The sequence below is a fragment of the Silene latifolia genome, chromosome X (assembly GCF_048544455.1).
Source record: "Silene latifolia isolate original U9 population chromosome X, ASM4854445v1, whole genome shotgun sequence".
Taxonomy (NCBI): Eukaryota; Viridiplantae; Streptophyta; class Magnoliopsida; order Caryophyllales; family Caryophyllaceae; genus Silene; species Silene latifolia.
The window spans coordinates 131,033,851-131,105,939 of record NC_133537.1 but is presented as its reverse complement, the minus strand read 5'-3'; the positions used below and the strand labels follow the sequence as shown (position 1 = coordinate 131,105,939).

The window sequence follows — 72,089 nt, the reverse complement described above, 5'->3', positions numbered from 1 at the left end:
AGGAAGCCACTTTGAGATCTAAGAATCTAGGGGTAAGAATCCTAACTTTGGGTTTACGAACCTAAGGAAGGAGGCTCTGTTTTGGGAACTTCTGGAGAACGACGCCTCTGCCGAACTCCGTGAGGAAAAAATAATGTTGAGGGTAGAAGGACGTCGGTAGAAGCCGTTGGGAGAAATCTGCTTGGGTCGGTCTTCAAGCAAACTTCGGCAAAAACCTGAGATTGATGTTGAACTCCACGTGTTGAGAGGGGCAATTGGCTGTCTTGAACTCTCGTTGGGGGAACATAATTGAGGTGTGTCGAAACAACCATTAGAGGATATTCGCTCGTTGTTGCAAGCGAAGTCTTGAGGTTGAGGTTGAACTCCACGTGTTGGGAGGGACAATTGGCTATATTGAACTCTCGCTGGGGAATATATTGACGATTAGGAACATCTTGATTGTCATGGGAAGAATGTACACTTGAGCGAAGCCCCCAGTTGGAGCGAGCACTACTTATGATACTTACCTGCATGGTTAGTAGCCACACAAGAATGCAATATAATAGGCAAATAGCACATAGCATATAAGCACATAAACAATAAGCACATGGACCTTGAATGAGGAAACACAAAGGTTTTGCAAAAGTTGTTTCCTTATGAAAGTTTTTTTTTTTTAACTTGCTCAAAAGAAATTTGTCGTTTGCAATGCGATACGCATATTCAATGGGCTTTAGACATAGGACTTGACATGACATCGACTCACTAGGATGCAAGACGATAGACTTGATACGGTCGTTTCTGTACCAAAAATAAATACCTAAGTAATACTAACAGAAGTTAGCGGTAAGTAGGGTCGATCTCCACAGGGAGGCGGTTTACTATCTACTTGTCTATTCTATCTGTCTAATGTCACTATTGGGGGTTTTGATTGTGTTTTGACTAAACTAATAGAGACTAAGGCGAGAGAAGTAAAGATGAGAGAAATTAACAGTAAGAGAAAGGAAATATGCTAGGAGTCGGTCTACCGTGGCAGCTACACTATCGGGTCAACTGAGTCGATTAAACTATTGATAAGAAGAGCGAGGTCGTCACCTTTCGGTCCTTAAACCTACGATTATACCCTTTCGGTCTCTAATCGCCCTAGGGTCTCCTAACTTAGCTTTCGCCCTAATTAGGTATCACCTATTGTAATTAAGCAAGCCTTCCCTTCCAATCTTTCGATCCAGGTCGGGGGTAACTAAATAAATGGTCTCCTGCATGCATACATTCAACCTAATAACAATTATATTGCTTAATACAATTCTTATCGCAAGACTAATCTAATCAAGTCGTTCCTAACATATTACTACCACGGCTTCCCTAATCCTAACATATTAAGGGAATTAGCTAGACATGGAATAAAGAAGAACGAGAATAAAGGAAGTAAGAACAATAAACATTAAATAAGAGTAAGGAAGAGAAGAAAGAATTACTGAATTAAATGATCCGGAAATAAGGAAGAACAAAAGTAACAGTAACAGTGTATTGGAATAATTCGAGAGGAGAAGCCCCCTTAAACTCACGTCCTAACTCCTATTTATAAGAAAATAGGATTATTAATTAACCTAATGACGGAAATAAGCTAAAAAGCCCAAGCCCATAGCGAATCCACTCGATCGATTGATTTAAAACCACTCGATCGAGTAACTAAAGCTTAAACCACTCGATCGAGTAGAAAATCTACTCGATCGAGTAAACCATAAATTGAATCTACTCGATCGAGTAGAAAAAGGACTCGATCGAACATAAATCTACTCGATCGAGTACTTTCCAGCAACGATTTCCTGCATTGCGCACTGAACTTCAAACGGCTGCCATTTCTTCGTTACTTGGGCAAACAGGGCGATTCTAGTGGCGTTGGAAAGTTAAGAGGACAAGCTTTCATCTCCAATTGGAATCACCTGAATATCTGTTGTAGAACTCAAGATATGGCTCTTCCAACTAGACACTAGCAATTTGAAGTTCTTCCTTTGCTCGCCTAGCTATCTTTCTTCTTTGCGCATCTCAAAATAGCTTCATTCCCGCTCCAAATTCACTCTTCCTCCAAATGCATGCTAAACGGACGGTAAAAGGCTTGATTTCACTACTTTCTGGTTCATTCCTGCAAATAAGACAAAACAAACCAAAGTAGCATATTCGGGGCATTTCGTAGCATAAACTACGATAAAAGCGTAGAAATACGTGCATAAATTAGGCTTAAAAGACTATATAAAATGCACGTATCAAGACTGACGCAACACTAACCTAGATTTGACGCGACACAGGGATAAATTTGACAGACTTTGCCTAAGTATGCGCAACCCCTAGCTAAGTGTGCGTGACAACGCGTATCAGTTCCAAAGGTAGAATAATTGAGAGAATACTGAAGGCATATAAAGGCAAGGCATGAGCCATGGATCAGGCGTCTACTTGGACATCTTTTGTTATCGTTTGCTATAAAAGAGACTCCTCTTGAGGCACAATAACTTCGAGAATCGATCTAAGACCTCATCATCGCCTGGAGCGAGCACTAGCTTGACTCAAATGAGAGAGGAATAAGGGAAGGGTGGAATCTCGGAAGAGAAGCCCCCAGGATGAGAAGATGACTCTGGAATTCGGTAAAAAAGGATACTGGGCGAGAAGAAGGAGCCCCAGTAAAGAGGTAGAAATGGAAAATTTTGGAAGGTTGAAAATTAGGGTGGTTGATAATTGAGGTTGCAAGTTGATGGTTGCGATGATTGTGTCCTTGAGGACTGCCTACGTATTCACGTGAAGTGAAATCAAACCAGATCGTAGTTCTGAGGTTTGGTTAATTTTATTTAGGTGTTGTGGTTGTATCCTTCTTGTGTAAGAAAGGGCTGCATACGTATCCACCTGAGTAGGTGAAATCAAACCAGATCGTAGTTCAGGTGTGTGCCTAAGCTTATATTGTCAGGACCTTAAAGTGCAGGGGTCACGAGGGTAATATTCCTTTGGTGACTCAAAAAATCGATTTGAGATAACTCCCTCTGATCATTGTCCAAAGAGGTATAACTAATTTTGTATAAATTTCCTTGTCATGTGAGCACACTTAGTGGACCCTAAGGATGGATATGGGTATGTCCCGTTCTGGGTAGCAAAGTATTTGAAGACTCCGTGTTTGGGTCAAAGTGAAACTGGATTGGATATTTAGAATGTGGAGCTCGGTAATAAAGGGCTTTGATGAACAAATCTCTGGAGCTTGATTTTGTGGAGTTAAGGCTTGATGGGATTATGGCTTGTAATATGGGTTGGAAATGGAGTCTCTTGGCTTGATGTAGCCTGAGCACATAAAGGTAGGTTAATTTGACGTGGGTTCAAGTTTCCGTGTCTTGGCCCTAAAGGATGGGTATACTTCACGAGCTTGAGAGGATTCTCAAAATTCCTAACTATCTTCCTGTAACGGTCTCGAGAAGGACTTGGGGTGTGTGATGGGTGATGGGTGAAAGGGTAAGTGAGGGTGCTAGCTGACCATCTTCATCGATGTCTTGATTCTATATAGACTTCAGCATTATTCCGTTCAGTATTTGATTTTATACTCGTTCTTGATTCAGACTCAGATTCTTGGTCTAAAATATATCTCGGCTTTTTGCTCAGATTCTTGATTCAGGTTTTTGAAGATAACTTTGACTTTGGATATGGACTTTACTTTCTTGATCGAGCCTTGTTCTTTTAACTCTTTTGTCTTGGATATTGATCTTTGTCATTTTCCTTGATTGAGCCTTTGTCTTTGATCATGGCTCGTATCGTCTTGTATTTGCTTGCTACTATGGATTTGGGTCAGACTAGCACCTTTGGTATGAAACGGGTTGGTCTTTAGTAACACGGTTGTTTATTGTGGGGAATGGGCTTGCCTTCCGCCATGGATCGCTAATAAGGGAGATGGTCCGGATTTGTCCTAGAATCTCTTGAGATAGGCTCGTCCTAAACTGGGGTATAGTGAGGTCTCTATTTCCAGACATGGAATAGGTAAGGAAAGAACACGGAGCTTCGGCTCCTCTGCAACTTTGAACGGAACATCGTTTAAGTGCACTTAAATTGACTTGGCATGTGTTGTTGTTGATTTGTTTTAAAATGTCTCAAATCAATTCTTGTTGTCACAGGAAAAGGATAAAGGAAGAGATAGGATAGAATATGTGGGTTGAAAATTGTACTTTTATTGAAATGGATAATGAATGTATATAACACAGACTCAAGAAGACACGTGACTCGTGGGACAGCCCCCAGGTTGTCACGAGAAATCGAAATGGACATGAAGAAAGACACTATGGCAAAATTATGGTATAGAAAGCCTAAGACTCGGACTCAGACTCGGACTTTGACGCGATCTTAGATCCAGACTCGTAATCATCATTGTTATCTCCGGGGAATCCTCGTTCAACATCTGGCGGCTTGAATGTCCGATCTTGATCATTGAAGGATTTGAGCACCCTGTCCTCGTTGTTTGGGGTACTAGAATGGTAAAGGCCCCAGAGACCTCTCTGTCTTTGAAGTGTAAGACACCCATGAGGGTCATTATTTTCTCTTAATAGACCGAGGGTCGATAACGATATGTTCCCCGATTGAGCATATAGTGGATGGTATATTTGAGTTTAGAACATGCTTCAGTTTCGTGTCCATTACCCCTATGGAATAAGCAATATTGAGAACCATCCCAGAAGCGACCTCTCCTCTCGTACTTAGGGTCTGGGGTTGGACCGATTAGTTGGATCAGTCCTTTAGCAAAGTGTCTTTTAAAGGCGATTGTATAAGGCATGCCTAAATTGGAGAATGACCTTGGAGGCTGAGTTCCTCTTTCTGGTGAAGGTTCTATAAACTTTACATCGATAATGCGGATTGTTTGATTGTTGGGTATTTGAGAGTCTGTTTTCCTTCTTTTCACCAAATGATTGGTGAATCGTTCATCTTCTTGGTCATCTGCGATGTTGAACTCCCTATAAGGTCTCTTAGTTTCTGTATCCGAAATAGTTAGGAGCGAGACAGAAATCCTACCATCCTCAATCCAATCTTGTATGACATGCTTGAGTTTATAGCAATCTTCGGTATCATGCCCCCTTCCTCTATGGTATTGATAATACGAATTGCCATCCCAAAACTTAGACTTCTTTTTGAAGGAAAAGTAGATCTATATACTTACATATTCATATATGTTATAATTTAATTTGTCATAAAATTAACAAATGATCTTATGCATGCAAACTAATAAACAATATATGGAAGAAACCATCATCTTACATTGGATTTTCGGTTTTAGGGCACAAGAGAGATCTCCTTCTCTCCTGTTCTTGAGCTTTCCTTTTGGATGAACAAAGACCCAAGTGTAGGATCTCTCCCAAGGATTTATACCCAAAGCTTACTCTTAATTAAAATCAATATTATAAATACTAGTACAATACTAATTTTGTAAGAAAAATTGACCCAAAATAATTTTGGTTTTTGTCTCCTAAAACCGGGTAGGAGGAAGAGGAAGGAAGGAAAATATTTTTATCTCTCTAAAAATATTTTTTGATAAGATGAATGAATAATATTATCACACACTTAAGCATGTAGTGAATGATCATATTTTAAGCAAAAGACACTTGTTCTTTTCTAGGGGAAACCGGGTAGGAGGGTGTGGGATGGCCAATGCATGGGCTTGGTGCTCTTCCACAAAAGACACTAGGTATGCATGCCTATTGTAGAGAAATAATCATGTATTCCACTAGTCTTAATTAACATTATATAAATTTTTAATCACACCCAATATTTCGGTCCATATGAGGATAAAATGGATTCCATTTTATCTTTGTCAATTTGTCAATATGTCACATGTCACATGTTACATAGAATTGTTATGTATTTTTAACATATTAAAAATCAACGTATTAATAAAAATACGTCATGTACAAAATTGACTTTAGTAATTCATAATTACATGTACCAAAATATTTTACCAATTATAAATCACAACAAATTGTATTTATAATAATTCATTCAAATTTAATTGTTTCCTTAAACAATAATTTCATCTGAGCAATGATACAATTCGATTACTCAGACCGTATCTCATTTAATCAAATTTCAATGTGATACGTAAAATTTACTTCCAAAATCGTCCGTCAATTTTCAAGTAATTTAATTAACTCGTAATGCTATACGATTAATTAAATGATCAATTAAGAGTGTTGCCCTATAGGTATGACCTAGGGGATCAACTGATCACCACCGTCGTACGACAGTAATGTCAAACTTTAGTCAGTCAATCATTACCGATATATGTTGACCAGTTGATAGTAAAAATACTTCCCAATTGTATTCTTTAAAATGAGACTTAAACATGTGATCATCATGATCAACAGTCGTGATCGCATTATTGTCGGAGGACACATATTCCAACAATCTCCCACTTGTCCTCGACAAGTGTGCGTCACCAATTCTCTTGTCCTATTACTATCTCCCACTCAATGCAAGGTGTCTTTCAGGTCGTACTTGCAAGTGATCATATCGAGAGTGGTTTCCTCGATCTGGAGAATAACTGATTGACCGGATTCATCCACCATGGATACATTCCGAGCGTGGCCATGCATTTCCAGTTCATTACTCCTCGAGTGTCCCTGAGACATTGTTATAACCCTGACTAGGGGTGGACAATTCCTATCGCACTCATTCCCTTCAACTAGCCACAGCCATCATAACCCAAAATATGCCCATTTGACCCCATTTACGAAAGTCGTAGTAACCCAAATCAAAGTTAATCTGAAACTGTGCCATCTTAGGCGAATAGTCTTTAGTCAAAAGAAAAGACTCATTTGAATACTATAGCAGCTCTCGCCACGACCAGGCTATATAAATTTGCCAGAACTCTATAAGCGGTCATAAGGCCCGACAAAATGTTCCTAATAGTCTGCCTATGTGATCGACTAGTCATCTCACATGACTCTATGGCACTTGAACTTGCCATCAATCGCATCACACTCTAGTCACTTCGAGACGTCAACTCATACAAGTGACTATGGGCAAATACTATGTTAATCCGTGTTCACTTTAACGGGGTTCAATTGCCATTACAACCCATTTGGATGTAACAATGTATAAATTAAGATAAAAGACAAATGTGATTATGAACATGAACAAAAAACAACACTTTTATTTCATTTCAAAATCTAACATAGACTTGGTACACGTTTAAGTCCCATGGACGCCATATGTCCATCATGTTTAGCCTGCGATAAAGGCTTGGTGAGCGGATCGGCTATGTTGTCATCCGTCCCAACCTTACAAATCGCAATTTCCTTTCTTTCAATGAAATCTCTTATTACATGATATTTTCTAAGTACATGTCTAGATCTATTACTAGACTTTGGCTCCTTAGCTTGGAAGATCGTCCCACTATTATCATAATAGAGAGTGATGGGATCATTGGCGGTAGGTACTACTTTTAGACCTTCCGTGAATTGCCTGATCCACACAGCTTCCTTAGCGAGCTTCCGATCTTTGCAATGTACTCGACCTCCGTTGTAGAATCCATGATTCTGACTTCCTTGAAGCTTCTCCATTTTGACACCACCATTGAGCATGAAAACGAAACCAACTTGTGATTTCATGTCATCTCTATCTGTTTGAAAACTTGAGTCCGTGTATCCATTAACACGCAGCTCAGTGTCTCCTCCAAACACTAGGATAGAATCCTTAGTTCTTCTCAAGTACTTAAGGATGTTCTTGACGGCAATCCAGTGACTCTCACCTGGATTTCCTTGATATCTACTCGTCATACTGAAAGCATACGAGACATCAGGACGTGTGCATATCATGGCATACATGATTGATCCAACAGCGGAAGCATAAGGGATCGTCTTCATGCGTTCAACATCATGGGGTTCGGAGGGAGATTGAGTCTTACTCAATATCGTCCCGGTTACCATAGGTATCAATTCTCTTTTGGATTTGTCCATGCTGAACCGTCGAAGAATCTTATCAACATAAGACTCTTGACTTAGTGCCAATATCCTCTTGGATCTATCTCTATGGATCCGGATACCTAATATGCGTTGTGCTTCTCCTAAATCCTTCATTTGGAAGTGGTTACCTAACCACTTCTTAACAGAAGACAACATCAGAATATCATTTCCAATGAGTAGTATGTCATCGACATACAAGATTAGGAACACAACATTGCTCCCACTGAATTTCATGTATAAACATGGTTCCTCAACATTTCGAGTGAAACCATTCTCTTTATCACATGATTAAATCGATGATTCCAACTTCTAGATGCTTGCTTAAGACCATAAATGGATCTCTTTAGCTTGCACACTTTGTTAGAATTTTTAGAATCAACAAAACCTTCGGGTTGTATCATATACACCTCCTCTTCTAAATGCCCATTCAGAAAAGCGGTTTTGACATCCATTTGCCATATTTCATAATCATGAAATGCGGCAATCGCTAACAAAATCCGTATGGATCTTAGCATGGCTACGGGGGCGAAGGTCTCATCATAATGGAGACCTTGGACTTGGGTAAATCCTTTTGCCACTAGCCTAGCTTTGTAGACATCATCATGTCCTTCTATGCCATTTTTGACTTTGAATATCCATTTGCATTGAAGGGGTCTTGCCCCTTTAGGCAAATCTACCAAGTCCCAAACTTGGTTTTCATGCATAGAATCCATTTCGGACTTCATGGCTTCAAGCCATAAGGAGGAATTTGGACTAGAGATTGCGGCCTTGTAGGTGGCGGGCTTGTCACTTTCCATAAGCAACACATCGAGTGTTCCATCTTCCTCGATAAGTCCCACAAATCGATCGGGATGGCGAATTACTCGACTCGTTCTTCTTAGTGGAGGAGGTACAACCGTGTTAGACGACGAAGGAACATCTTCTTGCGTCTCTTTCTCGGTTTGTGGCTCTTGAACTTCGTCAAGTTCAAAATTTCTCCCACTCTGTCTCTTAGAAATGAATTGACTTTCTAAGAAGACAGCCTCGCAAGACACAAACACTTTGTTTTCTTGAGGTTTGTAGAAGTAGTATCCTCGAGAATCCGAGGGGTAACCTACAAAGGTGCATTTTTCGGATCTTCGGGCAAGCTTGTTGTCATTCTTAGTTTTGACGTAAGCATCACATCCCCAAATCCTCATATAGGATATATTGGGAACTTTTCCCGTCCACATTTCATATGGAGTCTTCTCGGTGGATTTAGTGGGACTATTTTTCAAAGATCTAATTGCGGTTTGAATCGCAAATCCCCAAAACGAGTTCGGTAACTCGGTTTGACTCATCATGGATCGAACCATATCAAGTAGAGTTAGATTTCTCCTTTCGGTAACACCATTGAGTTGTGGTGTTCCAGGTGGAGAAAGTTGTGATATAATACCATAACCTTTCAAGTGTGAATCGAATTCAAGGCTAAGATATTCTCCATCACGATCGGAACGTAGTGCTTTTATCTTTTTGTCTAATTGGTTCTCTACCTTGTTTTGAAATTCCTTGAATTTCTCAAACGCTTCACTCTTATGTTTCATTAAATAGACATACCCATGTCTACTCAAGTCGTCGGTGAATGTTATAAAGTAGTCATAATTTCCACGAGCGGTGATACTCATTGGTCCACATACATCGGTGTGTATGAGTCCTAATAGTTCACTAGCTCGTGTCCCTTTACCACTAAAAGGATTACGAGTCATTTTGCCAAGTAGGCAATATTCGCATGTACCATATGATTGATAATCAAATGGTGTAATCACATTAGTCGAAATTAATCTTTTGATGCGATTCTCGTTTATGTGACCTAATCGACAATGCCAAATGAACGCTTCACTTGGGTCACTTGATTTGAGTTTCTTTGATTGAATGTTATAGATATCATTAGTTGGATTTGAGGTCTCTAAAATGTAAATGCCATTGATAGAGGAAGCTTGGCCTATAACCAAGTCGTTCCTAGAAATAGTACAACGATTGTTCTTAATGACAACACAAAAACCGTCTATGTCTAGCATAGCGATTGAAATAATGTTTTTAGAGAGTGTAGGCACATAAAAACAATTATGTAAATACAACTCAAATCCATTAGGCAAAGCTAAAACATAAGTTCCTTTGGATTCGGCCGCTACCCGAGCTTCATTTCCATGGCGTAGATCCACATCTCCCTTGCTAGGCCTCTTCACGTCTCTTAAACCCTGTAAATGATTACAATGGTGAGAACCCAACCGGTATCTAGTACCCATGTCGTAGTGGAAGTATAATTTATATCAATAACATGAATTTCCTTAGGAATTTTACCTTTTGGAGTGATGATTCCTTCCCTTATATTTCGCAAATATACGGGACAATTCCTAAGCCAATGTCCCATGCCATAGCAATAATGGCACTCATCATTAACTTGCTTGAAGTTTTTGATTTTCTTTCCCTTCTTCTTGAACTTTTTGCCCTTGGAAGCAAAACTTGATTGCTTGAGCTCCCACTAGTTTTGGCATCTTTATCTTCCAGAGACAAAGACCCTATAGATTGTATGAGGTAGTCTTCCTGAGACGGGCTCATACGAGATCTAGTAGTAGTAGGTGGTTTAGAAGAAGTGATGAAGTTAAGGTTTCCATCCGAACCTATCCCAAAATGAAGTTCTCTAGTAGTGTCGAAATCATTGTTGGAGCAAACATCATCAAAAACATTGTGGTAAGACTCAATAGTAATCGGTGCGGTAGCATTTGATGGATTCATTGTAATGAACTACAAGTATGGAGGAAAAGGAAATATTAACATTTGTCTTTTTAAATCATACTTGTAAAAGATTGACAAGATATGAACATTTATATAGTGACCTCTACCCAACTATAATAAATGATTCCAAGACCCAAATTCATATCGACTTAGGCACGGTATGGCCGATGAAACCCTCATCAATATAACTCGGTGGATTAACGTTTTAATCGATTCTAATTTTAGAACTCTTGGTCAATAAAATTACTCTAATAATTATCTTTAGCCCAAAACACATCCGACAAGGGCACGGTATGGCCGATGAAACCCTTATCAAAAACTTTTGTTGAGTTCAATCCAATTTCGAATAAATGTGTCCATGATCCAAATCCACATCAATTTAGGCACGGTATGGCCGATGAAACCCTCATCAATATGAACTCGGTGGATAGACATTTATCACCCACTTCCCCTACGTAACAAGGTTTGTACCCCGGTAGGGCCGAGTGCACTCCCTCGCGAAATAGGTTTTCATGGTTTCTACTATTTGGTAAGGCTATGTCTCAATTAATTGTTTTAGCGAGAGGTCATGTCAATTTATTATCTATCACGTTTTAAGTGAACTAAAGCGGTGAACTACGATAATTTTAATTGACACGGTCGATAAACTCGATGAAAGAAGATGCATGTTTTAGTTATGGCGATTTAGCGATGCATGTGACATATAAATAAAATGCAAAGCATAAAATAAATCCTAGTATGGCCTTCCTAAAATAGAAAAACTATTTAACTATTACATATTCGGAAACCAACTCCATTAGTCCCTTGAACTTCGGTTGTGGCACGCATCTCGAGGTAACACCGTCTTTATGTATCGCCATCTTGAAGAAATCCGTCTTGGGGAACTCCGAATAAATAAAATTACATAATAAATTACATAATTTTCTATTATACATTAAAATAAAATAAATCTATTAAATTACAAAATGGTGATACGAGATCACAATAAAATTACAACCGAATCGATATTCCCATACATTTCGGGAAATACCAATTAAAATCTAAGGCCATACTAAGTAAAATTACATAATTCAAAAAATTACATAAATTAAAATTATGACAATAATAAAGAAAATGAAGCATTATAATATGTATGAACATGCTCAAATTTTATGCTAAATCGCCTTAATTAGCCAATATCGTATATTACTCGGTTTTTACGGATTTGCGTGATTTCAACATTTTATAATCACAAAAATTACATAAATTCATATTTATGCATAAGTTAATTACCCTAACCTCTTAGGACTCAAAATTTAGTCTTCACTAATTATTTGACCATAATTAACTCATATTTCTAAAATTGTTCATTAATGGACCAAAAATTACAAAAATAAGCTATAAACTTCAAATAAATCACAAAATTTCAAATACATTCAAAATTTGAAATTTAAACTTATGAACGTTCTGGAAAAATACCATGACACTCATAATGTTCAAAACTTAGGTTAAAAATTTCGAAATTTATCCGAAAACAATGTTGCGGTTTATCGGTTTTAACTAAAATAATCATAAAAACATGTGAAAAATTATATTCATCAACTTTTCAATTTTAGATCTGTAAAAGGTAATAAAATGCAACATATAATGTTTTTCCTTAGTCATAGAGTATGTTTTATTAATATTTCACTAATAAAGTCACTATTCATGCTATTTTTCTTCAAAAATCCATAAATCATGCAAAAAGACTTCTCTATAGCCTATTATTTTACACACATCTTATAAAATTGCAAGTGACAACATACTAAATTTCTATGACTATATTCGAAATTTATCTCATATTAACCTATTTTTCACCTAAATCCGAATTTAATAATGAAAAATCCATTTTTCGAGCATAACAAGTACAAAAATTATGAAAATTTACAGGTCATCTCAAAATAATGTATGTGATAACATATCCAAAAATCACTGGAAAGTTCGAAGTATAGCTAATTTTAGTCCGAAAATGACATTTTTACTCATAAAATCATATTTTAATGCCATTATTGTATAATATGAACAATAAAAATCCGTAAATTAACCAAAATATCCTAAAAATATTTTAGGATCAGAAATTTTAACATGAATGGATTAATTTCGTGATATATCATAATAACACAAATTTACAAGTTTTATATGTTATTCTTTATAACTCGGAAAAACTTTTAACCGATTTGCATGCAAACAACCATGGCTCTTGATACCGATTGAAGGAAAAGTAGATCTATATACTTACATATTCATATATGTTATAATTTAATTTGTCATAAAATTAACAAATGATCTTATGCATGCAAACTAATAAACAATATAAGGAAGAAACCATCATCTTACATTGGATTTTCGGTTTTAGGGCACAAGAGAGATCTCCTTCTCTCTTGTTCTTGAGCTTTCCTTTTGGATGAACAAAGACCCAAGTGTAGGATCTCTCCCAAGGATTTATACCCAAAGCTTACTCTTAATTAAAATCAATATTATAAATACTAGTACAATACTAATTTTGTAAGAAAAATTGACCCAAAATAATTTTGGTTTTTATCTCCTAAAACCGGGTAGGAGGAAGAGGAAGGAAGGAAAATATTTTTATCTCTCTAAAAATATTTTTTGATAAGATGAATGAATAATATTATCACACACTTAAGAATGTAGTGAATGATCATATTTTAAGCAAAAGACACTTGTTCTTTTCTAGGGGAAACCGGGCAGGAGGGTGTGGGATGGCCAATGCATGGGCTTGGTGCTCTTCCACAAAAGACACTAGGTATGCATGCCTATTGTAGAGAAATAATCATGTATTCCACTAGTCTTAATTAACATTATATAAATTGTTAATCACACCCAATATTTCGGTCCATATGAGGATAAAATGGATTCCATTTTATCTTTGTCAATTTGTCAATATGTCACATGTCACATGTTACATAGAATTGTTATGTATTTTTAACATATTAAAAATCAACGTATTAATAAAAATACGTCATGTACAAAATTGACTTTAGTAATTCATAATTACTTGTACCAAAATATTTTACCAATTATAAATCACAACAAATTGCATTTATAATAATTCATTCAAATTTAATTGTTTCCTTAAACAATAATTTCATCTGAGCAATGATACAATTCGATTACTCAGACCGTATCTCATTTAATCAAATTTCAATGTGATACGTAAAATTTACTTCCAAAATCGTCCGTCAATTTGCAAGTAATTTAATTAACTCGTAACGCTATACGATTAATTAAATGATCAATTAAGAGTGTTGCCCTATAGGTATGACCTAGGGGATCAATTGATCACCACCGTCGCACGACAGTAATGTCAAACTCTAGTCAGCCAATCATTACCGATATATGTTGACCAGTTGATAGTAAAAATACTTCCCAATTGTATTCTTTAAAATGAGACTTAAACATGTGATAATCATGATCAACAGTCGTGATCGCATTATTGTCGGAGGACACATATTGCAACACTTTTCCGGATCTGGATTTGGCTCTATTGGTATAAGAAGACCTAGAGAGGATAATTTGTTTAAGGCTAGGGCATAAGGTATGCCTAGACTCGTGAATGACCTGGGAGAATTGTTAGATTTATTCGACGAAGGCGCCATGAGGTTGCCTTTATTGATTTTGATTCCTGGATGAGAAGAGCTAGGAATAGATTGCTTGACTTTTGCTTTAGGACTGTCAGGTTGAGGGTTTGTCTGGACATTTTCCATCTTGAGAGGTTGGGCATCAAGCTTCTTAACCATTTCAGCAAATTGATTCCCCGTGTTGGAAAGCCGAGAGTTTAGATTATCAATGGATCCCTCTATCTTGGAAAGCATGAGCATACCACTTTGGACATCGTCCTTCTTCAGCGCTTTGATCTCTTCATCATCAGGAGGATCGAGGAGATGAGAAAAGTCTAGGAATGATTCTTCATCGTGTTTAGTGCTGTTAGACCCAAGGTCGATTTTCTTGGATTTCCCGACAGAAGGTGGCTTAGGAAGCTTGCCCTCTTCGATCTTATCTTGGATGGTGTGTTTCAAGAGAAAACACTCTTCAATATCATGGCCTCTACCTTGGTGATATAACCAGTATTTGTTGCCCTTCCAGAGGTTCACCTGTTTCTCTAAAAGTGGATCCGGAGTTGGCCCTATTGGATGTAGCTTGCCTTGGGCAGAGAGTCTCTTCAAAGCATCGGCATAAGACATGCCTAAATCGGTGAGCACCCTTTGATGCCTCGCATGTTTCCTTAAAGCTGTTTTCGGCTTTCTAGGACGATGGTTATTGCAAGAGGTAAGCTTTGGACGACCTAGACTAGAGGTTTCTCTAGGTGGCGTGTTCTTTTCCACCATCCCATTTTCAAGGGTGAGGACGCGAATGCTCAAATTTTCCACTGTAGCTTGAACACGTAGGACCATGGCGTAAATGTCTTGGAGAGACACGGTGATTGTGGCTTGAACTGCTTCGTGACCTTGTTGATTGACGGAACTTGCTGGATTCATATTCGACAGAAATGACGCGCATTACAAATCGATTCGACATGGGATCACTCATACTAAGGCAATAAACAAAGGATATACAAAGGAAAACATATGAGGACGAGATGAGTTGACTAGACTCTTGACTTGTGAATTCATGAAATGTTGTGAGTGACTTCTCGTGTTTGAATTCACGGTGCTTGACCTTAATTTTAGACTCGAGTGTTGACTTTGACGAAGTGATCCTTATATGATTGACCTTATTGACGGGATTGATGACACATGTTGATTCTAGACTCGAGGTTTGCTTATAGGTGTTAAGGAAACTGTTGTAGTTTAGACTCAAATATGAGGCCCATTGAGACTCGTGTGTTGAGCCTCGGAACGTGTGACTCGAGGTGTCGAAAATGTTTAGATCCTAACTGAATTGGGGTATGGGGGTCCAAAATGACGGCGTGACGCCTTAGGACTTGACTTAAATTTGAAAAGACCCAAAATGTAAAGGAAGACGGGTTTATGACTCGACAGAGTTCCAACTAGGACATAGTCAGTTTGAATTTTGACTCTAACTTAGCCCAATTGAATTTACAGATTTACATTTACGGGGTTTGAAAATATTTTGATTTAAAACATTTTTTTTTGTTGGACTTTTTACACGTTTTTTTTTTTTGGACTTTTTTTTTTTTACGTTTTTTTGGACTTTTTTTTATTTTACACGGATTTTGAAATGGGTTTTAGGCCCGAAGTTTGACTCGGCATATGGACAGAGTTTCGACTCATTTTGCGCTAATTTGGACCATTTTTGAAAAAAGGTTTATATTTTCAAAAGGTTTTTATTTTACAAAATTCGTCATGGTTTTGTTTAGAAAATGGTGATCACATATGATACAAGCATTAAAACAGGCATTATAACGGTATGCTGAGTGCATTTAAAAGGGTTTTGGTTTAAAGGGTGGGTTGCCATACCGAACAATCAAACCCGGGGTCTGTGGAGAGGCTCGTACCAAACAAGAGTAAAGTCGATTCCTAGTCCATTTCCTCGAGTAGTGAAAGCCCTTGATACAAACAGGAGTAAGCATCATGGTATGGTTGACGTCAATCGCTATCCATCCTTAGGCCCAGATAAGAATGTGGACCGTCTAGACGGGACGATTGGTCGAATGGGTTGGGTTGGGCCTAGGAAGGCCGAATAAAACGATCTAGGAGGACCGAGTTATGGAAACCGACAACTATCTCATATAAACTATTCCCTAACCTTGTTCAACTTTCACCCTTGGCAACACGTAAGTATATTAATCCCCAGCAGAGTCGCCAAACTGTGGACGCGGGCCCACGGGGGTCGCTCGGTGAAGACGAGCAAGCTTTGATTTTGTGGAGTCGCCACCAATTTATTGTGGAAAATTGGAAACCGTTCGAATACTTCGTGCCATGTCAAGACACAAAGTAGTAACATGAACACCAAGAACTCGTTACCCTTAGCATTCTATGTCTAGAATGACTCTCGTGGATGCCAATGAACACGGATGTTCACAGAGATCTGGAGTAAAGGGTGAGGGTACGTATTAGGAAATTATTTTGATCGAACACCTAATCCCGCCCGCCTCGATAGCGGCCTCTACTAATGATTAGGGAAGTTGTGTATACTCGATATGTTGTCGATTATATGCATGCAATGCAACATCCATTAGATTAATCCTAGCATGTGAATTAATACTAAGTTGGTGAACACGTAATTTTATCATACAATTGGGTCGAAGTAGGAATTTAGATTGATTACATGTGAAGACATACAAACGATATGATAAAGGAATACGATAAAAATACAACGATAGAAAATTACAATAATTATAATGGGTTAATCGATTTACGTCGAAAATACATTTAAAACGGATGGTTTTAGAAAAGAAAGGGAAAACAAATTGACGAACAGATTATTAGACGATAATACGAGTAATAGTTAATTAATACGTACACTAATAACTACGTCAAAGCAACAACGGAAGTTCAGGGGACGAATTCAACCCGGAACAGGCGCAACAGTGCTGCGTCCTTTGGAAGAGGCGCAGCTATGCTGCGTCTGTTCCTGACCTGAATTCTGGCTGTGAAGCTGGAATTGCATATCATTAATATTCATTGGTAAATTTAATGCTTGATTATCGATATTTGACTCGGATAGAAGTAGTTTAACATATTATTTACATGTGAATTGGTCATAAAAACAATAAAACATGAGATAAAATTAATTAGAACAAATTAATTACAGGGTTAATTATAAATTAAACTTACTAGTTAGGTTATTAATGCTAAACTATTGATGATGATGACGATAATTAACAGATGAAAATATACAAAAGATGAATTTGAGAGACTTGATATTGATGAATCGAATCTCTAAAACCCTGATTTGATTTTAATGACGAAAACCCGCAAATATTAATTACAAGGGATTTAAGTCGGGAATTAAAAGATGATAAATTAATAACGAACATATGTTAAATTAGCATGCTAATAAAATAAAGAACAAGCAAAGACGAAACAAGAAAGCACAAACGAATTAAACAAAAGACGGAGGAAGAAGGAAAGCAGGAACTGCGGCAGCCTCGGGAAGAGGCGCAGCAGGTGCTGCGTCCCTTCGAAGAGGCGCAGCAGGTGTTGCGTTCCTTCTCGACATCTGTCTCCCGTTAATCCGTTAAAAAGGGTTTGAATAAAGGTTTTGTAAATCGGTTTTGAATATATTTTCGACGTAAATCTTACAATAATGATTACTAAAATAAAGTACAATAATAAAAGATGAGATTTACACCCTCAGACTTACATGTTTGACGAAACGAGATTAACTAAGTTAACGTTTAGTGATGCTCGACTCGAATGTACGACGAAAGTGCCCTCTAAGTGGAAATTAAGCAAAATTGATTAAGGTTAATTGATGTGGAGTTGGTCAAATTGGTCGGTCATGCAAAACGAGGCTGGTACTCAGAAGGATCCGAGCTTACGTGGTCGAAAGTTCAAGCACATAGACGCCAAAAAGTAAGAGCGTGGTCTTAGAATGCAAAGGGAGAAGAGAAGGGCGGACACTCGCATGAGAAATATGTGAGGCCAAAGGTCTCTATTTATACTAATCACACAGAGGAATTAGGGTAAGAATAAGATGCGGAAGGAAAGATCCAGAAACAACCGATTTAGGTTAAACACGGAAACTTGGACAAAAAGAAAGCCTGGAGAAAAGGCGCAGCAGGTGCTGCGTTCCTTGGAAGAGGCGCAGCACTTACTGCGTCCTTTCCCCAGCGGTTTCCTCCTGCGTAAGAAAGCGCGTTTGACAGCCTGTCGTGTTTTAGGCATAACTTTCTCTAGAAGACTCGGATTAAGGTGATTTTGGTAGCGTTGGAAAGCTAAAAGAAAGATCTAGAACTTTCTGTGAAATAGGCCTGACCCAAAAAACTCGTTATGACCTCGTAAAACGGGCCTAAAGGTCGGGTTAGCATTTTAGCTAAATGAAATACACATTTTGTAATGTAAACTATAAGTTTAGCCTAATGAAGTGACATAGGACTCAAAATGAGATATAATCACAACATTTTATGACATCCTAACCTTAGGTAGACAAGCACATTGCTTTTGACTCGGGTTTTTACGGTTATAGGAAATGAAGACGGTTTTTGACCCGGACTCCAAATGAACTCTAATTACTGCCAAAACGACCGTAATGACACCTAGATGACGACCAAGGGGTAGACACAAATATTTGAGCTATCACTTGTCATAAATCGTTCCGTGTACCAAACATGCGGCCCAATTATCACCGGGTGGCTTGCGGGAGGTGCAGAAATGAGGTATCTACATCTTTTTCTCGAAACCGGTAACTTTCCAAATGTTCCGTATGTTTTAATTACAGTGTTCCTAGTTAATATTCTACGTAATGCAGAAAAAATAAGTAATTCGTAGGTACTTTTTAAATAGGAACTTTAATTTAACGCAAATTCTCTAATGAGACCGTCGTACGAGATTAACATGACTAACATACCCTTGGATAGTTGCATTTAATGTCTGACAACTTTACATCATTATCTATGAATTTATTTTAAGGATTTTTTTTATCAAACATAACCTTTAAAAAAAACTCTTTGCGAAACACTATTTTTTAAAGAAAGAAGTTTGTAAAACACAACCATTAAAACCCAAAAAGTTGTGAAACACTACTTTTTGGCCGGATTCCATCAGCTTAAATCATTTTCGGTGTCATAAGAGTTCGCACGTGCCTCCTTGTTTGACTTTTCTGTTTTTGTTTTTCCCCCAATTAATCCCCTCTCTCTTTCCCCCCGGTAAAACTCCTCTCCCTCTTAATCTCACTGTCATGTTCTTCACCACTTCCTTGCCTCAATTTCTCTAAATAACCCTTTTTTTTCCACAATGTCCAATGACAGTTCAATATCTTCGTCAACACCGCGTCTCAAATGTCGTTGTGACATCCCTACCGCCTTAAGAATTTTAATGACAGAAAAAACCCAAAAAAAAAAGTTTCTAACATGTAAAAATTTTACAAGATTTGACATAAAAAAACCTCTCTAAATTTGAACAGAAGCTTCAAAGGCCAGTGAGAGTGACCCAGAAAATGATAGAGGAACTGATAGTGAGGTTTAATGGATGCTTCCATAAACCGGTGACGAGGTGTGACAGAGGATGGTTGGATTAGATGAAACTCCAGGGACGATAATGAACAGAATGACAGTGGAGTGAGGGAAGAGAGGGGGACGCATCATTTCCTAATTGTTGTCTAAAATTAGGTTTTGATGTATCCTCTTTTGTTTTTTGTTGTGGGCTTTCATGATGGGCCGTAATTGTAAATGGGTTGCGACCTCATGACCCATACACAGTCTCTTTGATTCCGATTTTAATATAGCTTACATTTTAGCGAAAAAAACATGTAAAAATTTGGGGTTATTTAAGGTGATTTCAGATCTGAAAAGTGAAGAGAAAGTGAAATAAAATGAAGGGAGTAGTTTGGTCATCACACGTGATAAAGTACTTTTTTTTGGTGCACTAATCTGATAGAATAATTAATGGTGAGTCATCACCGGATTTTTATTCATTTGGACAAACTCTGGCCTAAAAGTAGTGTTTTGCAACTTTTTGGTTTTTAAAGGTTCTATTTTACAAACCTTTTTTTTTTTAAAAAAAAATAGTGTTTTAAAACAGTTTTTTTTGAAGCTTGTGTTTAACAAAAAAAATCCTTCTTTTAATAAATTGTTTTCTCTTTCTTATGTTTTCTTGTTTCCTTCACCAAATATAAATGGGGTTTGAATTAATATAAAATTGTTTTCTCTTTCTTATGTTTGCTTGTTTCCTTCACCAAATATAAATGGGCTTTGAATTAATATGATATGTAGAGTAAGTGTAATGGTAGTTTATAAAATAAAGTTCTTTTTTTTCTGTCATCTTTTGACAAACTCTATAAACGTAAAACTTTAACCTACAATGCAAGAACTTTAAATAATGTTTTTAAGAGCATTGGTATTGGACAAATTCAAAATAAATTTTTTTTTTTTTTTGGCAACTGATAAGAAAGGTTTCTAGTGCAAACTCATGGCTTGTTTTGCCAAGTCATGAGCTCTAGTGTTCTGATTCCTACAAACATAACTAAAACAAAAACAATGAAAGGTAGCTGTTAGAGAAGTGAGTTCCTCCAAGATGCCCGAAATATGATGGTGCTTGGTAGTCTTCCCCATCCATTGAGTTAAAAGCTGGAGACAATAAGTGGAGACTTCAAGGTGAAGAATGCTAGCCTGTCGTGCCCAACCAATGGCCTCTCTAATACCTAAAGCTTCCGCTTGAAGGGACGATTCAGCCCGACCACGCATAGATCCTTCATATCTGATTTCGCCTTCCGCCCCAAGAACCACCCATCCAAAACCCGCAAGGCACGAGTCAATCCAGCTGGCGTCAACAAAGATGCGCACCATAGAACAGGAGGAGAAAACACCAATAGTGTAAAAAGGTCTCCCCTTACGGAGCATTTGAAGATCAATTTCATTATCCATCAGATTATCCTGCTCGTCAGTCGCATAGCCAGGCGGATGTAAGGGTCATTGGTTATCCTATTAATGGCCTGAAGAACATCCTTAACCATCTGGCGAGTCTTGGAGAAAAAGGCTTCGGGGTGAAAGGAATCGCCCCTAAACACAATGTCATTTCTTAAGTTCCATAGACTCACCAAGATCGCAAGAAAGTGGATAACCAGAGTAACCCCATCCTCCAACTTGTACAAATAAAGGATCCAATTTACAATCCATGTTCAAACATCAAGAAAGGGGAATTGACCAACATTAATGCCCAGAACAGAACCCACCCAAATCCGTGACCTAATAGCACAGTCCCGGAACAGGTGATCCAGTGTCTCTAAGGAGGCCCTTTCAGTGCCACACAAAGCACAAGATGAAACCCAAGCTAAATCTCTTTTAACGAACTCACTCCCTACCGGAAGCGATCCAATAATAATTTTCCAGAGCAGTATTTTCCAAGTTTGGGGGCCTGGGAGGTGCCATAAAATTTTCCTACAGAAAAGCTTCCAATCTGCATGGACCCGTTCTTTGTCCTTACTGGACCCGTGCTCATTGAAGTACTCTTGGAAGATAATACCATACCCACTCTTGACAGTGTAAGTGCCACTGCTAGTGAACGGCCAAAAAATATCATCCCTCGTTCGAGAGCAAGGAAGGGGGATAGCAAGGATCTGATTCACGCTTTCCTCCGCGAAGAGTAAGCGGATTAGACCTTCATTCCACCCGCCATTATTAAAGCAAATGTCTTTGACCCGGAGATCTTTTAAGAAAGTAAAGCTCTCATCCAGTAGGCAGTCTTTGGGCTCAGGAGCTTGGCCATTAAACCAATTCTTTTCCCATACATTAAGATTTGACTCAATCCCCGGTTTCCAGCCAATATGTTCTCTTATAAGTTTCAGACCATGCATGATGCTTCGTGTCCCCCAGGAAAGGGATTTCCTACTACATAGCCAACTTTGGTTCTCGAGGCCCAAAGATCCCATGAGCTTCACTCGGAAAATCAAGCAGAACAGTGATTTCTCATCTGACATGAGCCGCCACGCATGCTTTGCCAAAAAAACCTGATTGAGGCAGTCCACATTGCGAATACTAAGGCCCCCTTCACTCTTTGGTAGACTGGTGAAATTTCTACTACACCAGTGAAGACATTTACCTGATTTACTTCCAGCCCACCAAAAATGCGACAAGAGAGCATTAATCCTCTTAGTCACACTTACCGGTATTTTAAATACCGATAGAAAGAAAATGGAGAGATTTGATAGGACAAAAGAGATTAAGGTAAGTCTCCCAGCTGGAGAGAGAAAGATCCCATTCCATGAAGAAATTCTTTTAGTCACAGTTTCCACAAGCCCCTTAAAGACTTCCCTTTTTTATTCCTGAAACTCAGTCAGAAGGTCAAGATACTTTCCGAAACCTTTATTGTGTTTAATGTTGAGTGCTTTTAAACAGAACCTCATCCTCCGAAGAGTGGTGTTTGGACTGAAGATGATCCCCGACTTTTCCTCATTCACAACTTGTCCCGAAGCATCACAGTAATTATCAAGAAGACGCTTTAGATAGCGCACAGTTGTACCTTTGTCTTGAAACAAGAAGATGGAATCATCCGCAAAGAAGAGATGCGTTAAGGGAGACACACTACGACATAGCCGAATACCTTGAAATTTTCCCTCCTTTGTGCACATTCCACATTGCAGGATAACACCTCCATACATAGAATGAAAAGATACGGCGATAAAGGGTCACCTTGTCGAAGGCTACGTTGCGGTTTGAAAGGCTGAAGAGGAGTCCCATTTAGAAGGATTTCATAACTTACAGAAGAAACACATCTCATAACCAAAGTAACCAACCGCTCCGGGAAGCCAAATTTGAGTAAAACAGCGTGAAGGAAATCCCACTTGACCCGATCAAAAGCCTTGCTCATATCAGCTTTAAAAGCCACCTTGCCAAATTTACCGCGCTTATGTGCGTTCACCTTATGTATCGCTTCATGACCTAGCAAAATATTGTCACTAATACTCCTTCCAGCCAGAAAAGCATTTTGATAGTCACCAATAAGGTAACCCATAACTTTCTGCATACGATTCGTAATGCATTTGGTAACAATCCTCATAAGCACATTACAGAGGTTGATTGGGCGGTAGTCCTTCACTTCTTCGGGGCTATCGCATTTGGGAACAAGAGTGATGAAAGTGCGATTCATTTCCTTAAGAACAATCCCGGTATTTAATATGGAAAGGATAGCCTTCGTGTAATCTTTTTTCACAAGATGCCAACAACGCTGGTAGAAAATAGCCGGTATACCATCCGGTCCAGGAGACTTCATCAGGCCCATTTGGAAAACGGCCCGTCGTACCTCTTGAGCCGTGAAGGGTTTATTCAAAATAAATATATGTATTCATTGGTAAATTTTTTTTTTTTTTTAGCACAAACTTGGTTCTTATTATCAAACCAAGTTTATCAAATAAAGGACAAACTTTTTGTTACAATGGACACACTCACCCAAATAAAGTTCTTATGACAAATCCAAGAACAAAAATTACCCATTGCAATTGTCCTTAGTTGTTGATAAGTGATATTGTGCGTGAAGGAAATCCCACTTGACCCGATCAAAAGCCTTGCTCATATCAGCTTTAAAAGCCACCTTGCCAAATTTACCGCGCTTATGTGCGTTCACCATATGTATCGCTTCGTGAGCTAGCAAAATATTGTCACTAATACTCCTTCAAGCCAGAAAAGCATTTTGATAGTCACCAACAAGGTAACCCATAACTTTCTGCATACGATTCGTAATGCATTTGGTAACAATCCTCATAAACACATTACAGAGGTTGATTGGGCGGTAGTCCTTCACTTCTTCGGGGCTATCGCATTTGGGAACAAGAGTGATGAAAGTGCGATTCATTTCCTTAAGAACAATCCCGGAATTTAATATGGAAAGGATAGCCTTCGTGCAATCTTTTTTCACAAGATGCCAACAACGCTGGTAGAAAATAGCCGGTATACCATCCGGTCCAGGAGACTTCATCAGGCCCATTTGGAAAACGGCTCGTCGTACCTCTTGAGCCGTGAAGGGTTTATTCAAAATAAATATATGTATTCATTGGTCAATTTTTTTTTTTTTTTTTTTTAGCACAAACTTGGTTCTTATTATCAAACCAAGTTTATCAAATAAAGGACAAACTTTTTGTTACAATGGACACACTCACCCAAATAAAGTTCTTATGACAAATCCAAGAACAAAAATTACCCATTGCAATTGTTCTTAGTTGTTGATAAGTGATATTAACAGTTAACACCATTGTCCATTGATATAAGTAAATATTATTATTCCTCGACTTGCACGCGTTAACACGATTTGTGATCAATTTAATTATGAACGTCACTACCCACTATATATAACATTCGTAACAATTATATATTTATAATTGACATTTCATACCACTTTAAATTTAAAGATGACTACTTAATAAGAAAATTTCACCACAATATAAGTGATCACTATATTATATTGTAGATAATTTGAAATTTTGACCATTTAGAGTTATAAAGTGACTAACTAATCATAAACGGTTACCGCTTTTAATGCCTACATGACCTTTTGTAAAAATATATTTGTACATTCTCATATAAGGTTACCATTTCTTTGACCACTTAAATTTATAAAGTGACTAACTAATAATAAATTGATACCACTTTTGACGATAACATGGCCTTTTATGCAAACTAGTTGTTGCACCGCGCCCTACCGGGCGCGGTGCCCCAATTTGCATGGATTGTTTTCGTATTTGTTTTGTATGATTTATTTTGCAATTTTTTTTTTTGAAATTAGATATGTAATTTTCTTAAATTTGAGCATCGTATAAATAGATGACACGTTGCACAATGTCCTTTTTTAGGTTGCCTTAAAAAAGTACATATTTTCAAGAAAATGTTTACATTAGAACATCATCATAGCAGAAGGTACAAAAGTACATATTTACAAGAAAATGTTTATATTAGAACATCATCATAGCAAAAGGTTTACATTGTAGCTTCAACAGTGTAATGGTTCACAGTAGATGATGTACCTTAATTCATAGGGCAAGGGATTTAGATAGATATTTACATTATAACATCAACATAGCAAAAGGTTTACATTGTAGTTTCAGTAGTGTAACGGTTGAGAGTAGATGATGTGCCTTAATTCATAGGGCAAAGGATTTAGATAGATACTGGATCAAAAGCGGGGGTGCGTTGCTTTTGAACAGAACACTTAGCTTAGTAAGCTTTAGTGTTCTCAAAAGTTAAGTAATTTATAATATACACATTTTATGGGTACCTTATTGCATTCATGTTGCTGTTTAAGTGTTTGGTGAAGTGATCTTCAGCTGGTTGTTAGGATTGCTTCCTTCAGTATTTGGAGCAGTAACATTTGGATTTGCTTTCTTTACGCCTTCAATTTTTATCTGAATCAGTTTTTGCGTGTCTTTTTCGGTGATCGAATTTACATTTCTGTTCTTGTGTTCTTGTGGGCTGGCTGGTGCATTTGTAATTGCAGTTGCTTTCTCTGTCATTCTTGCTTTGTTGCTGATATCATGTTTGTGTGTGTTGTTGGAGCATTCTGTGCTCTCACTGGAATTTTTGTGTGAGTTGTTGTGTTCAGCGAGATCCATTCCTTCTTTTTCTTTGGCGCTTTCTGCAGCTTCTGTTGGGTTTTGTAGGTAATTGTTCTCCACGTCCTTTAATGCCCATTGTAGAACGTTGTTAATCGCAAGTGTTGTAGTTGGTCCTACTTCGATCGTGATTGGGGATGTTTTTAGCAGATTTCTAATTGATTCAAATGTTGCATTATCCTCCTGCACGATTTCCAAAGAACAAAATTTTGTGCAGTTAAACATTAAGACGTAATCTGTTTAACTATCTAAGAGACGGTTTAATGTCACTAATTTTTCCAACGTCTAGACATTGAAAAATGGAATAATCACTTTAATTCACTATTAGACGTTAACTCATATATTCTGAATTGACTATTTAAAAAATCTGTATTCTGGATGAATTTAGCTAAATATGTGAACTAACACACTTTAAAGTTCATGTTCAGCCTGCGCAAAACTATAGTTATCAAATGCTTTCGATTCCAACATACGGTTGAAAAATAAATAGATTTAACGTAAAAGACACGCGAGAATAAATAAATACTCTGGAAATAAGACATAAGATGAAAGTTTAGTGCGATTAATTCATCCAACAATCTAACTCTAGCTAGCAATTGAAACTTAAATTGATGTTTCAGTAAACATAGTTTGCATGTTGTTATATTAAGTGACACTTTTAAATTAAAATGGTGTAAAACTATTATTTTTGAAATGTACCGTGTGTTTCATTCTGAAAATGTCGGGTGCGGGCATATGTAAAATCTTCTCTGCATTAGTTGTGAATGCTGTGATTGCTAAGTTTCCCGTGCCATCAGTAACTTGACAGTTGAGAGTCACCCTGTATTTGATGATTTTTATAATAGATAAATTGTTGTGGGAGTGTAAAAGTTTGACATTATTCTTTAAATGTGTTTTTAGGAAATGATATGATTACCTAGGTGATGAAATAGCATTGCCTGTTGAACAGTTTGTGCAGCTGTAAATGTTTCCTGCCGGTGTATTTGTGCCTTTCCCGCAGTTGGAGCAACCCAGGTATGCATTAACTTTGTCCAAGCTTGGTTCAGGTATTGTAACTTTTAGGATATACTTCTCATCTTGAATTGTGTTATGTGGTCATGTGAGATATTATATTGATGGTAGATGTTAAAGAATGTGTTACGATTTTTTAATCTAAAAAGTGTAACAATGAGATGAAGTAGATACCTTTTTTTGGAGAGTGTTGCAATTGTTGTCTTCTTTTATTTGGGAATGAGCGTCGTACGGTTAGAATGCGTTCCTGCATTTACGTGAGTTTGGTTTGGTTTCGATTGCGCCTGCATTATTGAAAACAATATGTACTGATCAGCGTGATGTATGATAGAATTATCTTTTCCAAAAAATAAACTAACTGATATTTACTAAAGGGGAAAGCTGAATTGCAACATGATTGTAAAACAAAGAGCAACCAAAGGGTTTTATCTTTGCGATAATTGAATTTGTATTGCACAATGGAAAAGCGAAAAACCTTGTGTCCACAGCTTTAAATGGATACGTAGTGAACAAAAGGTCATCAGAGCTCTACCTGTATGCTACTCAGACATGCTCGACTAAACACGACTCAACAGAGGATGGATATAAAGCAACAAAGTATATGGTGTCTCACATTCCATTAAAGGAGTTAAGCAAGCTCTGAATATAAAGGAACATTTGTACAAGCTACCTTTTATGTCCTTGTAAAAAGGAATGAGTATAGCTATTTTTGATGGCTTACCAGTCCTCAAGAGTGGTTGGTTTATCTCCAGTGGGTGAGTGAATAAATGTTGTTGACATTGTGGTAGCCATAGAGAAACCTGTGAATTTTATGTGTTAAGTATTTGAATAATATTTGTATAAGAAGTAATCCATTACATTATGCGATATAACACGACCTTTGTGGTTGGTGATCTTTAATGCTGTGAAGCCTACTATCTGTAGTTTGGTTGCTTTTGATAGCAGTAAATCACATTCAGTGTGAGCTAAGTCATTCCATGCAGAGATAAGTAGTGGTCGTTCAGTGTTGTAGAGTTTTAAACATGAAATAGTTATTTTAGCAGTAAATTTATAGTAAGGCAGATTGTAACTTAGTTTTTATTGTAGTAGATATTAATTACCTGTGGTCCACAATAGCAAGTTCTCGAACAGTGTAATCTTTGCCTTGTTTTGTGGTGATGCTGTGTGGTTCTTCTTCTACAAAGAGTACAATTCCCACTATATCTGCATACATATGTTAGAGTTCAATTGTTTGTTCGTAGGTTTCTGAGGGATATTTATCAAGTATATTTGTTAGAGAGTTTGTTGCTTTACCATATCTATCGGCTGCGTTAGATACTTTTGGAATCTGGGATATATTCTGATATTGTGGCTGAATTGGTCCTGAGCCAATGTTCAGTGGACGAATGCCTGTTTGATGGTTGAACCCCATTTGGTGCATAAGATCAGTCAGACCTTTTCTCCATTCTTCTTGACAAATTTTGATAGGTGCGTTTGAAATTTCATAGACACCACTGTATACCAAAGCGTCTTTGTATAGCTCAATTTGCTCACCAAAGAGTATTCCACGCATCTTGATACCCTGCAGATATACAATATTAATTTTTTGGGTGTCTGAAATCTATATTGGTTCATGACTAATAATACAAAAATAGTGAAGAATTATTATTACCTTTTCATCTTCGAGTAGTAGATTTTGGTAGAGGATCCCGTTTTTTGCCGAGCACTTAGGACGTGCCTTTTCAATAACTTTGACTTTTACACTGTATTTCTTGCTAGATGTGGTAAGGTCGCTTAGACACATGCGACTATCTTTCATTTTGCTAGTTGCGGTACCTTCATAAATGTTATTATTTGGTAATGATAAAATAAGTAAAGGGTGTTATTAAGATGTCGAAGGATGAAAGCATGGACGAATACCAGGCAAAGATGAAATTGTTAGATGTCATGGATTGTCATATTTTTGTTTTTGAGAAGAAATTGCATGCATGCATAATCACTTAACAGATTCTAGAGCTCAGTTGTGAGATCATATATTGTAAAGCTAAGTTGTGAAGTCGTATATCTGTATAATAATGATTTTTTTATGTATTGATCAGATTGTAAAGCAATAATTAAATAGCTGTTGTAATGGAAAAGAGCTCTAGAATCAGTTCATGTTGTTTTATTCTTGGAACAATGTTTAAACGATGAAAAAATGCAAACACAAAAAATCTGACAGATTGCATGTACATATCATCTTTTGGAGAAGAAATATTGAAACCGAAACAATGATTACATACTTTGAAATGCATGATTCACTAGTAAGGAAAGATTTTGGTTAAAGTACAAGCTTTGAATCATTTCATGTGTATAGACATGGTAAACTCTAAAATTCAATTTTGCAGCAGCAGAAAACAAAGAGTAAACTAATGAATAATGAGAAGAAGAAAATGGATAATCGAAATAAGAAAAATCCCAGAAAAACAATGAGTTATCTAATCAAGAAAAGAAGTAAATCCATAATAGAGTTAAGAAAAAATCCTGAATTTCATTTTTTTGTGCCTTGAATTATTACATGAAATTAGTTAAAACCTTTACATGATGTTGAATTATTGTATGGCATCAATTTAAATGCAAAAATTAAACCCTAACCTATTTAATCTAATTTGGCCATCAATTTAAAAGCAGAAATTTAACCCTAACCTATTTAATCTAATTTATAATTAATGTTAGATAGAAAGAATATTAAATGATCAAATTTTAACTTGCATGCATGTTAAAGCAATTAGAAATAAAAAAGGTGTAGATTTGCAGTACAATTTAAATGTAAAGAAGGAAGAATGATGAGATCGAATGACATACCTTTGATTGTTACTTGGTTGCTTATTTTCCTTGGAGACAACTCTACTTGTTTATTTTTTGGTTGATTATTTTGTATCTTTGTTTAGGGTAGAAGAAGTTGTTTGTTTTGGCTTTAAATGTCGGCTTCTGCGATTTTATATTACACAGATTAAATAGATTAACTTTTTCTTTTATTAATTATTATTACTATTATAGTAATATAAGCTTTGTAAGGAATAGTAATATTATAATGATAAAGTAGTTGATGTCATTGTAGTTTGACAAATGTCATTGTAGTTTGACATATGTCATTCAGTCACTTAAATTCGTTACTGATTTGTTACATAATATAGGTAAATAAGTTTGGCAAACACTTATTTATCTGAGTCTAATTTCTCTCCATTTCCTAAAAAGAAATGGAGAGGCAAGTTCTTATGAATGGTTTGGATCGTATTTTGGCAATATTTAACTGTTTTAAATTTACGCATAAAAATAAAGGGGAAATGAGAATGAAGGGTAATTATTATTTAAATAGATTGTTAGACAAAATGGAGAGAAAGGAAATGGAGAGGATCCATTTCCTATTTACCTATATTATGTAACAAATTAGTTATGTCAATGGCTTTTGCGAGTATTGCAAATTTTACAAGTGAATGTTACATTGTATTACGGAGTAGATTAAGCTGGCTGACTATGCATTTAATTGTTGTAATTTAAATACAGTATAGGTAAAGAGAGGGAAGTCGCTTACCTTTTAGAACTGATTAGAACAAATTTTAAATGAAGCTTTTAAAGCTAAAGCAGCTTATTGAGTATGTCCACAACTCTGTCAAGAATAATTTGAGTGAGTTCTTGCTAAGAGTTTATTTTAGCAAAGAAGTTCGAGAATAAATGGATGTGGAAGTGTAAAGAAAAAAAAGATGTATTGAGACTGGGTGAAAAACGCACAGAGAAGAAAGACTAAAAGAGAGTTCATTTATAAATTTGTACAATACATTAGAATAGTACCGATTGTGTAAAAGTTAATTTTTACATGCTTTCTAGCTTAAAATCTAATTAGATGCAAAATACAGCGTTCTGGAATTCTGTATTCCGTGGTTTTTTTGTGCGCAAAAACTGGTAAATAAGAGTTCAGCTTGCTTCTCCATTGTCCTATTGTTTATCTAATACATTTTATACAGCGTTGAGGCAGAGTGTTGTAGAACTAGCAAAACCTGTTTAAAGAACACTTTTTAAAAAAAGCATAGATTGTTCATATAGGTAAGTGGTTATAAATGGCCTTTGGTATGGTAATGACATAATAAGATAAAATCGACAAAGTGAAGGAGTCACGGAGAACTTACATTGGGAAATAAGCATGAAGCCTCAAATCTTGGATGTTGTTATACAACGAATAGCAGTTATTGGAAGAGCATCAGTACTGCAATTACAAAATCTGTTACAAAAATATAAATTGTCACAAGTTTGTTTCGATGTGTTGATGACATAATACAATAAAGTATACAATGCAAAAGAGTTATTGAGCACTTAAATAGGCTTGGATATATGAACTCGCAAATCTGAAACATCGTTATACAACTTTTATTGGAGGAGTTAAAGTATATGGGAGCTAATCAGTGATATATAAGCAAATAAACAAAATTAGACAAGTACTAATGTGCGATACTATTGAACATTAAAATAAAAAAGGAGATATATATCTATATAGATGTTGATGCTTACATACTTATGGAGGTAGGTGATGCTATGTGATTACATCTGCCAGGCGCAGCACATCGTAGGATACCACATTCCTTACGTAATTGTTTGGAAGAAATTCAGGTGGTGTGCTTGAGATTACTGTTACTTGCTTGGCCGTCCTTGCACGAGACAATGCTACATAAAGTTGACCATGAGAAAAGCATGGCTTAGGAAGGTAGATAGCCACTTGACTAAGAGTTTGCCCTTGAGATTTGTTAATTGTCATTGCGAAACTAAGTTTTAAGGGAAACTGATTTCTTTGGAACTGAAAAGGATAGTTTGTTGAAGGTGAGGGTCTCAGTTTAATACGAGGAATAAGGACTCGTTCCCCCTTATTATGACCAGTGGTTATCATGCATTCAATCAAGTTAGGGAAAAATATTTTGCATATCAGTCGTGTACCATTGCAGAGGCCAAATGATGGGAGTATGTTCCGAAGAAGAATGACAGGGCAGTTTTCTTTGAGGATAAGTTCATGTGGACTCATACCTCCCGGACAAAGGTTGTTTACGAATTCAGCAGGGTAGATATTGCACTTATCATCAAGCATCGTGTCAAAACTTTTGTAAGTTACAGCAGCACCTGGGAATTTGGTTATCAAAACACTGTTTATTGCATCAACATCATCGTTGATTGGTGTCAAAATAGCTCTTGTTGTGAAAATGTCAGAACTGAAGTCTCTTAAGTCGAGCTCTGGAAAAGCAACTGACGTGATTTCATTTATAGGGTCTGGTCCACTGCAACCACTTTCCCTAACAATTTCCCTTGGAAGTTCTACATACTGATTTTCATCAGTTTGTAGCTCTCCATTTCCTAGTGCCAGTAAGAAAGACGAATATGCTTGATCTTCTCGAGCCCGCATGTTTTCAACTAATCGAAATTTAATAAAAGTAGGCCACATGACAGAGTTGACTAAGATAGCTTCGATTGCCTCTCTTTGTGATTTATGTGGAATAATTGGAAGTACTTGACGGAAATCCCCGCCGAAAACAACAAGTTTACCTCCAAAAGGAAGATTAGGATGGCATAAGTCTCGTAGAAGAAGATCAAGTGCCTCAACATTACTCTTCTTTGCCATAGAAGCTTCATCCCAAATAATCAAACTGCATTCTCTTATTAAAGCGGCCAAGCTTCCTTGTTTTGGGATATCGCATGATAACGATCCATCCTCATTTAGAGGAATTTTGAACCTTGAATGAGCAGTTCTTCCAGATGGTATGTTTGACGCAGCTATCCCAGAAGTTGCTGTAGGTAGTACAATTTTGCCCATAAGTCGTACTTCTGCGTAGAGTGCATTATAAAGGAATGTTTTACCTGTACCACCCGGACCGTCAATAAAAAAAGCACCGGGTTTCCCTTCCCTGACATGTGCAATTATATTGTCAAATGCTTCTTGCTGACCCGGGTTGAGCTTGCTTCGACAATCAATGCAATCTTGGGGAATAGGGGCATCAAGAGCATCAATTATATCTTTTGTTCTTCTAACTGTCTCATCATTGGAATCTAAGAGATGATCTAGGTTGAAAACTCTGAGTGATTTTCCCATGGCTTCTAGACATTGCTCAAGTGAGGAAGCTGTGAGGTAATTAACCTTTTCCGGTTGACTGGGAAATTTATGTTTGAAATCTTGAGAAAGCTCAGAGTAGTACTTTTCCCATAATGCAGTTGGGTCTTTTGGTTGGCAAAAAATGAGCACTGTTGCAAAGAGGCGTCGCAAGGCAGAAGGCATTTGAACTTCACAAGCTTCATTTAAGCACAAGTTCACTGTATCATCTTCCTCAATTAATCGGCATCTAACTGCAGCCTCTTGGAATGTCGCGCATTTATATCCATCAACTGTTTTTAAGTATTCAAAAGATTTTGGTCCGCGAATATGCAGAAGTAGAAGTCGTAAGAAGTAACGTTCGCCTTCCGAAGGAGCAACAAAGACCAGTATGCCAATCATAATGAGTTTTTTCCTCCTTTTTATCCATCTCTTTTCACCTTTGTCCCATCTATATTTTGTTGTAAATTCTCCATACAACAATTTTTCAGCGCCTTGTTTACTGCTTTCTCTGAAAAATTCTGTCAGGGGCGTCCTGGCACGTTTTTCATTAGCAATTACTGATTGCAAGTTTTCCTCGGGACGTAGCTGCACTGATTGCATATTGGGTAGGTGTATAGGAAGAGGCATTACTGGTGGTTGTGTCTCAAATAAGTCAAAACCAAATATGCGCCACATTGCTTCACATGGGGACACCCATCGCCCAGATTGGTATCGTGCAATCTCGTCAACAGTTGTTTCGTTGTCTCTACTAACAACATTGTATGATATCTTATCATGTCCTTTGTAGACGTATTTGTACAAATATTTGACAGCTTCAATTGTGGAACACACTTCCACATTTAAATGGCAGTCAAAAAGTGATAATAAATAAGGGTTATATGGTATAACCCATCTGTTATCCAAAGTTATTTTCCGAATAACCGGTCATTGTCCATCATCTCTTCTCCTGTATACTGGGTAACCTTCTGAATTATTTGTAGTTTCATCTGTAAAGCTCTTTGGGTAGTTGTATTTGCATCTTCCCATGGTGTTTTTATGGTTCATGCATGAACATTCACGGTTAAGTTCCCCGCATGGTCCATGCATCATATGTTTTAATACTGATGCATGAAGCGCTGCACAACTTGGAGGTGGTATTTCAGCAGAAACAAATTTATCATAGTCGGTAGTACCCTTCATCTTGTAAGCAGGTTTAAGTATAATCAAGAAATGCGCATGTGGTAGCCCTCTTTTTTGGAATTCAACAACATAGATAAATGCTGCAACTTCTCCAAACACCTGGTCTTCAGTGATCTTTTTCTTTAGAGCCAATAATTTTGCACGGAAAACCCTTGCTACTAAATCAGGCCGATTTTGGGAAAGTTCCCCAGGTGCAAGTCGCTCTTGAATTTCTGGCCAGTTTGCATTGCAGGTCATTGTGATAAACAGATCAGGTTTCCCATATTTTTGGACAAGAGCCATAGCATTAAGATAACGCTTTTTCATATCACAGGGCCCTCCAATATAAGTCGGCGGTAAAATTACCCGTCGACCTACATTTGCTACACAACATTCCCCAGCGTCTACGGTATCTAATATTCCTTGGTATAGTTCTGCTCGGATAGTATCCTGATTATTCCTGAAGAAGTCTAGCCTGGTATTCTCTATCTTCACATACATATCTACAACATATTGTTGGAAACAGCGACCAGCTCTTAGCATCATATTGCTTGGTCTATTTTGCAGCTTATAACAATAGTATTCCCTACAAGAAATTTGGCGGTCATCTTTGTCATGCATCTCCATTGTTCCTGCAAAAATAAGTGAAAATTACGTTTTTTTATATGTCAGAGCATCATTTAGCTAAGACCACTATTAACATAACCTAAACCCAATTCAATGACAGTAGAATGATCTGATTTTCTAGCTCTACAATTGACTGAAAACAGAAACGGGATATAATAATATACTCTTCTCACAGGCAAACATACCCAATGCTATCTTATAAAGAGTAGTAATAAAATTGAATAGATATATGTAGGATCACCATTTAGCTAAGACTACTATTGACATGACATAAACCCAATTGAATGACATTAGAATGATTTGATTCCCTAGGTATATTGATATACAGCTGTGTGTATACCATATTTTGAAGTTGTGTTATTTAGAATGACAGTGAGACAAACATACTCAATGATGTCTTATAAACAATAATAAAATTCACCAGAGGCGAAGCTGTTCATGATATATAATAATATAACAAAGAAATGATTATATAAGGGAAGTAAAAATACTAACCAATTTAAATTGAATTTAAAAAACTTTGCTTAAAAAACACTATGAAAAGCATAAGAGGATATCTAAGATCAGACACATACGGTTTTCCTCAACTTCTAAGAGTGCCTCAATGCTATCAACAGAGCTTGATAGTGCTGCAGTTTCAGCATTGTTGGCTGGAGTCAGGTGGCGTAATTTTTTTTTTTCAAACCCTGTCTCCAACCGCACTCACCAGATGGAAATAAGAGTGGGTATTGCAATGGATCATAACAACCATAGTAGTGCATGATCCGGTGCGAGGTGTTTGCTTTGCCTGACACTATAATATGTGGTCCATCAGTCAGGCTTGATGTAGAGTTTTCACACAAGATAACTGCAACATCGTCAGATGTGAGTGCATTATATACATTTTGATCTGCCCGAGGGTTTTTGTTTATCACGATTTGCATGTTTTCATCCACATGGACTTCTCTAAGTGATCGGAAAAACCGGGCATAAGGATTTGCTTCGGTAACTCGCATTAAGATATCAACGATATCTTGCCGTAATTCAGGAAAACAATTAGCCCGATTTTCAGCTTCGTGTTGGCCATCATAAAAATATAACTGTAAATACTTTGGTCTCCCATTATTAGGCACTAAATTTGGGATGTGATGGTAAATTTGCCCATGTAATTTGAAAACATAAATACCTTTATGAGTTTGTGCGTCAAAGTCTCCGCCAATTGAACTAAAGGCGAACAGATTATTGTACAGCCTTGCATATGTCTGGAAATGCAAGGCATCATCTGTGTTGCCAGTATATAATCTTATCAGCTCAGAGGGGTATTTATTATGAGGTAGCTCTATGGTGCCATTACCACAACAAAAATTTGCTGTTTCAAATCCAAGCTTGTGTGCACCACATTTTTGGCACTGTTGAACCTGAGGTAGTTTCAATGGAGAGGTTGGCAATGGTTGTCCTATTGTCGCAGCAGGTACTCCTTAAAGAATCCAGAAATAATGAGAATGTCAACAAAAAAGTAATCAATAAATTAATAAATTAAAAAGTCTGTAGGGAAAATAAATATTTATAGAAGAGGGCCCTAAATCCCCTAATATTAAAGCATATAAGAATGTTTTGATCTTACTTTCTGCCTGTGTAAGAGGTTGCCTTATCCGAGGCCTGCGAAGAGGTCTTCCAATAGTTGCGCCTAATCCACTGTACGAAAGACAATAAACTAAATAGCTAGACAGACTATTATGTAAAAAGGGCTTCATTTCTAAAAAATGTGAATACTGACCTTGACATGCCCACTTCATACTGTGTGTTAGCTTGTCTCACCCTTTTCAGTCGACCCATCCCTGGTGTTGTTGGATAGTACGGAAAAGTATCTGCAAATAATCATTGAACATGTTTTAGAATACATGTATTAAAATATTGAAGATGTTGTGTATAAATTAATTTAATTTAAAACATTTTACCCATCAAGGCAGATGACGCAATCCTTTGTATAAATGAAGTGGAGGTTAAAGAATGAAAGTTTGGCACTGTATAAGTACACAAAATACCCGTGAAGATAATTAGATCATGGTACAAGTATGTTAAAAATAGCAGATACTTAAATCAATCAAATAAAGGCAACAAACAATAACAAAAGAAGTTATGTAAGCAAATAATTTAGAGATGACATAGAACAAATGAAACTGAGAAACCAAGTTATGATGAGCATCATTGTTAGTTCATGACTTTATAGTGGTCCATGCAATTGAATGATAAACTTTAACCTACATAACAGATGGATAATAATAGTCAAATGGGATGGGTACTTTTGTTTTTCTTTACATTTTTCGTTTCATTGGAACTTCAATAATAGTAAGGAACCATATAACTATTTTGCATTTTAAAACATAAAACATAAAGAAATTAGCACACATGTGTATCCAAATTTTCATTTAATATATGATAAGAAAATTACATTAAGAACATTACAAGGATATCAAAAGAAGTCCTGCGACCATTAATGTTTCTAGAAGTAATACAGGGCATGACAAAAACTTACATTAGTTACGCCTAGGACAAAATAAAAAGCTAAAAAATACATTATACTACGACCACAACCTTATACTATGACCACAACTTGTAGTGAGGCTGTGCATTAAGTCATGTGCCTGTTAATGCTTCTAGAAGCAATTTGGGTCATGACAAAAAGTTACATTAGTTACGCCTAGTAGAAAATAAAAAGTTACAAAATACATGATACTACGACTACAACCTGTACCTAGGCTGTATATCTTAACAATATTCTAATATAAGCATAAGGAGTCTAGTTTTGTTTGGCCCGTTTGAACACTGTAGGGAGTTCCTCAGGGACCTTAAAAATTTTCCTTTGGCCATTTTGCATTTTGGTTTCAACAGATATTTGCATGGATGCTGTCTTGTAAGGCCTTTTTTTAGGTGGGACAGGAATAGAGATCATAGTAGGGATCTTAAAGCCTAAATCTTTCTCTCCCGAACAAATCTTCACAGGTAGCAAACTTGGAGTTGGAACCATAATCTCCATTCCTAAAAATCGCTCTTTCGCAGCCATGTAGCTTTCCATTTCAGGAGCACACAAGATAGCTGCGTATGCGGTTAGTTTAGGGTTATAATTTGCATCAATAATTTCCAAGTTGTAAATGGGTATGAGATAGTCAATGACTGTCTTTGCCAGGCTATTCACTGCATCCTCGATATGATCAAACAATACACTGAAAAACGTTTGACTGTCATAACTACCTTTGAGGGAGGTAAGGGTCATCCAAGCAGTATATTTAGAACGACCATGTGCAATAGTTTCAAGGTCAGAGCTCTGGATATGACATTTGCTGATAATCAACTGTAGTATACCAGTGAAGTCTACAATAACTTGTTCACTCCCAATAGGTGCACCCCTTCCTAGCTTCTCAAGTAGTGGACGCCCTACAATACCCCTACTAAGATTGAGTATCTCCTGCCGTTTTAACTTATAGAGACCAGCACACCGGTCAATTTCCCTACGTTTTGAAATAGAGATATCCTCAATCCAAATGTTAAACCTCACCATTAAGTCACGAACAGCAATTTGTGCAGCCTTCTGACAGGATTTATGTATAGTTAAAGATGGGCCACCTACATAAGTATATGCTTCTGGCCCAGAATCCGTGTAAACTAACACAACTGCACTGTTTGTTTGAACATCTATCAGCTTATATTTTGGGGTAGGGAAATGTAGATGTTTAGTTATCTGTAATAGCAGGCCTTGGAAGGGAATGACTATTTGTGTTCGTCGATCCAATCTACTTCCTAGAAAATCAGTCTTAACACCTGGAATTGGCGCCATTAACTGCATAACATAATCACCAAGTGTTTTAGAACAGCTTCCCCTAGCACAAATCTGTTTAGATGGTTATTTAGAATTTAAAACTAATATCTAATTCCTAAATGAGAAATGTAGTGTTCTCAGTAAAACAAGTAAAATTTATGTGATCTAAGTTACAATTTGTCTGCATGCACAAACACAAACAACAAAAACAGAATAACAACAAAATAAACATGCAAAACATCAACCGCAATTCCAGAAATGATTGCATGACAACATGAATGATAAAAAACAACATGCATGTATATCTACTAACCAAATACGCAAAACATGGTCTATAATTTGTCAAGTGCTTATAAATGAGAACTGTAGTGTACTCAGTAAAAACACTAAAATTTATTTGATCTAAGTTACAATTTGTCTGCATGCACAAACACAAACAACAAAAACAGAATAACAAGCAAATAAATACTCAAAACATGAAATTTGTCTGCATGCACAAACACAAACAACAAAAACAGAATAACAAGCAAATAAATACTCAAAACATGAAACACAACTGCATGACAACAGGAAAGATAAAAAACAACAAGGATGTATATCTACTAACCAAATACGCAAAACATGGTCTATAATTTGTCAAGAAAGTACCTTTGAACTCACAGTTGGCATTGTTTGTAGATACTGGTGTTCACCTTGAACAGTTAATAAACAATGTAAATGTTAGCTAACTTTGTTATTTTATAGGAAATTTAGAAATACGAAGGCACTTGACCAAAACATTGGTTATACACATGATAATATATATAGAAAAAGAGGGGGGCAAAGATTAGTGGGCTGTCTTGTGGGTGGGTGGGTGATGATCACTGTTCATGAAGTCATTTCACTGAGCATAAACCACCGTATATCAACCCAAAAACGAAAATATAAGTACATCGAACCTGAATTTGGTAGTGTTCACTATCAACTAACAAGTGATCTTAGGTAATGCGAATAAGTTTAACAAGCAATGTCTATGCGTTAAGAATAACCGATACTATTGCTGTATTCTTTTTAAAACAATGCTCACAAATTCTTTTTTACAAATTCTAAATGTTAAGCATGTTTTATGATGTAGAACAGGGGGCAAATTTGTATAAGCGAAATGGCAATTGTAAAATTAAATCAATCTTATTTACAATTTCACTCTGATAAGACCTTTGATAAATGAGATGGATGTCAATTATGCCAATTTATTTTCATTTTCAATTCTGTTCATTGTGACACATTTTTAGATACGACAATTGGCAACCATTTTTAATAAGACGCGTCAAATTTACAATACAAACAACACTAACAACACTGGAAATATTGACAAATGACAACCCCTATACATTGGAATTTAGCTAAAAAACACCTAAGATTCTCAAACATTATACAACCACCCAAAAATGACCGGGGACCGCGTAACACTCATATACAAACATACAGTTCTGTTCCGACACGTGGAATTGAAATTGACAGTCATTCCCACTATAAATAAACTGTTAAGTCCCCATGATTTTGAAAACATACTCCTGTATGCACATTTTACACCATTTTTCCAGCTTTCTTTTTAGTTGAATTACAAGTAAATTTTCATCTTCAAAAATGGCTGCAAATGCCTTTATAGTCAGAAGCTTCCAACTGAAAATTGATACAATAGTGCAGGAAGCCCCTAAACTATTTAGGCGCCTAAATATCATCATGGCACCAAACGCAATATGGAACCTATTGAATAATGAAAATCCCACCCTAGGAAGGCTAAGACATCTTATTGTTGGAGATAGAAGCCAAATTTCACCAGCAATAACAACTGATTTTGTTTCAGATGGTAAGGAACACTTTCTTGAGAATAATTTTTTACTAAATATGTTGTATACTAAGCAGATATGCATTTCTAATTTGTCTTCATGAGTTTTTGCAGAAGCTGTGAACAGAAAACGACAGGAATTAAATATCCTGAACAATGAAGTTATCATACTCTTTCAAAGGCTTCAAACAGTCCTAAACTGGATCGTGGTTATTGACCTCTGTTGTCAAGGAGGGCAGATTATCATACGCCCAGAAAATGAACGTGACGCAATCAGAATGATTGAAATTTATACTGATCATGTTGAGGCAGTAATTGATGAAAGACGAAGGGAAGAAAGACGAAGAGAAATTGAACCATCTTCTTCTTCTGATGATAGCGGTAACCTACAGCTTTGGTAATCAAAAGTTCTTATGCTACATCAGGGAAGAAGTACTGTATGAACCTAATGAACACTACGTTTAGTTATCAACTGTAGGTGGGAAGATGCAATAGGCATCCCACTTATGAATGTAATAAACCAAATTCCGTAAGCAAGAATAAGGTTCATTATCGTCACAAAAAGCACTTGTGTTTGCTTATTGTCTTTAAAATTTCAAACTACGAAATAGAGAAGACCTAAATTGATACCTTGGTTAGTTAATACTTCATAAACCGTTTTCAATTTCACCAGCCACTGAAATAATGCAGAGGAAGTAAGGTAAGATGGCTGATAGTGTCTAAACCAAGTAACCCAATTTTCCTCGTTGCCTGATCAAGAGAACCTGCAAGTTTAGCATTCTTATCAAATTCAAGTATCCTAAATTTTTATTATGTGATTTCAACTTAATACTGTAAGCAAACAGCAAAGACTCAATGAAGCCATTGAAAAGACTTGAAATATAAAACAAAATTTCTTAAGAATGAGATTCATTATGTTTTAGGATAATAGTAACAATGAAATATAAAACAAAATTTCTAATGATGAACGCATCAAACATTTTCTTGTTTATGTATGTTCATCGTATCAACATTTCTTGATTATACAACGTTCATTTTCTGGTCAGAGGTTTTATAAAGAGGTAAGAAAGCTCATTCATTTATAGAAGCTAATGTTTGTAACCGTGTTTATGTGAGCATAATTAATTAAAAACAACTGTTTTTATTTTCTCCTTTTGTTTCCTTCAATTGGAGTTAACATGCCCGCTCTCTAAGAAGCTCCGCGCCCCGAGACTCACTTGAAAAGACGTTAAAAGTGATACTTGCCGTGACTGAATAAGCAGCGGTTGGAACGCATGCTGCGGAAAATTTCATTCTGAGATTTAAGTATGATCATAAAATCGTTTTCTTAGGATGTGACTTTTCCTTCCGTCTAATGCTGATAAAAGTCAAATTACAGGAAGGAGGGGTAAGGGGGTTGAAATTAAGGACTACACTTGTGGTTTATGGTAAAAACATGGTGTTCAAGACATATGAACCTGATGAAATGGTCAGTACTTGCCATTTCGCAGTACAAAGAGGAGCTTGCCTTCCCTCTTCGCAGTAAGCCAACTTCCATAGCATGACTCCAAGCTATAAACGACAACATCAACACCTATTAAATTCAAAAAAACAATAATCACTAAGAGAAAACACTTCCAGGAAACATATATACAAATGACCCAAACAAAGCACAGTTAAATCGGGTATGCATATGCCACGACAAAGAACATCTCAATGTGTAATGACTGTTTGAATTAATATGCAGACACTTTGATTGACTATTTGATGAAAAAGAAATATTTTCGAGACAAATTAACTCTCTTACCAGGGGCAATTGTATCTCCTCATTCAGGTAAGCCTTGATCAACTACCACCTACAAGATGCCTTCTTGGCCTTGATCTGCAAAATGAGAAACACACAGTTCATAATATGAATCTTAAAGATCATAGATCGAGCAACGACGTTAGCGATTTGTTATCAACTACCACCTACAGTGCCGTGTAGAAACATTGAATGAAATAATTAACTCGATAAGACCAGACCGTCTCATGGTAGGACACGGATTTTTCTAAGGCCTTGGAGAAAGTTTTCAATTGGAAGCCATACAAGTTAACCGGAAACCTTGAATGTCCAGCCCGTCTAACTGGTATAAGCTTAAGAAAGTCGATATATGTAGAGGGTAAACATTTATGACAGCTGACCTGCTTTGATCACTGCACATTAACACGACATATATATTTATCCGTGGCCTTGAAAATCCCTAAGAACGCGGCCGTCTACTCTTCTAAGTCATCTGAGGTAAGGGTTAGGAATACAAATGGTCCAAGGCCACCTTCGACATTTGCTCCCTTCCTGCTGCACAGAATCTGTGGGTCAGTCCATGTTGGGTCCAACTCCTCTACCTTTTTGAACTCGGTTACCTTGAATGACACTTCAACATCTGCTTACAAATAAAAACGGAAATGTAAGAGCGCATTAACCTAGATTAATTACGCACCAATGATGTCTGATGGTAGAAAAGAAAGAAGGAAATGTAGTACTTCAATACTCCAAAATAAAGCAAAATAAAGCAAGAACACAAGAATTCCACCAAGCGGCACTTCAGTTACTTTGTGAACATTGTTGGTTATTTATTGTTAATTGATTGACGGTTCATGTAATTAGACGACCAGAAATAATTTTTTGACTAAGACTTTGATCTTATATTATTGCTATTGATCAGATTGCCAAATGCACCTGAAACGGAGATCTTCACTCTATGTGGCAAAAGCATATGTATATAAAGTAACCCCTTCAACTGACTACAATATCCATTTCAGATAGATATATCAGCTAATATGGGATCTCAAGATATCAAGATAGTTCTTTGGGTTTGCGTCCATAATACTTACCAAGTGACCATATAACTGATTTTTAGCAATATGGTACATTTGCCAGGAGCTCAGGGCACATGTAATTAGGTAAACAAATGATTGAAAGGACATATTTTTTATCATTTTGTTCAATAAGCCTCATCTGTCTTCTCTCTGAGATAGATTTTGAGCCGTGGAGCTCATTGACTGAAATATAGGGGGTAGATAAGGACCGGTACCTTGAACCTTACTCCCTGCTTTGCCAATCCAATAAGCAAGGTACAAAAAGTAAAATGCGGATTTTCTCACTCCATACGGGTTTGGGATTATATTGTCCAAGTAAAGTGCCAAGACAAACCAAAGAATGAATGATTCAACAAACCATATGAAGATGTCGTTTTGCAGTTACAAATACAATAATTAAGCATCATTGATGTAATAGAATACGGGAGTATTCAGAGTATGATTCGTAAAAGAGAAAGAGTCTAAGGAATATTTAGATAGCAAATGAAGTCCATTTCTAACAGATTAAGGGGACTGTATTCATACCATTGTAACTATACAATCATCGTCATTCAGAGAACATTTGGTCCTACCACTCCAGCTGATACCAGGGTCTCGATGTGTTGCAGTCGCATATGTGAGCATCTTTAAAGCTTTGGCCAGCAAATTTGGAGGGAAGAAGAGCCATATGATCATGTACCCTTTAGCGAACCTATCACTGTACGGAAATCCAAATTGTGTCACAACCTGCATAAGCGGGGTTAATGTCAATGATGTGAAACGCAATACCTGTAATGGCAGTGTGCTAGTGTTCTCTTTTCTCTTATCGCTTTTTTTTACATTTAATTAATTTGACTGTGGTTAATGGGTTTGTCTCATATGTAAGAATCTCTCATAATGTGTAATTCTCCGGATTTATCAAAAGTGAGCAATCGAGTTAATCATATGTGGGATTAACCACCCACCTTCTCAATGCGAGCTTGCCTGCCATCAGCTCATCAAGCTTGACCTCCTTCACCAGCATATCTCTTTGGCCGACCTGTGCACAAAACGAACAAATAGCTAAATAAATAATATCATTTGATAATAATAACATTATGACCAAACCTAAATTAGTGTTATTCAACCTAGCTAACACAAAGTTTTGAGCTACAGATTAGGTGCTCACAAAGTTGAGATCATAGTTCTTTGCTGAGAGGAAAGGCACAAGTATGAACCAAAACACCATATCAATGAGCATCACGGCTCCTGCATTCATCTGTTTGAGAAAGCACATCAATCAATTTTCGTCGTCAAACAAATGATATACATAAAAGGATAAAACATCATGTAACTTCAGCTCCCTTGTTTCCGAAACAGAGTAATTTACCTGATAAATTATTTGGCGGATATAGCCCCAAACCCCGGCAGATAATCGAGAGCCTTTTAGTTAATTTCATTAATCTAACCCTTATGGTCTTCCGTCGCACCATTTATAATAGCCACATACATATGTTGACAACAGCTTATTGCACACTGAATTGACATCTGCTTGGTATTGTATCCTCCAATTATAAAATCACAAAAACTGCATCAGGCTGTACGCGTTGTTACTCTGACTCAACTGGGAGTTGACTCCATCCTGATAGAAGATAAATGAGTATTAGATGATAACTTATTAATTGATTAACTGTATGATGATACAAGTTAATTAATTCCTTAAAATTGAACAAATGATTTTGTGAGTGATAATACGTATCTTATTGTAATTTGATTAAATAAGATTCGTGTTAAGTAATTAAATTGTTTTATTAATTAAGGTTTATTTATTTTTTATGAAACAATTAAAATAAGAATGAATTTGTTATTATAAATACAAGTAGTTGTGATTTATAATTATATGACCCATTTTAAGTAATGGTAATTGTGAATTACTAGTTAATTTTTGTATGTGATTTATTTTGTTTATATAGTGATTTTTATTTTGTTAAAAATGCATTATTTAAAAGACATGTCTAGTAACATGTTCAATTTGTCACACAATATAATTTAACAAATTGACAAAGTTAAAATGGATCCATTTTACATATGTAAACCGTGTAAATGGAAGAGGATGGATTATTTGTGCCTTAATTAGTTTAATTAGTGGGTAACATGATAATTACCTACTAATAGGGTTGCATACCTATTGTTCTTGTGAAGAGGAACATCAAAAGCTATTGGGCACTCTTCCCCCTCCATCCACCCGTCCACTCTAGAGAAAAAGAGGAAGTTTTTCTCTTCTTATTTTACACTAATTCATTCAAATTATTTCATTGACTTGAATACATCTTATCTCACTAGGTTTTGTTGTTGAAAAAAAATTAAAAACTCACATAAATCTTTAATATTATTCTCTTAATACTAGAAGTAATATACATATAATATTAGTAATTTTAAGGGGACAAATATTAATTCTAGTAATCAAATTAATATTTGTATTAAGAAGGATTTCCTTGGTACAATCCTTGAGGAGAGATTCCATAATTGAATCTTGTTCATCCATTTGGAAAGCTCAAAAACTAAGTAAGGAAGGAGACCTTACTAGTGCCCTAATAGCCGAAAATACATTTGTAAGGAACAGTTTTTCTTCACTCTTGTATTTTGTTTTGCATGCATAATATCTAGAATTAATTTTATGACTAAATTAATTTATCACATATTCAATATGTAAACTTATGAGATTGATGAATCACAACACTTGCATGAATACAAGGACGTATTTGCATGGTCCTATAAAGAAATGCCTGGGATCGACAGAGAGATTGAAGAGCACAGGATACCTGTAGACCTCAGATATTTGAGCTGTTGGGTACTCTATCAAGTAGGACTTACTCTGTCGAGTAAGTCTTGGTTGCGTTCTGAACAGTATTCTGCTTCGTAGTTACTCGATTGAGTACGGGCAACTCGATCGAGTAGTGGGTACTCGATCGAGTACATTAGTTACTCGACCGAGTAAGTCAGGTTTTACGGTTTTTCGGCCGGGTTTGATAGTAATGCGTGAAGAGCTATATAAAGTGATTTTGACAGTTTTATTTTTACTTTTACTTTAATTCTCTAAACTTTTTACAAAAGAAAAACGACGACGTTGTTCCTCTTCACTCTTTTCTATCAAATCAAGGGTTAAGGTTGTCGGATTTCGGAGTTCATCATACCTTTGTGATCCTTGTCCTGTAGGTAAGATCTTTATACTGTTTTTATGTCAAATAGTTAAAGTTGGTTAAACCCTAATTGGGTGATTGGGAGTTTTTGGGGAGTATTATGTGATAGATTTGTGATTATGTGATTATTGATTATAGAAGGTGATTTCGTAGAAGAATTTTTTGATCCGCTGCGTTTGGTTGATTGTGGTGATTCCGTTTCAGGTAGGGTTTCCCTACTAAGTTGATTGTGTAAATATTAAAAGTTGGCATGGTTGTTTGATTGACATAATTGTTGTTATCATACCTTGGAATTGGCATGTTTTATTGGTATAGTGGATTGGTTGTTGTTTGTTTGTGGTTCGCGAGGTGCGCCTTTGGCTGTGTGGAGTCACTTGTGGGAGTGGCTTCACGCCCTTGATTTGCCCCATGTGGTTCCCGTCGCAAGGGGGATGTGCACATTAATGGACATGGGTTATTTGCTCTATGGTTTTGAGCGGGGCTTAGGTGGTACAACTGCGGACCTCACTGGCGGTGTGGAATAGCTGTTGTGATGGATATTCTGGCAGGGCTACACACTGTAGTGTGTAGTTAGATGATTGGTGATGAGACGGAGTTGGAGGAATGTGATTGTGTAATTGACTATTTTTATTGGCTTATTTTGTTTATGCAGTAACTGACCCCGTTTAAATGTTTTGAAAACTGTGGTGATCCATTCGGGGATGGTGAGCAGTTGATTAGCAGGTATTTCTTAGATATGTGCGGGATCTAGCTGGGGATGGACTCATCACATATCAGAGTCTTAGTCTTCCGCTGTGTTTTGTTAAGACAGTTTTACCTAGTTGGTTTGCAGTTTTGACAATAGTTGTATTTTACACTTCAGTTTTGAGTATGATGTACGCGCATTAAACTTTTATTACTTAAAGTACATTTCTTTATGGTCTACTTTGATTACTATATCGGGTAACCGAGATGGCAGCATCTCCATGTGCTAAGGTTGTCTTGGTAAGGCACCATGGTGTATGGGGGTGTTACAATACCCATCAAGCCCGGAGCTAAACCCGCGAAATCAAAATGGCTGAAGAAGACATGCACAAAGCTGTATTCACTCCACAGTGGGGTACATATTGCTACACTGTCATGCCCGTCGGCCTAATCAACGCCAGAGCAACCTATCAAAGAATCGCCACCACTCTCCTACACGACATGATGCACAAGGAAGTGGAGGTATACGTCGATGACATGATCGTGAAGTCGAAAGAGCGAGACGGCCACATCAACGCCCTTCGAAAGTTCTTAGCTCGCCTTCGAAAGTACAATATGAGACTAAATCCTCAAAAGTGTGCATTTGGGGTCACCTCCGGAAAACTCTTGGGAAACATCGTCAACAAAAGAGGCATCGAAATCGATCCCACCAAAATCACAGCTCTCCAACAAATGCCTCGGCCTAAGAACGAGAAGCAGATTCGGGGATTTCTCGGTCAAGTCCAATACATCAGCCGCTTCATAGCCAAACTCGCTATGATGCGAACCTATCTTCAAGAAGCTCCGCGCCACCAATCACACCGATTGGGACGATGACTGCCAGAAATCCATCGACAGGATAAAGGAAATTGATGTGATCAATATTTAAGCATATTTAGTCCCCGAATTAGCCTCGTTCCTATGCTTTTTAGTGCATATTTGGGTCATTTACTATCTTTAGTCTTTTGTTTTGCATATTCTTTGAGGTTTTGTTTCCTTGGTAGGAGAGGAGTGCAAACCTTGCATTTTCATGGCAAAATAGAGCTAAATTGATCGAATATAATGACCAAGCATCAAAGAGAAGACAAGACTAGAAGGCCTTTGTACATAATGTAGTAAATGGGCAATGATGAAGAAGATCCTTGCATCCCGACAAAATCCCGGAGGATTGTTGGAAGAAGAAAAGAAGAAAAGAAGAAATAGAAGCTGAGCTAAGATCCGCTCGTCTCACCCATCGGGACGCCCGTCCAGAAGCTTGCCAGGCCGCTCGTCCTTATTGCCACGCTGCTAGTCCAGAAGCTCCCCAATCCGCCCGTCCCGACCCTTGGACGCTCGGATTGTCTTCCAGAAAAACACGTCCTCTTCTTTCTTCATTCGAGATGCGCATATTTTTGGAAGACTAGCTAAAAGGAGACCCGCATCTTTTCTTGAGAGGAGCGATTCCTCAAGGACTTAATCGTCATTTAAGCCCTTAGTAACCCTAATTTGTGCACCTAATCCCCAAAATAAATACCCCATTAGTCTAATTAGATTATCATGTTCTTCTTATCAATCTTTAGTGTAGTTTATATTATTCTAATCTCTCTTTAATCTTGTAATCAACTTCTAATCAAGTTTTAATACAAATCTCATTTCCTGAATTTCTCTAGTGTTCATCTTTTATTTTGGGTAATTAAAGATTATTTGGGTTTATTGGGAGATTGACAACCTTCCATCAATCATCAAGTACTTCTATTATTCTTTGCATTATTATTTTGGAATCATCATTAGTTATAATTCTCTTAATCCCTTTTTAATTATTGTTAATCACCTTCATTTGTTCATCATGTTTTGCTTTGTTAATATGATTGACAACCTTGTTAACATGTTAAACTTGATAATGAGTGAGTAGTTTCCTTAACTAGGATTAATGGGTAATTAGGGGAAACCAACATGGGGAATGATTCATGCTTAATTTAATATGTTTTCATAATTTATTTGCTTGTTTGTTGTGATCTTAACTTATGCACATGTTATGTTTGATGAAATGCGAGCCTATGAATCCTTGTATTTTTTACCCATCACTTACCTTTTCAATGAGACTTGTAAGACATAAACCAACTCGAGTCTCATTCGACCATGCATATAGTTGAGTAGGGAGGATTAAGTCGACTTGTAGGTGTTGTACAATCTAATCGATTCGGCTCCGGGACCCAAACCTTCCTAGGATTGTAAGATATAAACCAACTCGATCCTATCACAACAATAATTGCTTGCATATAATTTGAGAATATGTTTGTATGATTAATTCCCATGAATCTCCTATGAACCCATGACACCCTAGTGCTTTTAATCAATTGTTTACATCTCATTTTTTGTCATCTTGCTTGTTTACTTTTATTGTTATTTAGTTTAGTGATCTTCTTATCTCAACCCAAATTGTGACACCCCTAGACACCACTACCTGCAATCGAAAATCCTACATCAATACCCGTCCCTTGGGATCCGACCTTTACTTACCTCTTTACTAGTAGAAGAGTTGTTTGCGAAGTTATAAATATTGTTTTGGTTTAGGTGCTCCTAACGACAAGTAACCGAAATCTAAGCTAAGAAAGCGACCGACCAAAAATGGCGCCGTTGCCGGGGACGGTGTTAACTTGATTTGATTTTCTTTGATTGTTATTAGTTGTGTCTTTCTTTGCCTTGGGGAAGTAAAACTCCTCAAGGTTTGTTCTAATTGTTTTCGAGTTGTTCGATATTTTGCAAGATGGATATTATAGATTGTTTTGTTGAGGACCACTTGAGCATACCTTTCTTCAAAGACCCTATACAAGCATTGGAAGCCTTGGAAGCAAGTGAGGCCAAAAATATGCATTGGGAGTTGGAGGTAGATCTTCTTCAGGCCGCTGTAGCTAACAAAGAACTTACACATGAGCAATCCGAATTAGTACATAACATCCTTGTGGAAGCATATCAACCTATGGAATAAGAGCAAGCAATCATAGAAGACATCATACAAACCGAAGAGCAAGAAGAATTTGTCATGGAATTTGAGTATGATGAGATTAGTGAGCTTGAAGAACAAGTTGAGTATGCTATGAGAATGGAGTGTCTAATGGAAATGGAGCAAGTTCTCAATGAACCTTCAATGGAGGAAAGTGAGGTACAAGCCCCAACTTTAAAACCCCTTCCCCCAAATTTGAAATATGCTTATCTTGATGAATCTAAGACCAAACCCGTGATTGTTAATGATAAACTTGATGGAAACCAATTGGGAAAATTGTTTGATGTGTTGAAACAACATGAAAAGGCTATAGGTTATAGTCTAGATGACCTTAAGGGGATAAGTCCCAACTTTTTTATGCATAGAATTCATCTAGAGGAGGACCATAGACCTACCATCCAATCTCAAAGGAGATTAAACCCCCACATGCAAGAAGTTGTTAAAGGAGAGGTTATGAAATTACTTGATGCGGGAATCATATATCCCATATCGGATTCTTTGTGGGTTAGCCTCGCTCAGGTGGTACCTAAGAAAGGAGGTACCACGGTAGTGACAAATGAAAAGAATGAGCTAATACCCACAAGGAAGATCACCGGTTGCCGTATGTGTATTGACTATCGAAAATTGAATTCCGCAACAAGAAAAGATCATTTCCCCTACCATTCATTGACCAAATGCTTGAGAGGCTAGCCTCCAACAAGTTATTTTGCTACCTTGACGGGTATTCAGGATTCTTTCAAATCCCTATACACCCGGATGACCAACACAAGACCACCTTCACATGCCCTTATGGTACTTTTGCATATAGGAGGATGCCTTTTGGCTTGTGTAATGCCCCCGCTACTTTTCAAAGATGCATGATGAGGGTCTTCTTCGACTACCTAGAGACCATAATGGAAGTTTTTATGGATGATTTTAGCATTTATGGAAAAGACTTTGACTAATGCTTGCATAATCTTTCTCTTGTATTGCAAAAATGTGAAGATGTTAGTCTCGTTTTAAATTGGGAAAAGTGTCACTTCATGGTCAATGAAGGAATTGTTTTGGGTCATTTAATCTCGAAAAAGGGCATCGAGGTTGATAAAGCTAAGGTTGAGGTGATAGAGAAACTCCCACCTCCCATGAATGTTAGAAGGCTGAGAAGTTTTCTCGGTCACGCGGGTTTCTATCGCCGTTTCATAAAAGATTTCTCAAAAATCGCGAAACCCCTCACTCAACTCTTACTTAAAGATGCCCAATTCCATTTCACTAATGAGTGTGTTGAAACCTTTAATAGAATCAAGGAAGCACTAATCTCGGCACCGATCATTCAACCACCAAATTGGGAACTACCTTTCGAGATTATGTGTGATGCTAGTAACTACGCCGTTGGAGCGGTTCCCAAGTGAACTATGATACCACCGAGAAAGAGCTTCTTGCCATTGTCTACGCTTTGGACAAATTCCATTCCTACTTACTTGGATCCAAAGTGATTGTCTTTTCGGATCACCGTGTGTAGATACCTCATTTCTGCACCTCCCGCAAACCACCCGGTGATGATTGGGCCGCATGTTTGGTACGCGGAATGATTTGTTACAGTTCGTAAGTTTATCGTCAAGTGATCGCTCAAACATTTATGTGTACCTCTTAATTGTCATATACGTGCCGATACGGTCGTTTTGGCAGTAATTAGAGTACATTTGGAGTCCGGGCCTAAAACCGTCTTCATTTTCTGATAACCGTTAAAAACCGAGTCATAATGTTCTGGAATGTTCCGGATATTTCTATTCCATATTTTATAAATCTTTTAGTCTTTGGTAAACAATTTCCCGTAATATTCACACGAAATATTAAGGAAAACCAAATTATTCCGTTATTCCATAAACCAAACACGGAAATCTTTCTTCCGCAGGAGGAAACCACTTGGGAAAGGACGCAGCAGGTGCTGCGCCTCTTCCAAGAGACGCAGTGCCTGCTGCGCCTCTTCCCAAGTCCTTTTTTGCGTATTTTTCGTATCTTTTTCATATATTTTCGAGATTCACTTCCAAAGTTTCTCCGAAAACCCTATTCCTCCATGTGATTAGTATAAATAGAGACCTTCGGTCTCACATATTTCTCACGCGAGTGTCCGCCCTTCTCTTCTCCCTTTGCATTCTAGACCACGTTCTTACTTTTTGGCGTCTACGTGCTTGAACTTTCGACCACGTAAGCTCGGATCTTTCTGAGTACCAGCCTCATTTTGCATGACCGACCAATTTGACCAACTCCACCATAATCAACTTTAATCAATCTTAATCGTTTTCCTCTTACGAGGTCACTTTCGTTACATTCGAGTCGAGCATCACTAATCGTAAACTTAGTTCATCTCATTTCGTCAAACATGTAAGTCCGAGGGCGTAAATCTCTCTTTTATTTATTGTTCTTTATTTTTGTAATCATATTGTAAGGTTTATGTCGAAAATACAATTAAAACCGATTTCTAAAACCCTTTGTTTAAATCCCTTTTTACGGATTAACAGGAGGCAGACGTTGAGAAGGAACGCAACAACTGCTGCACCTCTTGGAAAGGACACAGCACTTGCTGCGCCTCTTCCTCAGGTTGCCGCAGCTCCTGCTTCTCTTCTTCTTCCTTCGTCTTCTGTTGGTTTCATCTCTTGTTTTCTCTCGTCTTTGTTTGTTCTTATTTCGTTCACATGATAGTTAACAATATTGTTCATCATCTTTAACATATAATTCATCATTACCACATATAATCCGTCATAAATTCCTGACTTAAATCCCTTATAACCAATATTCGCGGGTTTTCGTCATTAAAGTCAAACCGGGTTGTAGAAATTCGATTCATTCATGTTGTGTTTCTGGAATTCGACCTTTGATATATTTCCATCCGTTTATTATCATGTTCATCATTAATTCATCATATTTAACATAATTAATTAGTTAGTTCCTCAATTTGCTCATTAATCTCATTAATCATGTAATTCATTCGTTCTAGTTAGTTTCATCCATGTTTATCGCTTTTATGACCATTAATCATATGTAAATAACCTGCTAATCACTTCCATCCGAGTAAATAATATTAATCAAGCCTTAAATTAACCAACGAACATTAACGACTTGCAATTCCGGCTTCACAGCCAGAACTAAGCCAGGGAACAGACGCAGCGACTGCTGCGCCTCTTCCAGAGGGCGCAGCTCTGCTGCTTTGTTCTGGCCGATTTACCTCTGAACTCCCGTTTTGCCTTGACCTAGTTTTAGCTTACGTATTAATTAACTATTACTCGTATTATCACCCTTAATTCATGTTCGTTAATTTGTTTATTTATTCTTTTTCTCAAATTATCTGTTTTAAAAGTATTTTCGACATAAATCATTAACTCAATTGTAAATTTCTTTATTGTATTATTATTGTATTCCTTGTATTGTATCACTTGTATGCCTTCACATGTAATCGATCCTAAATCTCAACTTTGACTCAAATGCATGTTAAATTAATTGTTCACCGACTTAGTCTAATTCTTCACATGCTAGGATTAATCTAATGGATGTTGCATTGCATGCATATAATCGACAATATATCGAGTATAAATAATTTCGCTAATCATTAGTAGAGGCCACTATCGAGGCGGGCGGGATTAGGTGTTCGATCAAAAGAGCTTCCTAATACGTACCCTCACCCCTTACTCCAGATCTTTGTGAACATCCGTGTTCATTGGCATCCACGAGAGTCATTCTAGACATAGAATGCTAAGGGTAACGAGTTCTTGGTGTTCATGTCACGACTTTGTATCTTGACATGGCACGAGGTATTCGAACAGTTTCCAATTTTCCACAATAAATTGGTGGCGACTCCACAAATGCAAACGCTTGTTTCCCAAGCACCCCCGTGGGCCCGTGTCCACAGTTTGGCGACTCCGCTGAGGATAATACATTTACGTGTAGCCAAAAGGGTGAAACTTGAACAAGGTTAGGGAATAGTTTGTACAAGACAATTGTCGGTTTTCATAACTCGGTCTTCCTAGATCGTTTATTCGGCCTTCCTAGGCCCAACCCAACCCATTCGACCAATCGTCCCGTCTAAACGGTCCTAATTCATATTTGGGCCTAAGGATGGATAGCGACTGGCGTCATCCATACCATGGTACTTACTCTTGTTTGTATCAAGGACTTTCACTACTTGAGGAAATGGACTAGGAATCGGCCTTAATCTTGTTTGGTACGAGCCTCTCGACAGACTTCGGGTTTGATTGTTCGGTATGGCAACCCACCCTTTAAACCAAAATCCATTTAAATGCACTCAGCATCCCGTTATAATGCTTGTATATTGTTTGTACCATACGTGATCACCTTTTTCTAAAGCAAACCATGACGATTTTTGTAAAAGCAAAATCCTTCTTTAAAATGTAAAATTTCGAAAAATTGGGCCTAACATTAGCGCAAAATAAGCCAAAACTCTGTCCAATTGTCAAGTCAAAATTCGGGCCTCAAAACCCATTTCAAAACCTCACTTCGAGTCCACTCCTACAACTACACTAAAGTTGACTAGGACCAACATTTTTCAAACTTTATCATTTCCCCAAAACTCACTTGACACAAGTGGCACACTCCCACTTCACGAGTCAAAACATTTCTTTTCGAGTAGGTGTGCTAGAGTGGTCGATCGTGTTTTGATTCGTCGTCGATCTCTTATCCAGTTTCCAAGTTGCCTGAAACAAGCGACGCGAACTTCAACCAACTCCAGAATGGTAATGATCAAATCCTAGCCGCGCTAGCTCGTATCCAAGTTACTCAAGACTAAGTGTATGATCGCCTTGACACCATTGAGGGCCGAATATATGCTGTGGAAACGAGGATGCCTCCTCGAGAAAGTGAGATCGCCGATGACTTCGTGAACGATTTCGGGGACGAAAACCCTCCCATGGGTATAACTGCAGCCGAGAAACGACTCCAATACTTGGAGGAACAATTGATGTATCTCAAAGGGGATGACATTTATAGAGAAAATAATCGCAAATATGAGTCTGTGAGTTTCAAGTTGCCAACCAACTTCAACATGACGGATATCCCGAAATTCAAGGGGCATGAAAACCCTTTGAACCATATCCGTGCCTTTAAGGATTACATGTCTATCAAAGGCATTAAACCCGAGATGTTCTTAAGGATCTTTCCTTCATCTCTTGACACCATCCCAAAACAGTGGTTCTATTCGCTAGAACATAAGAAAATCACTACTTGGGACGATGCCGCAATCGAGTTTGCTAAACAATATACGGATAATGCTGAAATCCAAGTCAACATGTGCACTTTAGAGGTTCTTACCCAAAATGACAAAGAAAGTTTCACCGATTTCCTAAGTCGGTGGAGGAAGACTAGTACTCAACTTGTTGAACGTCCAGATGAGGCTACCCTTGGGGAGAAATTCGTGGACAACCTAAAGCCCATCTACACAAATCATTTGAGGTATCAAAACATCAAGACTTTCAAAGATTTGACCGTACTAGGGACAAGGATCGAAGATGACATTCGTAAAGGGCTCTTGTCCAAAACGATAGGTCGTGGATATCAAGGCTCAACAGGTCGTTCTTACGGCTCTACTAACAAGACTGATGAAGTTAACCTCCTTCAGCCATCTAAGAAGAGTACCCCTCCAAGGAAATTCACAAATCTAGGGGACACGTATTCCAACGCTCTGAAAAGATTGATGAAACTTGGGAAACTTCAACCCATAGACCCTACACCCGAACCAGAAAATAAATCCTAGTTATGGGATGAGAATTTGTACTGCGAATACCATAGAGGTAAGGGACATGATACAGAGAAATGCTACAAGTTGAAAAATGTACTTCAAGATATGATTGAAGACGGTCGCCTACCAATACCACCTAGAGGTAAGCCTAACAACACTAAGAATCCTCTTGGAGTTCTAGTGATTACAAATGAAGAATCTACCATAGATTGTTCACATCTCATTTCTTCAGTCGAAAATGAAGTTCATGCAATAGAAAATGAAGGGAATTACTCCACCATTTCTCCAACCATCATTGATTTCATCGAATGGGCAAAAAGTGTGGATAGGCAAGTCATGGAACTAGAGAGTGCAGTGGAAACCTTACATGGCCCGAACGCCACACCTAAAGAACGTGCACCACTAGTTTTCTCTCAAAACACTACAATGCAAGAAGTAGTAGCCATGGTTGATGAACTAGTCGACCAAATTATCCAATTAGAAGCTGAAATCATGAGAATGAGGGAACTTGTTACCACCAATGGAATATGGGCCGATGATGATGAAGATGAGTATCTCACTGAACACTACTTAGTCAAAGTCAGTGAGGAAATAGTCCAGAATTGTGAAAATCAAGATGTAGATCACCTCAATCGTTCAGGGCGCCCATACCAAAATACTTCTCAAATGGTCCCATAGCAAACGGTCCAACCAATGTGGTCACACCAAATGATAACGAAGAAGGCTCTACCGATCATCTACTGAATCAACTACAAAAGACAAAGGCTGATCTTTCAGTCTGGCAACTAGTGTCAAGTTCATTCCCACATCGTCAGGCCTTAGTGCAAGCTTTGGCCAACCTAAATGTGGCACATAACTCTACACCCGACGACGTGGTCAACTTGGTCTTCCAAGAATCACCAAAGCTAAGTAATCCTATTACTTTCTCGGATGACGATTTGCCACCCTTCGGTGCTAGTCATAACTTGGCTCTTTATATCACCGTCATTTGCTTAAAGAAGAATGTGCCAATGACCTTAGTAGATGATGGCTCCGCAGTCAATGTCATACCCTTGAAAATGGCATACAAATTGGGCATGAAAGAATCAGATTGGACCCCTACCAACCAAGGTGTTCGCGCATACGATGGCACACGACGAAAGGTGGTGGGAGTTGTTGACCTAACCATAGCCACAAGGCCGATTGAGCGAAAGGTCAACTTTCAAATAGTGGACATTGAGGCATCCTTCAACATACTTCTGGGAAGACCCTGAATTCACGCTTCCAAAGCGATAACATCCACACTCCACCAGAAAATCAAAATCCCACTAAATGGTAAGGTGGTGACGATCACTTCGTCGCCCATCAAAGCAATCATCGAAAAGAAGTCAAGCAATCAAGTCCTTGCAGATCCAGTACATGAACTTGGGGGCTTCCATATCATAAAAGTCATAGAGAGTGAATTGGCACCATTATACTTCAATCCCAACTCTAACTTAGTGGTCAACCACATACTCAAAACCCAGGGATACTTCCCGGGAATGCCTTTGAATCCTATCCGAAGGAGCACCATTGCACCCTACAAAGAGGGTAGTTCACAAAGAATACCCCTTGGATTAGGATAAAAACCTACCAAAGAGGAATTTCTCGAGATGCTCGTTCAATTTCAAAACCGAAAGAATGTGGGAATCCAAATGCGACCCTATCTCCCTACCCTAAATGGATACTTCGTTAGGGATGGAAATCAAGAACTCTTTCATGGATTTCCCGAACCTTGGCACCATCTCGAAAGGAAGCTAGCCGGAATCGAGATCTTTCACGATTGATACTTCATTCCTCCAGAAACGGTTCCTACCGTCAAGACGCGTCAAGCACCTTGCCTAGACGAACAAGCCGTAAGTCTACTATTTGGAGAAGATCGATTCGTTAGAGCCGCGCAGGATGAGATCATTACCATGATACTTCAAGATGATCACTTCAACCCTACCGCATTAATCACAGAAATCAACACCAATCAGTAGAAAGGATGGAGAAAATCGATCAAATGGACAAACAATCAAGGAAGACTCTTCAAACTCACTACTGGAGAAGGAGAGATGTTCAAAGGAGAACCAGAAGACGATGAATTCGAGTCAGAGTCAGAGTCAGAGTTAGAGTCAGAGTCGGAGTCGGAGTCGGAGTCTAGAGAGGTTCCTAGAGAGTCTCCTCCTGTCGTCATTCCCACTCCCCTCGTCTCTCCTAGCCTAGTGTCTAATAGCAACAGTTGTTCGGGAAATGTCCCAACTGCTGTCCCTTTACCGCCGCTGACCACAGATCCGATGGCTTCTTTGTTTCAACTTTTCTCAAATCTTAATATGAATAAATCAGCTTCTGCTTACTCTTCGTGTTATCTTGAATGCAATTCTGTTTACGATGATAATGAGAATGACCCTGACCCTGACTCAATAGAAATACCTCCCTACATAGCCAAAGAAATACTACAAGAGGGGGAAGGGGGACCAGTGATAGAAGATACTGAACCCATCAATGTAGGGACTGACCTAGAACCCCAAGAACTTAGGATAGGGACAACCCTGAGCCCCACCGAAAGGGCCAATTTCATAGACCTCCTACACGAGTTCAAAGACGTTTTTGCTTGGTCCTACAAAGATATGCCGAGGATCGACAGGGGACATTGCGAGCATAGAATCCCAATCAAACCAGGTTTCAAACCCGTGAAACAGAAGCTTCATCGAATGAGGACAGAATGGGCTCTCAAGATCAAAGAAGAAGTCGATAAACAATTCAAAGCTGGGTTCATCAAAGTTTCCGAGTACTCAGACTAGGTAGCTAACATAGTACCCGTACCCAAAAAGGATGGGAGAATCCGTGTTTGTGTTGATTTTAGAGACTTAAACAAAGCAAGCCCTAAGGATGACTTTCCTCTACCACATATAGACATATTAGTGGACAATACGGCAGATCACGCATTACTATCCTTCATGGACGGATACGCGGGATATAACAATATCAAGATGGCCTTAGAGGACATGCATAAGACCGCCTTTGTCACTCAATGGGGAACCTACTGCTACACGGTTATGCCATTTAGGTTGATCAACGCCGGAGCTACATACCAACGCACCGCAACTACGCTCTTACATGACATGATGCATAAAGAAGTTGAGGTATACGTATATGACATGATTGTCAAGTCCAAGGAAAGAGAGGGACAAATCGCGAACCTTCGCAAATTCTTCTCAAGGCTACGAAAGTACAACATGAGGCTCAATCCTCAGAAATGCGCATTCGGAGTAACATCTGGCAAACTCCGGGGATACCTGGTTAGCCAAAGAGGTATAGAAATAGACCCTTCAAAGATCAAAGCTTTAATCGAAATGCCGCAACCTCAAACAGAGAAAGAAGTTAGGGGATTCCTGGGCAAGGTACAATACATAAGTCGATTCATATCGAAACTCACCATGATCTGCGAACCCATATTCAAGAAGTTAAAGAAAACAGATCACACCATGTGGGATGATGACTGTCAGAAGGCTTTCGACCGAATCAAGGAAATACTATCCAAACCGCCAGTGCTCATGCCACCCCAACGAGATCAACCTCTTGGTTTATATCTCACGGTAACTGAAACGGCCATGGGCGCCATGCTAGCTCAAACCATAGGAAAAGAAGAAAAAGCCATCTACTACCTTAGTAAGAAGTTCTTGTAGTACGAGTGCAAATACACACCACTCGAAAAGATATGCCTCGCTCTTGTGTGGGCAACGAAGAAGCTACGCCATTACATGCTTAGCTACTCCGTCAAAATATTCTCCAAAATGGATCCTGTCAAATACCTCTTCGAGAAACCTGTTCTCAATGGACATCTAGCGAGATGGACTTTGATGCTCTCTGAGTTCGATCTCAAATATGTACCTTTGAAAGTCATAAAAGGGCGCGCCGTTGCCGAATTCTTCGCAGAAAATCCCATCAATGATACACAAACGATAGACACCTGGTCATTTCCAAATGAGGATATACTCCAAACAGATGTAGACTCCTGGGACCTTTATTTTGATGGAGCATCGAACTTAAGAGGATTTGGAATAGGAGTGTTGCTCATTTCTCCTGAAGGCGAGTATACACCAATCGATGTCAAACTCGACTTCGAGGTGACAAATAACGCTGCGGAATACGAAGCCTGTCTCATTGGATTGCAAGCGGTAGTAAGTTTAGGCATCAAGAATCTTCGAGTACATGGGGATTCCTCTTTGATCATCAACCAAATCACGGGATCTTGGAAAATCCGAAGCAAAATACTGGCACCTTATCAAGCCAGGATAGACCAAGTAGCCCAATTCTTCGATCAAGTAACCTACTTACATCTACCTCGACAAGAAAATCAATTTGCGGATGCTCTTGCAAAACTCGCATCTTTGATTAACATACCAGATAGTATTGTAGAAATGCCTTTATGCATCGAACGACGATCAGAGCCAGCTTATGTGCACCAAATCACCGATGAAGAGGAAATTACAGAAGAGCCTTGGTTCCAAGCAATCCTAAACTTTAAACTCAATGGCACCTATCCACCACAAATGGACAAAAGGGGACAACGCGCTATCCGTTTGCTAGCTTCCCAATACGTCCTCATGCAAGGAGAGCTATACATAAGAACACCTTTTGGTGTCATCCTACGTTGTTTTGATCATTCACAGGCACGGAAAGTGATGGAGGAAGTACATGATGGAGAATGTGGCCCTCACATGAGTGGACCCATGATGGCAAAGAAAATCACACGTTTAGGATATTATTGGACCACGATGGAATCTTATTGCATCAAATATGTGAGATATTGCCATAATTGTCAGATCTTCGGGAATGTGCAACTTGTTCCTCCCTTATTGCTTTAGACCATGACATCTCCCTGGCCATTTTCTGCTTGGGGAATTGACATCATCGGCAAGATCACTCCACCCGGAACAGGAGGTCACTGTTTCATCCTAGTAGCAATAGATTATTTCACCAAATGGGTAGAAGCGGCTTCCTACACCAGTCTTACAGCCAAGAACGTGGCAAAGTTCATACAAACCAATATCATCTGTCGATATGGTTGCCCACATGAGATCATCTGCAACAATGGGTCACATTTTCAAGCTGAGACTGAACAATTGCTAGCCAAGTACAAAATCAAGCATCACCACTCCTCGCCATATAGACCATAAACCAATGGCGTGGTAGAGGCAGCAAACAAAAACGTTGTCACAATTCTCAAGAAAATGATTGATAACTATAGAGATTGGCCAAGCAAGATACCCTTTGCTTTATGGGGATACCGTACATCCGTTAGGACGTCCACTGGGGCTACTCCTTTCTATTTGACCTACGGCATGGAAGCCGTACAACCAGTCGAGCTTGAAATACCATCCTTGCGTATTTTACTCGAAAGCCAAATACCCGAAGCCGAGTGGAAGAGGGATAGATATGAAGAACTCATCCTCCTAGATGAACGAAGGTTACGTGGATTACATAATGTGCAAAAATATTAGGCGCGTATCAAACGGGCCTTCAACAAAAGGGTTAGGCCAAGGAACATCAAAGAAGGAGACTTGGTCCTCAAATCCATTAGGGCTCTTTTACCTGTCGATCCACCAGGAAAATTCAAACCCAATTGGGCCGGGCCATTCCTAGTCAAGTCCATACTTCCCGGGGGTGCTGTTAGGATCACAGACCTAGTTGGGAACGAATTTGCCAACCCAACAAAACTTGACCAATTAAAACGTTATTATGCCTAGAATATGAACTAATAACGCGCCTCGCGTGACCTCACGTGTCGCTCTTGTGGCACAAAATAAAAGGCCCCTGGCCAAGTTGAATCAAGCTAATGTCATCTTGCTCTTGCATTTTGACAATTTGTCATTCTCATATCATCAAATAAACTAAATTGCATTCTCGGAGTAAGTAAAGCACATGCTTATTTTCTAAAGTTCATTACAAGCTCTTGCTTAGAACAATTATTCTTTTACATTTACTCGAACTACGCGCAAGGGTTTGATTTCATTTTTTTAATGAATACGTAGGCAATCCTTCACGGGATACAACCCACTTAATCATTTTAAATGTAAATAGAAGGACATTTGCAAATGCATTTGAAATTCGACAAGAATAATGAAAAGAAAATCATAACGGTTTCATAACCAATTAACCTCTTTTATTTCATTAATAATAATAATACGTTACGTAATAAAATCATAATAAAAATAATAGGCTAGAATTCTAAAAACCCCACCTTCTTATTACAATAACAACAATAATAATAAATAATAATAAAGACTTAGGCTATTCTTCCATTTTCCCTTTGCCTTTGTCCTTCTTATCATACTTCTTGTCACGACCTCGAGCCGGACGCTCTTGCGCCACTTCCGACCTAATCACCAATGGTCTCTCTCGTGGTCTCTCTTTGCCATTCTTGTCAACCACCATCTCGACGGCAGGAGAAGTCTTCGGTTTCTTCGAAGGATGAACAACTCGAAACCCGGCTTCTTCCTCTCCCTCAGTCAGATGCTTCTTCTTCTCCTTTTCCACCTCGCGAACCTTGTAGTCAACAGGTTCACGCTTCCTCAGTCTCTCGCGCTCCTCCGGAGTGGTAGCTTTCCTCCACCACATATAGGAATCTGACACCCATATAGCACTGATAGAAGAATTCAAGAACCAAATGTTCCCCTGAGCCCATTTGATGGCCCATTCTCTCCGACTCTCAGTAGTAAGCGCCACGGCAGTCTGCGGAACAGTGTCAAGCTTCGGGATCCTCTGCTTCAATCCAACCCGCCTCATCAACCTCTCCGGAAAAATGCATATCATAAACTCCAAGCCGGGAATGCGAACGGATCGGGTAGGATCCGGGAAGATACTCCGGATGTGATTTGAGGTGCCACCATGGTACGATCCATCTAATTAAGGGGCCATCTTCACTCTTCAGTTTATTCTCCCAGTAGTTGCACACTCGAGTGAAGTCCACCATGTAAAGCCTGGTCCTCATTGCAATTGAGCGAGCATGAGCATAAGTTGGGGGCTCGATCAATCGAAGACGCTCCATAAACCAGACCTACCAAAAGCGGGTATTAAAAAAACGAAAGAAAAAAAAATACAAAAAAACAAAAAAAAAACAAAAAAAAAACAAAAAAAAACAAAAAAAAAAAGACAAAAAAGAAAAGCTTCTTTTACCTGCAGAATAATGGGACTTCCCAAGTAAGGTAGGTCGTGATTGGCTTTCCTGTTATCCAAGCCCAATAGGATCTCTCCTAAGCATAGACAAGCTGGGCTCCTGCGCAGCTCCATTTGCTCAATCAAGCTCAAAAAACGAGGGTCGCCCCTCATGTCCTTATCAACATGCCCTTGAAGGACATATACATGCAATAGGCAAAACCCGAATGCCCTTCGCCTCGCATCATAAGAGACAATGGGATCAGCCCTATTGATGAAGCGATCGATGAAATCCAACATTCGCACTCCTTTAGAAGTCACAAGACGGTCAACATCCACTCTGGCCAATCAAAGCAAGTCTCTAAACTTATTCTTATACCCTTGAGAGGTGGAGGGAATAGCAGGCAAATGTTCCGGATCCCAACCACCAATCGCAGCAATCTCCTCGGGAAATGGGCAAATGTCGCCCCCAGGAAAAGCAAATACGTGATAATTTCGGTCCCAATAGTCAAGACAAGCATCCAGGAACGGTTTGACTACCTTGATCAATTCCAAGCTCAAAAGTGCTCCAAAATTATAAGCACCCATGTCATACTTTTCCACACTAGAGAACTCATTTGTCCATTCTTTTAGACGAATCTCAAGAGTGTTCATGATGTAGGCTTATTTTGGGAGTTTTGGATAATAAGACGAAGAAAGACGAAAGAATTGTGTGAATAAAACCTCCCTCGACGTCTCTATTTATACTAGAAGCTGTTTCCTAAAATCCGTCAAAACAGACGCACTGGGGAACAGGCGCAGCAGGTGTTGCGCCTCTTCTAAGGGACGCAGCTCTTGCTGCGCCTCTTCCTCAGCTCTTTTTCTGTGATTTTCCGCGTTGGACCTTTCCTAAATTCCTCAGCAAATAATTTCCTATTCATACGGGTTATTATTTTGGTAAATGCGTCAAGTTACTATAATTCGTGTTTCCTACTTTCGCGGGCACACATCTCAAGACGATATCGACATTTTTGTCATTTTAGCACACTTGTACATTTCCTTTTAATTTTATTTTTTTGGGAAATCATTTCACTCTCCATTTCAAACTTATAAGTTTTTTTCTTTTTTCTTTTTTTACGGGGTAACCCTCCCTACCGTCCGGTCATTTCCGACCAAATTTTTGCATTTTCATTTCCGACCAAATTTTTACGTTTTCATTGCCGGTCATATTTTTGCATTTTCGAGTCACTGTTTTGCGCTGATTTAGGCCATGTGTAAAAATATATGTTTTATGAGATTCCTGTGTATATTTCGGCAGCATGACGGCGTAAACCGTCATCTACCAAACCTGTTTAAAACTAACCTGCAGGTACAAACAAAGCAACCCAGCAGCAAAGGCACTCGGGCCATCATATATACAACAAAAAAGGGATATGTACACCAAAATGGGGGCTCGAGGCCCAAAACAAAATCCAGGTGTCCAAAAGTGGGTTCCAAAAATGTATTAATGTACAAAAATACAACATCAAAAAACAAGAAGCAACGCAGAAGCTACTGCTGGTCGCCGTCTAGCTCAGCAACTCTCGCCTCGAGAGCAGCAACCTTGGCGTCACGGACCTCGAGCTCTCTCAGCAGGCGAGCGGTCTCCACTCGGGACTGGGCAAGCTCTCGCTTCTCTTAACCTCCTTAATCTTACAAAACTTGTTATGTTAATTATATTGATTATGTTTAAATTTGGGTTCCATAAGTTTGTTTGATATTAAAAATGAATTAGAAATATTAGACCACTAAATTTATTGATATCTTGTAATAATATGTATTAACTAACTTACTTGTTAAAATGATTTAATAATTCAATTATTTATGACACACTTATTAATTTGCTCATTAACATGATAAATATATGAATCACAATTTACATTATCATTTACTTTACATTTTATATATTCATTAAGTATTATGCACTTTCCATATTCGTTAAGTTTAAATGATAATAATTAAGTATTATGCTTTTCAATATTAAAATACAATGTTTATTATTTTATGCTATGACATGTTTATTGTTATTTGATGCTTTATTGTTGAATTGTTAATTTTATATGGCTATTATAATGTGCATTCTATTTATGTTATATATGTCAATTATAATGATTATAATTATGAAATGTTGGAATAAATATCCTTTAAGGATGATAAGGAACTTTAAGACAAAGTTATTGTATTCTAATGATCCGTGTCGTGACACCGTCACACGATGTAAGAAATGAAATGTGATAGTTATGTGTAGTTACATGGGCGACTGTGTTATAATGATACTTAGGAGTCTTAGTATACGGGATAGCTCGAGAGGTGTTCTTTATGGGGCCTTCGAGTATAGAACGACCAACTTCTTGACGGAGTTGTCTAATGAGAAGTGTCGATCGGCGTACGAAGGACACAGGATGTAGCGCCGGATAGGCCGGGTACAGTCGCTGGTGTTCCGAGAGTAGCGAGTGTTTGGCCATTCATAGACAGGGACTTGATCAGTCTCGTACTTCCTTTAGATATCACCAGCACTATGCTTGATGCTATTGTGCACATTCGTGATCTTTATGGCCAGGTGTAGATACCCAGTATCTGCTGAGACTCCGACAAACACCCGATGATTATCGGACTATAACATGCTTTAGAATCGCGGCGTTTGATCGACAGTTTGTGTACAACTTTACGTCGGAAAACTTAAAACGATTTCGAAAATAAAATATCTCAAAACATTTCAAAAATACCTAGAGTGTTTAATGCACGACGACGGGGTTGCAATGACACTAACTAGAGTCAAAACCGACACCGGACCAAAAACCGGCTCAAAAATTCAAATCCCGACTCCAACAACGAGTCAAACCGAGTCAACCACCAAAAACAAAACATTTCAAACCTTCTACCTTAAGTTTTCCCGGATTTATGTTTGGTCAAGTACCAAACATATGACTACAAAACCTAGGATAGAACAAATCATGATTGTTTTTGTGTGAAAGCGACAACTCACCTCGAAGACCCGCGACGTGGCTCGCGCATCTTTGAGAAGCCCAAGTGGCCACGTCGCTCAAAACTCACATAACCACTCATTTCCCTATAAATACCCCTTAAATACCCCCCATTTGAGAGTTACGCGAGTGTCCGCCCCCTCTTTTCTCCCTTAAAATTCTCGACTCGACTTCTTAAGTCACAATCCGACGCGTATTTACGACCTACCGATCGTAAATACAAGCCTTACACATTGTTTGGTACCGTCATCGTGCATTGAATCACTTAACCGACCGCTTCGACCACTACACCGTCACTAATCTTAAAACACTCTCTTTACTTACCAAAACGGTTTTAAACCGAGTTTTTTCCAACCAAACGAGTTGTTACACTTACGTCGGTCACTCGCCATAACCAAACATGTAAGTATGAGGGTGTAAAAATCCTCCTTTTATCATGTTTTCATTTGTTTCATGACTATAACATGCTAAAACGTGCATAAATAATATGAACCAAAACATGGGATAAACGAGCCAAAACTGATTTTTGGTCAGAGACAGAAGCCCCTTAGGTTGCAGGCTTACCCGCGCCTAAATGGCGTGTTCAGGTCAGAGATCAACCGTGTTTGTTCTCGTCTTTCCCCTTTAATTCATTTTCATATTTGTAATCGGTTTTTACCATTTCGAATATTTTCGAACCCTTTTTATTTTATTTCATTTGTTTTAACCATAAAATATTTTTCACCCTTGGTTCCTCATACCGTGACGGTTAAATCCGAGTTTCGGTGATAATATTTGGTTAATGACATTTAAAAGGCAATTAAAACCTTTTATTTCATTTCTTTACGTTTTGGGAGGTATTCTAAAGCCTTTCATCTTTTCTTTACATTTTCGAAACAAATATATTAGTCACCAACACAAAGTCATCCTTGGTTCTACATACTATGTCGGATTTTAACCCAGGTACGATGATGAGTATCGACTAATTATAGTCAAATGAACTTAAAACAATTAGTTCATAATCACTTTCAAAATTATTCATGTCAAGCTTGTCAAGTCGAACCCGACACCGAATATTATCAAAATAATGATGATTATTCGAGTCTAGTTCTTCAAATCAACAAATGCGGTTTAAATGCCCCTTTCAAACCAAATCGGGTTCAAATACCCATTTCTCAACACGTTTTGTAACTTTTTCAAAAGGTCAGAACACGGCATTCAACCGTAGGCTGACCCGCGCCTCAAGCAGGCCTTTTCTTACTCATTTTCAGAATCAGGGGAGGCCCCTGGTATCGCCGGCTGGCTCGCGCCTCATGTAGCTGTTTGGTACAGGGGCTGTTCCCTTTACAGCATTAGTCTAGGACGATCCCGACTCCGGTTAGCCCGGATATAGGACGGATCAGATGACTATTTGCTCATTCAAAATCACATTTGCAAAATGCCTTACTAAGACAAATGGATCATGTTATGCACCCTAAACCTAATACGGTAAATGGATGTTTAATTTCCGTCTTGTGTGCAAATCAATCATTAATCCAACTCGACATCTTATACTTGACACTTGGATTAAATCAACCGACTTAGAAAGCTCTCACATGTTAGGTTTAAATTATTGGATGCGCATTCATGCATTTAAACCGTTTTATCAACTTTTGCATTCAACCAACCAAGATCGATCAGTAGAGGCCGCTACCGCGGGCGGGATTGGGTGTCTGGTTAAAGGGCTTCCCAATACGTACCTTCACCTCTTACTCAGAAACTTTGGATAGTGGACGACCTTATCCAGGGCATACGAGAGTCATTCTAGAGATAGGATGCTAAAGACGGACGATTTCCTGATCTTTAGTACCTATGTCAAATGCTGCTTTGTGCTTCGATTAGACCGAGGTATAAAGTGGATTTCAAACGGGTTCCAAGCATCCCACAAATGCTTGGTTGCGACTCCAAACATCTCTAATTGTTTCGAGACCCTTACCGAGATGAAACCGACCGATCTAAAACGATCCGGTCGAAAGCATTTTTACGCCGCCGAGCGTGGCCTTCAAAGACCGCTGCCATTGTCCACAGATTGGCTGGGCATACGCAGGTGGGCCATGTCCACAGATTGGCGACTCCGTTGGGGATAACTAGGACACTTACGTCTTTGTGATCCCTAGATGGTGAGACTCGAATGAGGTCTTGGTTGGAATGTATTAATTGATATTACGGTCACGGTCGGGTCCCTTGTCCGATCCCATAACCTAACCTTTTTCGACCAGTTGGCTCGTCTCGTCGGCGTGAGTTTTCTCATACCCGCGTTTCGAATCCCGATTGAGTCAAGCATACCATTGACGTCACACATTTCTGTTTCGTCAAAGAGCTTTCATCACTTTCGAGCACGAGGCTAGGGCACCCTCCTTACACATTTTGTTTGGATTGGTATCCCTCTCGCAAATCGGGGCTTGATCGCTTGGTGTGTAACCCACCCTTCTAAGCCAAAACCCGTGTCAGCATAATGCATAATATAATGAACTGTGAGTGCTTATGTGCTACTTGATCATAAGTCCTTCCGCGTCATTTTCAAACTTTCAAAAACACCCTTTTGCGCCGTCATAATGGCCCTTTCAAACCTCGGTCTTTCGCCGACCGTTGCACGCCTTTCTAGGCCGTCGTAATGACGATTTTCAAACCCGGTTTTTATAACCATTTCAACACGCCTTTCTAGGCCGTCGTAATGATGATTTTCAAACCGGTTTTTATAACCATTTCAACACGCCTTTCTAGGCCGTCATAATGACGATTTTTAAACCCGGTTTTTCACAACCATTTCAAATCACCGTTTTACGCCGTTATAATCGCCGCGTCTAGACACGGATTTTAACCCGTTCCGCCCCGATAATGGCTCTTTCAAAACCCGAGAAAAGCACACACCCTTTTCTCGAGACACTCTCGAGATCCCAAGGACCACGCACCGTCCCTGAGACTTCTTCAAACATTTCAAAATTGATTTTTAAAACATACAATTTTGAATTTCAAAACCGTCTTGGAAGACTATACACTGTTTTCCGAGCCGACTCAAACTCAAACCGTCTTTTGCAAATAAACTTAAGACAACCCTTTCAACTGGTCGACTTGCGGAGATCTCTATCTTCGGAAGCCGTCCACAAAGTGACAAATGAATCTTTTTGAAAATTTCTATTTTCGAAAACTTCAGTCCACCATTCCAATCCCTCCTCGTGTCTATCGAGTCGAATCAAACGTACTTATGGGTCTTTACTTATGAGTCGTCTCACCACGAGACCCGTCCAATGGCGTCGCGCCGTTATGTTGGACTCGTGTCAAAATTTCGGTCGACACCGTCACGTCATAAATCGAGTCAGCACCGAGGAACCATACACAGTCACCCTCGTCTTATTGAGTCTAATCTTTGTCTCGTCCTTTGCGTTGTCTGCGTTCAGTCTTCGAACCATGTCGGATTGAGTTGTAATGTGAGCCGTTTTTCTGCCTCAGAGCTATGGCCCCGTCTTCAACTTCGTCTGTCAACAACAACAACAATGATAACAACAGAGATGTCACGACTGATCAGCTAGCCAGCCTGCTTACCGCTCTTAAGGTCACCCTGGATCGCGTCGAGACCCGTATCAACACCCTGAAAAACAAAGAAACTGGAGAATATAACGCTCCGCCTCTGACTGAAACTGAGAAGAGGCTAAAGCTCTTGGAAGAACAGCTCCTAGCCCAGGGTAACAATATCCATCTTGAGAACAACCGAAGGTTCGAGCCTGTTGGGGATCAATTACCTGACAACATTACCCTGACTGACGTACCTAAGTTCAAAGGAGTGGAGGACCCGCTCAATCATATCCGTGCCTTCAAAGACTACATGGCCATTAAGGGGTCAAACATGAACTTTTCACCTGGATCTTTCCATCCTCTTTGGAACCAATCCCTCGCCAGTGGTATTACTCCCTCGATCCGAAAAACCTTACCACTTGGGATGAGGTCGCAGTAGAATTTGCTAAACAATATGCTGACAATGTTGAAATCCAAGCCAATACCCGTACTTTTGAGGCTCTAACCCAGAACGATAAGGAAGGGTTCACCGAGTTCTTAACCCGTTGGAGGAGGGTGAGTACTCAATTGGTCAGTAAACCGAGTGAATAAACTTTGGTGGAAAAGTTCATCAACAATCTTTGCCCAGTGTATGCCAACTTACTAAGATATCAAAATATCAAGACCTTCCAGGATCTACAAATTCTTGGGACACGCATTGAAGATAACCTTCGGAAGGGTGCCTTGGCCAAGACTACTGGCAGAGGCTACTAAGGATCCACCTTAACCGGATCCCGTCCCTGCGGCCAAACAAACAAAATCGATGAGGTCAACCTCGTTGAACCATCTGCTAAGAGAGCTGAGCACCCCCATTGTTCACCAATATAGGGTCAACTTATGCAAGTGCTCTGAAGAGGCTCATGGACCAGGGAAAGTTACAACCAATCGGACCCACCCCGGATCCGACCGATGCTAAGAAGTCCCGGTTCTGGAACCTCAACGCCCTCGTCGGTACCATCAAGGAAGGGGCATGATCTCGAAACACTTCAAACTCAAACACATCAACCAAGACATGATTGAGAAAGGAGATTTGCCTTTACCCCCGCCGACTAAGCCAAACAACAAAACAAACCCTCTGGGGATCCACGCCATCTCCGACGATGAGCCAACTCTAGACTGCTCACACCTCATCCTGCCAGTTGATGACGAGGTGAATACTTTGGAGAAAGATCCCTCAGATGGAGTGTTCAGTGCTGCCACTATGCTCACTATGTTCCAACAAGTTGAGAAAGCCATAGCCAGTCTCTCTGAGAGGCTCACCCGACTTGACGATGCCTACCGTCGAATTCTCTTCAATCCTCCGCCACCACGCCTGAAGGAAAGTCCCCCGAGCGCCCAAAACTACCCACACCAGGACGGATTGCTCCCGCGACCATTATGGCATGCACCTCACAATAATCAACCTCAGAATAATCAACCCCACAAAAACTACCCCCACAAAAATTACCCTCACAAAAATTACCCTCACAAAAATATCCCTCATAAAAACTACTCACCAAGGAATACCCCTCCAAGGTGCCTTCGAGATCCTGAAATCAACGGCATCTAGAGAGACGACGTTGAAGATTTCTACCTTGTCCCAGAGAAAGAAAAACGAGCGAAAGTGATCGGTCGCCTTACCCGGTCCGGACGCCCCTATCAGAATCCGAGCAATCCAACGGTCGTTCGAACGACGAATGACCAAGTCGTCCCGGAAGTAGACACTCAACCGAGGGCTCCTTAGAATTCAATCCTCAACAGCTTCAGAAGGCAAAAGCCGAGATCTCAATCTAGCAACTGATCGCAGCGTCCTTTGAGCATCGATAGGCTTTGCTACAGGCCTTGGGAAAATTAACCGTGCCCTCCACCTCTTCCCCTGAAGAAAAAGTGGCACATATGACAAGGGACGCCCCTGACTTGAACAACCCAGTCATCTTTTCTGACGAAGATATCCCTCCCTTCGGAGCCAATCATAACCTTGCCTTGTACATTACCGTACAATGTCTCAAGAAGAATGTGCCCATGGTCCTTGTGGATGACGGATCCGCGGTGAATGTCATTCCCCTCAAGACTGCTCATAAGCTGGGTATTAAGGAAGCCGATTTGGTCCCGACAAATCAAGGAGTACGCGCCTACGACGGCACTCGTCGCAAGGTCGTGGGGCTCATCACTCTGACCGTCACAACCGGACCGCTGGAAAGACAAACCAGTTTTCAAGTGGTCGACATCGACGCCTCTTTCAATATGCTCTTGGGACGTCCCTTGATTCACGTTGTCAAGGCGGTTACCTCAACTCTCCACCAGAAGATCAGGGTCCCCTTCAACGGGAAAACAATCACAATTCCTGCTTCCCCGATCTAAGCTGTCATGAGAAAGGGAATAGCCTCCCAGGCCATTGAGGAAGATGAGTATGAAATGTGGGGATTCCAAACAGTGAATGCCATAACTGATGAATCAACATCCTTTGATTGTGACCCGTTTGCCAACCTCACAGTCAACTGCATCATGATGCGCCAGGGTTACTTCCCGGGTTTGCCC

At 38.6% G+C, this 72,089-nt stretch overlaps 4 protein-coding genes across 15 annotated transcripts; 1 reads left to right on the top strand and 3 right to left on the bottom strand.

The window, feature by feature from the left end:
- Positions 1 to 25,592: 25,592 nt before the first annotated feature.
- Positions 25,593 to 26,993, bottom strand: LOC141621871 (uncharacterized). The gene is made up of 3 exons (XM_074438032.1): positions 26,821 to 26,993; positions 26,604 to 26,724; positions 25,593 to 26,087 (listed from the first exon to the last, which is right to left on the bottom strand). The coding sequence occupies exons 2-3, from the start codon at positions 26,637 to 26,639 to the stop codon at positions 25,593 to 25,595; spliced, it is 531 nt and encodes a 176-aa protein (XP_074294133.1). The 5' UTR covers positions 26,640 to 26,724; positions 26,821 to 26,993.
- A 97-nt stretch (positions 26,994 to 27,090) lies between these two features.
- LOC141623609 (replication protein A 70 kDa DNA-binding subunit B-like) lies at positions 27,091 to 33,678 on the bottom strand. 7 transcript variants are annotated; one of them, XM_074439717.1, is made up of 9 exons: positions 32,460 to 32,548; positions 31,440 to 31,592; positions 31,061 to 31,152; positions 28,567 to 28,730; positions 28,209 to 28,476; positions 28,016 to 28,118; positions 27,794 to 27,921; positions 27,637 to 27,715; positions 27,091 to 27,199 (listed from the first exon to the last, which is right to left on the bottom strand). In XM_074439717.1, exons 3-9 carry the CDS (start codon positions 31,074 to 31,076, stop codon positions 27,169 to 27,171), a joined length of 789 nt encoding a protein of 262 aa, XP_074295818.1. In that variant the 5' UTR covers positions 31,077 to 31,152; positions 31,440 to 31,592; positions 32,460 to 32,548; the 3' UTR covers positions 27,091 to 27,168. The 7 variants fall into 7 exon arrangements, 2 of the variants coding, with proteins under 2 accessions (XP_074295818.1, XP_074295819.1); XM_074439718.1 differs by lacking the exons at positions 31,440 to 31,592; positions 32,460 to 32,548 and adding an exon at positions 30,469 to 30,543; XR_012533480.1 differs by lacking the exons at positions 27,091 to 27,199; positions 27,637 to 27,715; positions 27,794 to 27,921; ... (1 more) ...; positions 28,209 to 28,476; positions 28,567 to 28,730 and adding an exon at positions 30,661 to 30,931 and having other exon boundaries at positions 32,460 to 33,678.
- Positions 33,679 to 33,927: 249 nt separating this feature from the next.
- On the bottom strand, positions 33,928 to 44,844 carry LOC141623611 (uncharacterized). 6 transcript variants are annotated; one of them, XM_074439719.1, is made up of 14 exons: positions 44,599 to 44,844; positions 44,398 to 44,487; positions 44,195 to 44,268; positions 43,776 to 43,976; positions 42,576 to 42,814; positions 42,199 to 42,273; positions 41,870 to 41,985; positions 41,043 to 41,176; positions 39,233 to 39,276; positions 36,726 to 36,791; positions 36,545 to 36,635; positions 36,392 to 36,462; positions 35,954 to 36,244; positions 33,928 to 34,793 (listed from the first exon to the last, which is right to left on the bottom strand). In XM_074439719.1, exons 10-14 carry the CDS (start codon positions 36,727 to 36,729, stop codon positions 33,928 to 33,930), a joined length of 1,323 nt encoding a protein of 440 aa, XP_074295820.1. In that variant the 5' UTR covers positions 36,730 to 36,791; positions 39,233 to 39,276; positions 41,043 to 41,176; positions 41,870 to 41,985; positions 42,199 to 42,273; positions 42,576 to 42,814; positions 43,776 to 43,976; positions 44,195 to 44,268; positions 44,398 to 44,487; positions 44,599 to 44,844. The 6 variants fall into 6 exon arrangements, with proteins under 6 accessions (XP_074295820.1, XP_074295821.1, XP_074295822.1 ...); XM_074439720.1 differs by having other exon boundaries at positions 41,893 to 41,985; XM_074439721.1 differs by having other exon boundaries at positions 41,870 to 41,963.
- On the top strand, positions 40,150 to 41,050 carry LOC141623612 (uncharacterized). Its single transcript, XM_074439725.1, has 2 exons — positions 40,150 to 40,433; positions 40,527 to 41,050. Exons 1-2 carry the CDS (start codon positions 40,211 to 40,213, stop codon positions 40,811 to 40,813), a joined length of 510 nt encoding a protein of 169 aa, XP_074295826.1. The 5' UTR covers positions 40,150 to 40,210; the 3' UTR covers positions 40,814 to 41,050.
- Positions 44,845 to 72,089: the final 27,245 nt, after the last annotated feature.

Bases quoted from the DNA above. Each gene is read 5' to 3' on its own strand.
- LOC141621871 (XM_074438032.1), bottom strand. From the start codon at position 26,639: ATGCCCGCACCCGACATTTTCAGAATGAAACACACG. The intron at 26,088-26,603 runs GTACATTTCAAA...GAAATCGTGCAG, and splicing joins TTTTCAGAATGAAACACACG to GAGGATAATGCAACATTTGA.
- LOC141623609 (XM_074439717.1), bottom strand. The intron at 28,119-28,208 runs GTAAAGCAACAA...ATATGTATGCAG, and splicing joins TAACGCAGCCGATAGATATG to ATATAGTGGGAATTGTACTC. The intron at 27,922-28,015 runs GTAATTAATATC...AAAACTCTACAA, and splicing joins CTTGCTATTGTGGACCACAG to CACTGAACGACCACTACTTA.
- LOC141623612 (XM_074439725.1), top strand. From the start codon at position 40,211: ATGGCTGCAAATGCCTTTATAGTCAGAAGCTTCCAACTGAAAATTGAT. The intron at 40,434-40,526 runs GTAAGGAACACT...GAGTTTTTGCAG, and splicing joins AACTGATTTTGTTTCAGATG to AAGCTGTGAACAGAAAACGA.
- LOC141623611 (XM_074439719.1), bottom strand. The intron at 36,463-36,544 runs GTCAGTATTCAC...TCTTTCGTACAG, and splicing joins TATGAAGTGGGCATGTCAAG to TGGATTAGGCGCAACTATTG. The intron at 36,245-36,391 runs GTAAGATCAAAA...GGATTCTTTAAG, and splicing joins ACCTCTTACACAGGCAGAAA to GAGTACCTGCTGCGACAATA.